At 53.1% G+C, this 61,150-nt stretch overlaps 6 protein-coding genes and 1 pseudogene across 6 annotated transcripts; 3 read left to right on the top strand and 4 right to left on the bottom strand.

Moving 5' to 3' along the window:
• Positions 1–5,724: 5,724 nt before the first annotated feature.
• Positions 5,725–7,159, top strand: LOC34622093. The gene is made up of 3 exons (XM_022735273.1): positions 5,725–6,150; positions 6,341–6,432; positions 6,565–7,159. Exons 1-3 carry the CDS (start codon positions 5,725–5,727, stop codon positions 7,157–7,159), a joined length of 1,113 nt encoding a protein of 370 aa, XP_022588026.1.
• A 1,109-nt stretch (positions 7,160–8,268) lies between these two features.
• Positions 8,269–9,966, bottom strand: LOC34622094. The gene is made up of 3 exons (XM_022735274.2): positions 9,787–9,966; positions 9,276–9,410; positions 8,269–9,123 (listed from the first exon to the last, which is right to left on the bottom strand). The coding sequence occupies exons 1-3, from the start codon at positions 9,964–9,966 to the stop codon at positions 8,269–8,271; spliced, it is 1,170 nt and encodes a 389-aa protein (XP_022588027.2).
• Positions 9,967–17,332: 7,366 nt separating this feature from the next.
• Positions 17,333–23,232, top strand: LOC34622097 (annotated as a pseudogene).
• A 1,185-nt stretch (positions 23,233–24,417) lies between these two features.
• Positions 24,418–28,600, bottom strand: LOC34622098 (SNW/SKI-interacting protein A). The gene is made up of 11 exons (XM_022735278.1): positions 28,584–28,600; positions 28,100–28,349; positions 27,347–27,667; positions 26,989–27,136; positions 26,643–26,770; positions 26,194–26,366; positions 25,654–25,780; positions 25,365–25,508; positions 25,071–25,186; positions 24,684–24,762; positions 24,418–24,474 (listed from the first exon to the last, which is right to left on the bottom strand). The coding sequence occupies exons 1-11, from the start codon at positions 28,598–28,600 to the stop codon at positions 24,418–24,420; spliced, it is 1,560 nt and encodes a 519-aa protein (XP_022588031.1).
• Positions 28,601–31,726: 3,126 nt separating this feature from the next.
• LOC34622100 lies at positions 31,727–36,506 on the top strand. The gene is made up of 4 exons (XM_026335733.1): positions 31,727–31,937; positions 32,064–33,430; positions 33,494–35,873; positions 35,980–36,506. The coding sequence occupies exons 1-4, from the start codon at positions 31,727–31,729 to the stop codon at positions 36,504–36,506; spliced, it is 4,485 nt and encodes a 1,494-aa protein (XP_026191518.1).
• A 2,265-nt stretch (positions 36,507–38,771) lies between these two features.
• LOC34622102 lies at positions 38,772–41,377 on the bottom strand. Its single transcript, XM_022735282.2, has 3 exons — positions 41,315–41,377; positions 39,459–41,198; positions 38,772–39,122 (listed from the first exon to the last, which is right to left on the bottom strand). Exons 1-3 carry the CDS (start codon positions 41,375–41,377, stop codon positions 38,772–38,774), a joined length of 2,154 nt encoding a protein of 717 aa, XP_022588035.2.
• A 6,403-nt stretch (positions 41,378–47,780) lies between these two features.
• On the bottom strand, positions 47,781–53,844 carry LOC34622104 (ice-structuring glycoprotein). Its single transcript, XM_026335732.1, is given in 12 exon segments — positions 47,781–48,374; positions 48,531–48,908; positions 49,475–49,726; positions 50,195–50,326; positions 50,553–50,643; positions 51,389–51,495; positions 51,873–51,920; positions 51,922–51,924; positions 52,224–52,604; positions 52,929–53,117; positions 53,193–53,639; positions 53,767–53,844. Coding segments are annotated over 12 exon segments (2,700 nt in total).
• Positions 53,845–61,150: the final 7,306 nt, after the last annotated feature.

Genomic DNA, 61,150 nt, shown 5'->3' with positions numbered 1-61,150 from the left:
GAGGCCGAGCGTGTGAAGGGCGCAGCTGAGGCTTCGAAGGGTGGGAGTGTCGAGGGTGCGTCTGGAGCGAAGGCAGGAGGCGCTTTGGCGAGTTCGTCTGCAGCGTCGAGAGGAGCTGCAGCAGATCGTAGTGCGCATGTTGGGGATGGCGTTGCGTTTGGACCTTTAACGAAGGAGGAGGCCGAGCGTGTGAAGGGCGCAGCTGAGGCTTCGAAGGGTGGGAGTGTCGAGGGTGCGTCTGGAGCGAAGGCCAGAGTGTCTTTTTTGTTGTTTTGGCGTACCAGTTTGTTCCCCGCTTCAATGCTTGGCGTTGTTTTTGGGTTGTTGCCTACGACCTCATGCACGTGTAGTGTTTTGTTTCGTCCTTTAAATTTTTGCGGTTTTTTGTTTTCCTCATGTTCTCCTGGCCAACTAGCGGCGATTGTCGAACAATGCTTTGCACCCCGTGTTGCCAATAATTCCGCAGCCCTCATGTTTCTTCCAAACTATTGGTGCAATATAAAGCAGCTTAGTAGCTTGGACCTGGGGATATTCGCATAGTAGGTAGTCGGCTGTTCTACCGGGGTAAAGTTCGCTTCACTGCAGTACGATGGCGAACGTCGGCATTACTTGATTGAAGAGCTGTGCACATTATGGAAATTTCTGTAATGTATGTATTGCCTTCGTGTGCAGGCGCCGAACAGATTTTGCAGCTGCATGGTTTTGTGGGTCTCGAATTCAGCAGGGAAATCGAGAAGCCTTCATCCGGTTCACCGTTTCCACATCCAGGCGCCCATTGTTCAGCTCTTGCTGCATACGATATCCCTCGGTGTATGGAGGAAGTGGTGTCACCATTTGGCAAAGATCAGCTGAAGGGGTCTCAAACACGCACTGCAGAGTCCAAGAAGCTTGCACGCAAGGTGGCACCCAGGCCATCCGTGTCCCCTCAGTCGCTGAAGCAGCGACCCGACGCACCTGTTGTTGCATGGCCTGCACGCCATGGCAGTCAGGGATACAATAATCTGAACCAAGTGACAGGCGCTCCAGTGCGGGACCAGGGTTCGCTGCATTCCAGACCTACTGATTCGATCCCTCTTGTCAGCCTGCCTCGTTTGGTCGCCCTTGACGAGCCCTTAGCTTCCACAACTGGGCTCGATGGTGCGCTTCCACGAAAAAAAGTGCTGATTGGAGAAAATGTACATGCATGGAAAAAGGCTGGTGATGCTGGTGCAGAGCCACAGTGGCTTCGTTCTGAAATGATCTGCAGGGAACCGAAGCCAAGTAGTGCCGGGTTGACTCCTAGTATCTTTACAAGTACTCAGTCACCACCACCCCCACCCTCATTGATTGCTTCCTACTCTAAAGAAGGTATCAGATCAAAGCGAGGCCTGGCACGGAAGTCGTTTCTCCTTGACCCTTCACGTATGGCAGCTCATTCAGCAACGAAGCAACGCATAACCCCGAAAAAGATTTTCACCACTCTGGAAGAAAGCATGGTGAGCATCTGTCCATTTTGACCGTAGAGGGATGTTGAGAGACAACACTTTCATCTAATGTTCAATTTCTGTTGGACAGTGTGTTTGAGTGTGCGACTGTGGACTTTGTGGATTCTAACAGGCAGTCCAAGTGCAAGCAGCATGGCGAGGCCGGGAAGTAAGGACGTGGGTACACGCCGCGTCGATTGTGCGTCGTATGAAAAGGGATGCTATATCTGGACTAGGCAAAGAAGGAGGAGGTGGAGTGAAATCCGAAAAGCTCCTTCGTTCGTCGCAAGCGATTGAGAATCCAAATATGGAGAATGAAGGCGCGCCTGTCTATTCCGAAGGAGGCAGTCAAGATTCCTTCCATCGGCTTCCCCATCCTCCAGTAACGCGTTTTACCGTAAAACCAGCGAAGTCTCAAGGTATGTAACCATCATTTTAGCTACAATGCCTTTGATGCAAGAGCTGCAATATCCACAAGTAGTATTGTATTGCTGCGTTGCACGCATAATTTTGCAGGGCGCACGAACAAAACGACCACTCCTCTGCGGCCAAAGCACAGCTTGGAGAAATCGGTAACATCTGTTACAGGCCAAGATGGAAAGGCGTCCATGGAACCCTCATCGTCAGTGGAAAAGCAATCTACCAGCACTTTTGCTCCTACAAAGCGTCTTGAGAGAAAGCGTACAATAAACGCCCTTTCCAATACAGAAGCTTGCGGAAAGCCAGGTGCTGGCACTACGAAACCCGTTCTTCCCCAGCATAAACGTTCTTTGCTGGATTGGAAGAGTGATTCAAAAGTGAGCCCCTGCGCTATTTCGAAGGTTTCAGAACTCTCTGTTGCTCACGGACCCTTCATTCGGGAATGCACATTGTCCTCTACACCTCAGCGTAAAATATCCGGGGGCCTAAGCATATCAAATAATCTGCTATCCCCTCCGCAGTGCACTGAGGAGTCTGAACCGGATGATCTATCCTACAATCCCCCTGAGAAGACGCCACATCCAGGCGATGTTAACAACCGAAGCCTCTTCACACATGAAGGCAGCAAGCACAACGTAATTCGATCTGGGAATCACTCAGAGGCTGCAAACAAAGAGCCACTGAAGCCCATGGAGCAAAATGATGTATATAGACCCACTATCTTTTCGTCCGGATGTGGGATCACTCTCGAGAAAACAGTGAATCAAGAAAAGCCGCATTCTGCTCTGACCCCCCTCCGTTCGATTTTCAGCGGAGAGGCTTCAGTAGAAGCAAAGCCCACAGATCCAGGTGAAATCTACGCGCAGCATATAAAACAAAGGAGTTACTGTGAGGCACCAGGATATGCGCCGCCTACGAGCGAGGTGCAATGCGGTGCATTGACCTCAGCTACGCCCAATCCTCAGTTCACTCAAGGAGTAAGAGCTTCTGCTCGTAAGAGGTCTAAATTACTCGGAATCCATGCTAACTCTGCCTTTTATTTCAGCAAACGGCCATTAGTTCGCGCAAGCCAGCGTGCGCAGAACCAGGGCCTACCGCCTCTGAAGGCTGAGGAAACCGATGAACAGAACTTGAAGCAGCAACCTGGTGGTTCTTCTGAGCCATTGAGCAAGCACGTTTTCGATGCCTTGCGTAGTGCGAACTTTATCTTGGGACAAATTAAACCAGGATTGACTCACAAGCCTGCTCCACAGAAAGCGCGAAATGAGATGTCGCACGCCGTTATGGGATATATTCGTGGACGCAGCGTCCTCGGAACTGCAGATGAAGACAATGCAAATGCAGAGGCATCAGGAGAGATATCAAAAAACGAGCTGCATTTATCCTATGGAGGCAACATTATTATTTCGCCGACATGGTGGCGCTCCCTTTCTGCCACCTCGACCCCTATACGGGAAGAACAGGTCACCATGGTTTCCGAATCAGCTTCCTTGGATGCTTCAGAAAGACAAGCACTGGCGGCCGAAGCCAATCGCTGGGGAAGGCGACTCACCACCACCAATAATCATGAGCCGCGTGTACTCGGCATCGGCCCAGCAGTTAACCCCTACCGCCGATCTCGTCAAGTAGAGCAGTTTACTCCCCCACATCCGCAACGCATACTTAGGAAGCGCCCATCGCACTAACGTTCGTGTGGTTGCAGTGCTTTCTTATTTTGATGTGTGCGGACTTTGCTCATGCCTCTGCCTCCACATTCCTCGAAATGCTCCTATGCTACAAGAGTAACACATTATACTGGTTTTCCGGCACTTCATACTTGTAGAGAGCCATCTCAGAGCCTCAATACCTCCGTACTGGGGAAAAGCAGCTGGCTTTTTTTCTACGTGTAAAATGTAAAATACCGGATTTGCGCAGCGCGACTAACAGCGTCATACAGAGCCTCTTAGAGAAGACTGAATATCTCCAAAAGCGAAACCCCCAGTAGCTTGGTCGAGTGTTTTCAGTGGTATACCGCCTTCAGCAGTGCCCTTCAGTGCCCCTCTATCTTTCTTTTCTGGTTTCCTGCTGTCCCATAGCCGACCAGTATCAGCCCCACAACAACTTTAAGAGTTTCTGCATATAAAGTTGTTTAGTCTCAATTACTATGTGCTCCCCCAAATCGGTAAAGTAAGTCATACGGCGGGCCTTATCGTGTTGAACGGTCTCCCTACAACGACGGCCCGCGTGAACCTAAGTCATATATGGCTGCCGACTTTCTTCGCTCTGAAGGATATTATAAATTCTTCGTAAGATAATTTCGTTCGCACAAATATCCTGTACGGAGTCAAGTCGTGGCCTGCAAAATAATGCCTGCTTTTCAATTTTCTTTTCATTTTGTCCAAAGATTTACAAACATTTTCTTGCCATTGTACATGCGTCTGTTCCACCCTTCCCTGCGTCTTGATGCACAAGACTTCGATTCGCTGACAAAAGATTAAATTACTTCTGCACTACAGAGGGCAGCATATGACAACGTCACCCGCTCATGCCCTTCCGGCTTCTGGTGCAGGTCGGTTGGACGCGCTACCTTATTTTTAGTGCAAGGCTGTTCGAGTTTCACCTTTTCTTCTGGGTGAGCTTGCCTGTGAGAACAAGCCATCAACATGTACAAGCAGCAAGCTTTAGCAAATTGACAGAAAGAGCATCAATTGCATGAATTTGCGAGGCAGGCTGATAGTTTATTTCTAACACAAGTTCGTTTTTGCTGTCTGCTAACGTGGGACGTACTACCCTGTATATAAAGACCCAGCGTTACGAACATCAGGGGATAACGGCGAGCAAGTGCGGCGTGTAGTCCTAGCAGTTAGCTGATCAACGGGTAGCTTCTGGAGTCATCAGCAACTAGGAACCCCCGAGCACTTCCTCACACAGCAGGCCGCCTAGGGCAATTCTGAAGCTGCTTGAAGTCTGTCACTTGAAGCTATAAAAGATAGGGCAGTGGAATTTTAATTCAAAATACTACAAAGCAAAGATCCGCTAGGGTAATGCGTACGCTCGCATTGCAATCCCAATGGCATTCTAAACTGCATTGCTTGTGACTTGCTGACTACGACGTCTAGTACACTAAACCCTTTGGAATTATTTTAATATATCTGTGAAGAAAAGGATGTGAACAACTGGTTTCGATCCATGCCTTGCGCTATCGACAAATGGTGCTGAACACATGCCGATGCCCATGGGGGATGCAGCTTTTCAGTCAAGGCAGTGCAATGAGCTAGAGCTTGGCTGACATCGAAGTCAGTGTTTCCGAACTTATCAGTTTATAATAAAATTAAGACATTGCCGTATTTTAGTGGGGATTGGCCATGTTCTTGGTGGGTTCCCTTCCCTTGTAGTGCACTGGTTACGAGAGCGATTGCATTGGCAGCTACCCCTATAGCACTCTTGGGTAGTGCCGAGTGGCTCAAGAGGCTTATTTCTCCTGCTATACACTGTCCATAAACACCAATAGAGAGTGTTGATACAAGACGAGGGGGCACCAACAGGACTTGCCAGTTCCTCGTCTCATTCCTTTTAGCAGCGAAGAAGGCTTACCGGGACACCGAATGCTAGTCACTCGGACCCCCGTGCTGGGGCAGCAGTGTTTCCTCAGAATTCGTGTTTTTTGGAAACAGCATTATGCGTTGACAGTGGTCTTTGCTTCCTCCCGCTGAGGCTCATCTACCGCTACATCAGCCTCTCCTCCCCCGTCTTCGCTCGACCGTGCGAGGCCCTGGAGAGGGGCGTTCTAGATCGGTTCCTTCCCCCTCCAACTGCTTCGACGCGTGCTTCAAAGGTTTATTTAAGCTGTTCTCCCGGAGCAATGACTGTCTCAAAGCTCGTGCGATGCCGTGTTGTGGTGGCTCTCCTTACTGCTAGTGTCCCCCTGATATCCTGGGACTCCAACTGTCCAGTTGGGCTGATGAACAGTACATGCACCTTCGGACTCTGTGTAGCGAACGCCCAGGAGTTCCCTGGCGATGAAGATTACGTGGAAGACGAGTCACGCGAAAAAGGGGACGACGGCATTTCCGGCGCAGGGCCGACAGGAGATGCAGAAATAGAGGCTCCCGATAAGTCTCAGGAGGGTGGTGAAAGCGCAGAGCAAGGAACGGAGAAGGATGCGAGTCAAGCGTCCAATTCTTTGAGGGGCTCTGCAGCACGTAAGAAAAATATCATTGATTCGCAGTCGCAAGCCAGGACACAGCTTAACAAAATTTTATCGTCCTTTCTGGAATCCTTTGGCCAGGTAAGAATCGTGTTTTGTCCTCATCAAAGAATTAGCGTTCGTCTAGCAGTGTGAGATGTGTGCGAAAGTTTTATAGGGAGCTCATGAGATCTTTATTAGTTGTGGATTGTCTCTGTTGTGGGCAGCTCCTCTGCGTTTTGTTCTAGGTGTGAAGAAACCTTTTCTAGTGCGGTGTGTTTGGTGCCTATAGGATGTAGATCATCCTCTAGCTGAGCATGCTGAGGAATCACAAAAGTTGCATGAACTCGTTGACAAAATTTTTGTCCCACGCCTGCAGACTGCGTAAGCTGAGTTGCACTTCCGGTTACGCCTTCTCCATGCTGACTGAATATTAAGTCTTTGATTCTTCCTGCAGATAGGCCGCTTGGCAGAACACGCTAGAGTGATGCGGTATCGCTCTGTCTTTGCTCGTAGGCCCAAATATCACGGCGCTCTGGAATGCATAAATGAAGCTATATACCGTAGCCTCCTGAGCGGTCCAAAGAAGGCACCAGCCGATTCTAAGCTGCTGCGGCGAGCTTATGACGCCACTAGAATGCCTCCAGTGGCACTGCAGGTTCCTTCAATGTTTGTGGAGTTGCGCGAGGCTGCGGACAAGCACGTGTGGGATAAAGAAAGGGCACTTGCGAGGAGGCAACATGAGCACAAAGGCGACCCTGTGCCACGGCGGTTTTTGCTGACTGCTGAGGACCTTGTCGCGGAATACGCAGAGCAGCCTAGGGTGAAGGAAGATGATCTGTCAGAGGACGAGCTGGGAAATCGCTTGAAAATTATCAACGAGTGGATAAAGCAGCAGTTCCGCCTTCGCCTCTACCATCGTAAACGCATTGGCACGCTAAAGGGAAACCCCCAGGATTATCTAGTTACCTTTAATGCTGGCTCCAACTACGCAGCCGTAGAAATTGATGATATTGAGGGGCTTAGCTTCGATGCAGAGCTCGACCCAGAGCCCTCTTTGGATTTGGAGGAGCTCAGTGTGCAGCCTAATGCCTCCGCCGAAGAGCTCTAGCGAACATCAGCGGCCATACCTCCCACCAGCATCACCAACCCCTATTAGTTTTGTTAGGAAGCAGCTAGCCGAATTTCGTGGCGCTGGTACTTTTCGCTGCGGCGTCCGCCCGATACTGAGATGTCCGCTGATTCTTGAAGGTCTCATTGTAGCCCGTCAGAGCACAGTTCGCATCCCTGTGTGCTAACCAGTGCCTATGTTGCCACAGTGGGTAGCCAGTGGAGCCTGACCCAATTTTATGATCTGGTTCGACCATAATCGTTGAACTGGTTTCATACGTGGGGGATTAATCGGGAGGTAAAGGTTGCCCTAACAGCTGGCAGTTCCCGACAGAGATGTACTACACATGAAGGCTTGGTTTGTTACTTTGTAGCAACGGCTTCAGAACAGGGCAAGGGCTTTTACAGTAGGTGGGCCTTGCAGCACGGGTTAGCCCAGCGACCAATGGGTATGCAGGAAACGGTTAGTCTTCGAGTGAATAACTGAGCTCCCATGAAGTGAAACGTGATCAGTTTAACCAGTTTAATTGGGCACAAACTAACTACCAAATGGGGTGATTTAAAGAGCATTATGACTCCCGAGCAGCGTACTCTTTCCTTAAAGAGATTTTGATGGAGCTGTATAGTGGTAGCAAAAACGTGGCTCAAAACTCACATCCCGCCCCTGAAGGCCCCTCAAGAACACGCTGGTAAACGCGGGTGGGATGTGATGTTTACACCAAAACGCGTCGAGATGCCTCTGGGGGTGCGACCCCGGAGTGGGAACCAACCCCAGAATATGCGGACAGCTGGCACATTCGTTCGTCGTAGGAGCAGTGAAGAGTTGCGTAAGAGAAGAAACAGGAAAACCCAGAGTTGGGTAAACGAGCCGCTTGAAAACCTTTTGCCTGTTTTATCGTACCCAGGTAAGGAAACTCAGGGCAACACACTTCTATCAAGCCGTCACTGCAACGCCAATGAGGCCAGTTGTATCCGTGGAATGCCGTCTCCACGTTAATGGCGACTACTGATGCAGAAGAGCGTAAACCCGTGCAACCCGCCACCCCAAGCTTCTTAGATGTCTCCTGCTCTCGATTCATAAAGGTCTTCAACCCTTCCGGAAACCACCCTTCAGGTAGTCGACTTCTGCTGGTCCATACGCCTTCTCGCAGCAGCCGCTGCGGCGGTGCGGCACTGCTGCCTGCGTTGCGCCCTGCTCACAAAAGACCTTCCGTTGTCTCTGTGCTCGGCAGTAGCATCTCTTTCAGACCCCACCACTTCAGTGACATTCCCGTCGTCCGTAAAAATGCCTGCAGATTTACCAAACTGCGCTTTCTGCCTTCTCCTGCACAGCTGCCCGCAAGCTCTAAAGCAGAAATGCTTGACCCCAAACCACGCGAGCCGCAGACCGAACAACAGCTTCTCTCCAAGGGTAGCTTCTCCCGAGCTCAGCCTCCGATGTATCGCCATCAGTCTAGCCAGGTGCTCAAGCTCTGCTGTGTTCCCAGAAGCCGCAGGCGATAGTCCCTCGTCGTTCCCTGACAAGGCAGACAAGGCCTTCAATAGGTCTTCTGGAGGAAGGGACTCCCCCGTAGAGCAAGAGTTGCCTCCTGATGCGGCTCCTGCGGCTGCAGCAGCGCCAAAGGCACCGTTCACGGCAGGAAGCTGCTCTTGCCACTCCTGCTTTTGCTCCTCTTTAGGGCTTCCAAACCAACCCTTGACCTTGTCTCCTAAAGACCGTATTAAGCTCCCGCCGGTACTGGATCCATCCGCAGTAGGAGCAGCCATAGCTGCCTCGGACCGTGGGTCGTGCTCCAGTTTGCGAAACATGCTTTGCAGCAATTTCTTCTCCTTAGCCGCATGATCTACTTTCATATGCCGCAGTTGAGACTGCAGAGACAACGCAAGGGGGCTGCCTGGAGCCACCTTGAGGTACTCATCTAGGGTGGTCAGGGCACCATCGAAGTCCCCCAGCTCTTGCTGGGCCTGCAAGCACCAAGGAGAAAAAATTACAGCTTCACGTGTAGGACGCGGCTTTAAGAACTTCCACCTCCAAGCAGCACCGTGCATATTCTTAGCGGGCAGTCCACATCGGCTTTTCGCAGTTACTCAGGCGTCTGCGGCCGCGAATTGCATACCTGGGATTTTCTGTATAGAGCCTTGAGCACTGTGGGGTCGCGCTGTAGGACCTTGTCACAGTAATGGATGCAGGCCGCCCAGCGGCCTTCCTTAAGGGTGGAAAGGGACAAATTCAGCAAATAGGACTGGTGCATCTGCAGAGGCGCATAATACCAAGGAGCACACGTGCACGAAGGCCTCCAGGACGCTCTTAGGGTAAGCGAAGTGAGGCAAACCATGCATATCATCCATGCAAATATAGATCTGTCGATGTGCTTGCAATTTTACAGTGCCTACACGCGTCAGCCTCTACATAGAGTTCCACGAGCCCTTCTATGTGGAGGTAGCAGTCGTAGGGGTGGTACATGCCTCGCGTCGGGGGGGAAAGGAAAGGAAAGGGAGCAGGGGCGGAATTGGCTGTTTGCATTGAGCATAAAAAGAAAATTTGTAAAAAGATCTTAAGAAGTAGGGAGAGAAGTGCAAGGGCTTAAAGGCAAGTAGGAAGGGCCCACAACAGATGAGCGAGCGTACAGCGATGAACTCCTGCTTTTTTGCCTCGTCGAATTCTTCCTCCTTCCCTAAAATGTATTCTAAAGTTCGGAGACCACGGCTCCAGGCGTCCGTGGCTCCCCGCCAGTCCCCTGCCCTAAAGGCCTTCAGGCCCTCTTCTCGAATACTGTCTGCTGAAGGACTTGTTGCCTCTCCTTCCATCGTAGAAGCCTCCACCCGCCCTTCTGAGCAGGAGAAGGCTTCCGCATCTTTTGCCAGGGAAGGCAGATCCACAATGTTGCTGTTGGTGCAGCCCTTCTTATGGACCCCCTCAAGGAGTTCCTGTGAGGATACGCACAAATCTTCACTCCCATTGCGCGTCGTGCTGCTGCTGCCGACATCGCAGACGCCACCAGGTAGCTCCATAGTGTCAGCCATTCGTGGCACTATGCAAAGCACCAAGGGACAAAGGTGTGAGTCCTGCAGGCTAGAAAAAGTGTCGCTGACGGCTTAAAGTCGCTTCTTGTCCTCCTGGTTCTCCAAAGGAGAAGCGTCCTTGGTGAGAGACAACAGCGCTACTCCCAAGAGCATGCAAACAGCCCCCAGAAGAAACTGCAAAGTTAGCTGCTCCCCTAGCAGAAGCCACGAAAGCACCACTGAGCAAAGGAAATTTGCTGCAAAAATAGAGACGCTACTGCTGCATGAAGAAGGTGCTGCTACTAGGCACTTTACATGGAACTGCAGCATAAGCGCATTGCAGCCCAGCATACACAAGAACAGCGAGATACGGCAGAGCAGCACCAGGCTGAAAAAGCAAAGCAGCCCCCAGATGCAAGCTCCAACTTGAGAAGGCGATCCAGAGGGTTCACCCTGACCGTTGCCACTGCTGGTGCTGCAGTCGTGGAAGGAAATGGCAAGAAGCAGCGCCCGCCCTGTTTCAGTGACCAGTGCAGGAAAGCCGCCGGGTCTGGTTTCGAAGGCCTCAAGGCTACAGTCCTCGCCTACTCTAAGCAACAAGCGGTCGCTGCTTGTGCTTTGTTGAGGCACGAGTCGATGAAGGAGACTGTCAGAAAGGAGCTGAAGTGGTGCACCCGGGCCAAAATCGCAGGCAAGCTTTCCCAATACAGAGGCCACGGAAGCCAAAAAGCCCGTGAGAGCCACGAGATGCAGAAAATGCCACAGAGGGAAAGCGCTGCTGGAGGAAGAAGAGGCTTTGACTGGAGACACAACTCGTGAGGGATGCTTGGCAGAAGTGCGGTCGTTGAGGCCAAAAGAGACTGTGGATGGGCTTGAACAAAGGGTAGACAGGTTTGATGGTTTTAAGGAAGCGGCAGGGCACGCCCTGCCTCTACTGTTGCCCTGAGTGTTTGCTGCACTGTTTGCCATAACCATCTCTCTTCGCCTGGTGTCAGCGTGCTGGCGGCGCTAGTGGGTTGCCGTGCATCTGGTCACTGAACACCGATGGGGGAAATGATTACAAGTACAGAAAGACAATGGATTGAAGGGGGGCAAAGGCAATGTAGGGCTGTCGCTTACGAGGCAGCGCGACAGCGGAGAAGACGCACGGGGCTGGAGCCGTGGTGGAAGTGTTACGAAATTTCAACCGTTTCCATTCCTCCTAACTACAGACACTCGAAATAAAAAGTAACACCATAGTATAACGCTGAGCTGTTTCTCCAAGTACGCGCTGGGCCGACGGGCAAACGGCGTTATATTGGAATGTCTCATTACCCAGGTGGAAAACTACAGTATTCGAACGAGCTACTTGCAATCCAGCGACTCATTCCTGCCTTTGGATAGCCCATTATTTTAAAAGCGGATGGAATGCACAAAACTGGTTTCGTGTAAAGCGACATCACTAGCAAAACTACCTAGTACTACCTGAATAGTACCTCCTGTTAACAAGGATACAAGGGTTCGAGCACACTTTAATATCTAATGGCAATGTACTGAATGAAACACGCAAAAAGTATTCAGCCAGATAGAAATTCGGATGCCCGGAGAAATGGGAAACGCATCTGTTTCAGAACCTACCAGCGCTGAAAGGCCTGTCACAGAGACGTCTAGGCTACACGTGGGTACTTTCTACTAGACTAGTTAGTACTTCGCAAAAATAAAATATACGAACCAGCAAATTAATACCTCATGAATTTATTTGTGATAATAATATAAAACTAGCTAGATAAAACAAGAAAAAATGCTATGTGAGAATGCGCCATAAGCAATATGCAAGAAGCTGTGAATGCTCGTCGAAACACACTCTTCAGGGTCTTCTCAGTGGGGCACAAAACTCCTAATTCGATTCAAGCTTAATAGTGACTTATTGTAGGTTTGCAGAAGAGCTCATGCCTTTCTCTGCCCTCTCCCCTCACAGTTCTCTAAATGAGTTCAGAGGGACAACAAGGGTGCTTATGGCTGCACACTTTAAGCGTTCCATGCCTTCACAGTTTACTCCACACCATATCTACCACACACGCGTGCCTTCGCGTCTTGTTGTATTGACCTAGCAGTACTCTCAAAACTAATATATATGAACACAGAACCAAGTTAGTAAATTTCACTAACTTTCAGCAAAATATAACTAGCTTGGTAAAGGACGCCTAAGTGCAGCATGGCGCACTACACCTTCCCCCGCATTTAAACTGCATGCCGTCGCTCCATACCTCTACGCCGAGACGAACTGCATGCACGACAATGGACGAGTCCAGTCCTGCCTGCACACCCCAGGCAGGCCAAACGAGAAAACCCTGCAGATGAGAGACAAAGTGGGCACCAGTCGCTAAAGGAATGTCGACAGGAAGAAAGGCAAATCACTAGGTAACAGGAGACGAGGGCTTATATCAACACAACCGCGGCGACGCGATGGCTCGCTGATGTTGAAGCGCAAAGGTTGTGAGCCTGTTGCTTCGACACAGAAGAAAGCATGCAAAATATATACAGGAATCAAACACACACTATCTTATCAGCCCCTTTGCAGCTTGGAGCGATTTCTGGACGCCGATGCCGTAGGTGCGTGCAGCACAGTCGGTCAAAACTCACGAAAGGCATGAAGAAGAATACAGACACACCACCCCCCATAGCGACTGTGCATATATTTGAGTATAGAGAATATTTTTACCCACAAAAAGCCGTCAGCTTTTGAAGCAGTACCCATACGTGAAGTTAGCTGTCTACAATAGAGCATGCACTTAGGAAAGACAAGGTGCGCGAGGAATACACCTGTGGGGACTAACACTGTTAACCAAGCAGACCAGTGAATTCTCCCGCAGGCAATGAAGGTCGCTATTGCTCCTCAGTAGATAGCTGAGATTCGCGCTGTCCTTATCAATATACTACAAACTTCCGTCTACCATATTCACAGCGCTTGATATTCCCACAATTTAGCGCTTCTATGGCTGCCTGTAAATCTTCTGCCCCTACAAAGGTTCCTTGTCTGCATGGCGAATTCCATGAATTATTCAGGAACTTTTTAAACTTCCTCAGGAAGCCAATATTCATAGTTCAGTACTAGCTGTGCCTTCTAGAGAATTCGAAAAATACAAAACCGCACTGATTCGCAAGAAGATGGCAAATAGTCGTAACCACCTGCCCGCCAGCGTCTCCGTCTGGTCTTGCTGCTGCACATTGTGGAGCCTGCCTGTTCCCCAGGACCGAATTCCAGGCTCCACAAAGACGTAGCCAGCAGCCACCAATCGTAGTCACGTATTGGTCTCGCTTGAACCTTGCGCAGGTATTTGCGCGTGCCCTGACCAGGTATTCTTTGAAACAAACCATGCCCAGATTTTCAGCAGCTAAAGCCCCGCAGCTCTTACAATACTAGCCTTTGCATGGCCATCCCAAGGCTGGCTGCTGACCCCGGACTGTCACGTTCACGTTATGAACCGAAATGTACCCGTAAGAAAATACCAGGACGGGAAGTATCAACTGCTAGACGAGTGTACTGGCGTAGTCTAAACCCACTCAGCATAGGAACAAAATTCAAGCCAAGGAGATGAACCTACAGCATAAGAATTTGGTTTGGGGCGCTCGGCTTGTCCATCTACTCACGGTGCCTTACAATGGTCGTATCATGACTGTTTATGAGCTGGTCATAAAAGCACGCCAAAGCGCACTATTCAAATTAAGAAGCCTATCCATGATAATACTCCTGGGGAAGACTTGAAGCCCTCAGACATGCTGTACAATAAACTGAGGGGCTCTGTAAACGATGACACAGTTAGAACAGGGAAGTTAGATGAAATGGATATACTTCCGAAGTCTGTCGCCAACGTCGTTGGTACTATCCTGACTCTTGACCTTCTACAGTCCAAAATGAACTGCATATTCAGATCATTCAACGTGCTCTCAGGAAAGGGATGGCTAGCAAAGGCCGAGATTAGGAGAATTTCAAGGCCTCATCTGCTAGCAATATGGGCACTACAGTGCACATGTGGTGCTGCGGAAAAGGTCTCAGGACAGCAGAAGAAGCTTGAGAGCTTCCCCACTGTGCCATGGCCCTTGCAGCATGCTCGTGCGTTTTGCGCAAATGGGCCCTGCAGAGCGAACACGGAATATGGAAATCATCTAGTCGCCTCTTTGTCTTGATTTCCCAGTAGGGCATGCTCAAGTAGTAGTGCTTCGCCGCAAAAGTAGAGAAAGCATAGATTTTAAACCCTCTTAGCGTGTGGGAACATTAGTCTTCTTAGCTCGCAGCTAAGGCCGCATGCGCGCCTTCCAGTTGGTCACCCATAGCATATGTAGGATTACTTCAGGCTGCACAGGCCCAATCTAGAAATCAAGAGGCATGCAAATAAATTAAGTTTTTTCGAGAAGGAGCACTTAGCTGCCGTAGCCTTGCCAATCTTTGTTCAATACCTTCCGTCAGCAAGCCTGAGTTGTAGGAACTGCGCGCAAGGGGGAGTAGGAAGATTGCACTTCTACGCCGTCTCCTCAGATGAATCTCATTCACTCCCAGTTTAACCTAGAGCTAATGATTCCCAACCAATAATTTGAGTTGTAGCACAAAAATATTGGCTAACTGCAGCTCTATCCTCTGTAGCCTCCTTCATTGCCCCAAAGCCTGAGTTGGAGGTTTTCAGTTTTGCCGATCGCTTTCTGTGAGCGCCGAGGAGCTTGCTTTCGTTTACCTTAGTCCTGATGCTTAAGATATTTGGCTTCTGCATGAGCTTGCTATTCCGGATTCCATAACCCGATCTCTCGCAGTGACAACCAACGCATTATTGGGAAGAAGGGGCTGTCTGGGGTTGCTTATGAAAGTTAGCACTCTTCGAAATTCTTTTTGCGTGTTCATATCAGACTGTAGGCTAGCGCCGGTTGACACGCCCCCGACATCCATACGTTCTTGATGCCTCCTTGGCTGTTCCTTAAAAGCTGAAAAGGCAGAAGGTGCACCCATTTGCTCGTGAAGCCTCAAGCACTCCGTTATTTGCCGAAGCCCCACTGGTCGGTTTGCCTGATCGTTGAGTCACTACCCGTTCTGATAATAACCGATGGCACTTGGGGTAGACTTGAGATAAACTACTGATAAAGCAGCAGTTTGTATACGTGGTAGCGTTTGCGAACCAAAACTTTGTATTTCTCGATATTCTTATTTAACGAAGGACTCCCATCCTTCAGCCTTTAATATTCTCGCAGAGCTTGCTGTTGAGCTAGTCTCGGCATGATCCGATGTGTCAGAGCCTGCATAAAGGCTTGAGCCGTAGTAGCCTGCATGTACACCACTGCTTGAGCATGAATAGAGCAATCGATGGAGGGGTTCCTCCCCCCTACCCCCAATAAGCGTGTTTTAAGGGGCACTTTTGGCTCTTCATTTGCAAGCTACAAAGCGAGGAAACTTCTTTTACGGCTGGCAATGCCTTCAAGTGTTTGCCCATCCTCATGGCCGCAATGAACTGTTAGCTGGCATGATCTCCTCGATGCATTAAGATTTTTAATCGCGCATATCATGATTTTCTACCGGCTGTGAAACTAGTGTGTCTACAGCAGCTCAAAAGACTGGACCTAGCAGCCTTTATATGAATTGTGCCGCAGCCTACCTTTATAGTCACTTTTCCACACACCGTTGTCAACGAAAATCTAAACCGATGACCCTATGGCTTGATCGAAATTACATTGCTGTTATAGGAAATGCCTGACATTCTAGTCCATCCACAGCCAGTGGATAAGCAGGGACAGGGTGCATCGGGTCATAAGGAGCTACCAGCTGTAACGCTTCCCCATAGGTATCCGTAGGACGCTGAAGCCCAGACACGATGCAAATGTACTAGACAGTTATTGAGTGTTTCCCTAGCGCACCCAGAGTTCCCCACATGGGAAAAGGCGGCGTGATTTTGTGCGCATAGTGCACTCTCAAAGCACTTTGTGCATACACGGTTACTTGCACGTAGCATGTAGCGCAAACGCATACCCACGATGCCTTGTTGTACCCACTTAGCAGTATTCTGCCAAAATCAAGATATACTGACAAGAAAACCAAGTCCAGCCATTTTTTACTCATTTTTAGTCAATCAAACTACTTTAGTGGAAAATACTTGGGTTTAGCTTAGCACACTACTCTGCTACAGTTAAGCTGCCATAATGCACTGGCAAACAACATAGTTTGGTAAAGGAGCTAGACATGCCCGGCGAGTAAAAATGGGCTTGGCCGCGCAACTAGCTTACTAAAATGCAGTGCGTTTGAGCAAGTTATAGAATCAGCTTAGTGGTACTTGTCAAATAGTAACTTTGCCAAATAAATTCCCCTCCTCCCCCGCCTACCCCCCCCAACAGTAGGGCCAATTGTATAGCGCATCTGAGCCCTAACCTTTTGCGCTGTCAGGCTTTCAGAATGAATACTGAAGAATTATTACACTATGGTGCTTATGGAGTGGTTTAGATCTACTCCCACCACGTGCAATGGCCAAGGAAAGGTACATCATTTTCCCGCAGCGCCCTCTACAGTAGGACTGACAAATTCAAGAGCCTTAGCCATACAATAATGGAAGCAACAAAACTATTAAACAGGCTGCAATATCGCTAGCATTACAGCGGTGGCAAGCTAGCAGCCAAAGGGGCAACATCCCAGCAGCTAAGGAAGCCGGGGGCTGTGGCTGGGGCTCTTGGCGTTGCTCTTGTTGAATTCCCTTCATACAAATTGTGACAGCAGTGTGAAAGAAGGAACTGCCCCCAAGATAGACCCACCCTAACAAACACAACAACCAGGTGCTACAGCCAGAGCCCCCGAGCGGTCGGCTGCTGTTACAGTGCTGTTGAAGTGCCGCCAGTGTGCCTCCTCTGGTGCTGTCTCGCTGTGTGCAACCCTTCCCTCTCATCTTTCGCTCGGGACTAAGAATCCCCTGCTTCTCTGCATATTCCACTGGCCTTCCAACCCAGTGGAATGCCCGGCGCTGGGCGTCTCGTGCTGTGTCGGGTGGCAGGGCCTCTGCAGTTACTGCTGCTGGTAGCAGCTGCGGTAACTGCTACTTCTACTACGGCGTTTCGTATCCCCAGATCCTCCTCTCCTTCATCGAGGCTCAGCTTCCGGTTCCGTTTGGCTGCAGTGGCTGCGGCGCGCTTGCGTAGCAGTCCCCTGCCTCCTCTTCTCAACCAGGCTTTTTCTTATGCGCCAAGGCAGTCACTCCTGGTGCGTTTCCTCTCCTCGTCTTTATGTCCAGGGACCCGCCCCGTTGTACCTGCATCCCGATCAGGATACAGCGGAACTCGCTTTAACAGTGCAGCAGCGCAATCCGTGTCAACAATGCCGGTGGTGCTTTCACCAGGGGATACTATGGGAGGTGATGGCCTCCACTGGGCCCCTAGCGGGGCTACGGGCACTTTGATCTTCATGCACGGCTTAGGGGACACAGCTGAGGGTTGGTACGAGTTGTTACAGTTGCTGGAGTCAGCACAGGTACATGAAAAGACACGCCTCATTCTACCCACAGCGCCCATTCGCCCAGTGACACTTAACATGGGGATGCGCATGACTGCGTGGAGCGATATCAGGGGTCTGTCTGCTGACTCTAGCGAAGACAAGGAGGGGCTTTTGGCCAGCAAAGCGCGACTAGATGCGATCATTGAAAAAGAAGTCAAGAACGGCATTAATCCCTCCCGCATTGTTATCGGCGGTTTTAGCCAGGGAGGCGCGATGGCATATCTTGTAGGCCTCACCTCTCCCCATAAACTGGGAGGCATACTGTCTCTCTCCAGCTGGTGCCCACTAGGCAAAGAGATTCAGGTGTCCGCGCACTACGCACAGGCTGTGCCTCGCATCTTGCACTGCCACGGGGCTGTAGATGATATTGTGCGTCCAGTTTATGGGCAGACAAGCTTGGAGAGCGTAAGGAATAGGTTGATAGATTCTGGGGCAGCTCCAGACCAGTGCCAGGAGAGAATCAAATTTTATCTCTACCAGGGACTGGGCCACGCTGCTAGCGCGCAAGAGTTGAGCGACGTGAAGAAGTTTTTCAGCAGCCTCTTTACGTGAGACGAAGCGGATTCAGGGAGTGGAAGAGTTGCGATGTATGGAGAGATTTTGAGCTTGGGGCACGAATCATACGGGCATTGTGCTGCATCTCGCGTGTATGCCACCAAAGATGAGATGCTAGAAAGACTAAAGTCACTTGCGTTTCGTGATTGTGTTTTATTCTAAAATATCTTGGGCCAGAGGATTGGGAGAGAGACAGAGTGATGCAAGAAGCAGCCACCAGCAACTCCATTTTCTTGCTCAGAAGCATGATATGTATACATAGATTCTGAGATGGAGAAACTGGTAGCGCCGCTTACACAGCGGACTCTGCTGATTGCGCAGGGACCACGTTTCCTGAAGCCAGCAAATGTTTGCTGGTCATTTTACGGGGTAGGCGTTTCTTTATCCATGAAAATTACCTTGTGCAATATGCTCTATGAAGGTACGCTATGAAGAGAGTAAACAACAAATATTGAGAGGAACGAGATATCATATACTAGTATCTTGATGCCAAAGAGATGCTCAGCAGTCACACCAAGACCACGTAGACGAGACTTCCTTTGTTGCTTTCACTGCTAGAGGCGCCAATTCTTTCGAGCACATCGCGCACATTTGGTCCGGTATGCACACGTCCAGGGCACGGGAAGAGTAAAGGGAGTGTTCAAAAAAAGAAACAATAGGGGTCATTGAGCTGAAGATAACGAGAAACGGAGTAGCAGTGGTAGTATGGATGTATGTGGAGGAGACCGCAAAATGGGTTATTACAAAGCAAGGACCGATGAGAAGCCTATCTTCACAGTGTGTAAGACCTCTCAGTTTCAGGTACTTGGGATGCACAATCGTTCGCTGGCCCTGTCGAGGCAGTATAGTTGAGCGACAGCACTCTGTGAAATTTGCTTTTGTCACAAAGCAGGTACTGCTCCACAATTCTACAGGTCCTTTCTCTTCCTACAGTAGCTGGAGGTAAAGATTTCCAAGGATATGCCGTGCAATGTGAGAGAGCGCTGTGGCCAAGAGACGTACACTGACTGCTTAAACTACGCTAGACTCATTGTGCCAGCTGCTTTGACTTGGTGGAGTTGTTGCTCCGTGATGAAAGAAATGCAGGATCTTATAATCACGGCGGCTCCCGAGAATGAATCACACTAAGATCTTTTGTAGAACAAAGATTACCATAGACGTCCAGAAAATCCCCCATTAATGCGTACACGACACGCACCCTATAGATTGGATTGTGCAAGTATGGAGAAAGAAATCGATGCTAATCAAAATTGGTTGGATCCAGTAGACCCGAATCGGAGTAGCTAGTTCTGGGAGGAAAGTGCAGTCCTTACTTTATTCGTAGAGGGTAATGCTCTTTTAGAAGGCAATTGATGGCAGCTCAAGGGAAATCATCTTCATCTTCACAGATGCTCGTATAAGAGCTCGGTTTGTCTGGGGGCCTCACCGCTGCTGAACCAAAGGACTGGTGTCGGCATGACTAATAGGATTCCAACGTCGTTCAATTTGGGGTTTCCACTTCTTATTTGACCGCCGTACTAATGGGCTATCCGAAGGAGGAATTGCGGAGAGGGAAAGAGGCACAGGATGATACGCCTACGTTGAATGTATGCCTTGATTAAGAGAATCCCTTGCATGTGCATGATCTTGTGTGGTCGACATGGAAATGCCCTGCTCATCTTTGGCTTGCTACAGCTGTGATAACAGCAGCAACCAAGTAGGACAGCATCCTCCTCTTTTTAACGATGCCACTTTCATCCTCAGTAGATGATCGTACGCACGGCGAATTCTGGGAAGGGATCTTCGCTTCTCTGGGCCTCTATATTACCTTCTTCGAAATTCCCACAGCAGGCGCTGGGGCGAACAACCTTCCTTCTCCCAGAATAATATTCACCTGCCCAACTGATGAAGAAGCCCATGAAGCGCCAGTAAGGCTGCTGAGAGTTTGCGGCTGCCTGCGTCAAGAATGCGTGCTGGCGACTTTTGGAGCATGACTAGACGCACTCCGTGTATACAACGCGACCGACAGGTAGCTCTATTTCTTTCAGGACTATCTGCATGCAAGCCCAATACAGTAGAAGTGCAGGCGGTTGGGGGGAAAGGGCCAATGCGGACAGGGAGGACGCGGCTCAGCTCGAGGGGTGGCATACCACGAAGTGCTTTAGGGGGGCAAAGGGTAGGGTACAAGGCACAAGAGAAGAGGCCGGGGGAGGTATTACAGGGCGTGCGGGGCCCTTTAATATCGGCAGCTCTTTAACTATTATGCAAAAGGAACAAAAAATGCTTGCGCTGGACGAGAATAGCCAAGAGGCGGGAGGCAAAGACGCAGTGGCGACAGCCGCCGCGGCGGCTGAGCGGCTTGCTGCTCAAGCGCGTCGTCTGTTTGCCCTTTTCTGCGTCCGCGCAAATATTGTAAGGCTGATCACCCCAGGCAAGGCGCAGATGGCCATTCTACGTGCATCGGCTGATGAACTTGGGGTGCTTTTTAAACCCCAAAATTCAGGTGGCTGCCTTTGAAAGGGAAGGGAGGGGCCTACTGACGGCAGAGGCGCTGAAGCAAGGTGAGCTGCTGATGCGCCTGCCTGCAGTTTGCCCTCCTCAATGTCTACATGTCCCTTCTGCACCCTACGTTTCCGGCATTAGCGCAGCTACTGCTAGAGCTCCCTATGGAGTGCCTTCAGCACCAGAAACACCAGCAGGGGGAGCTCGAGGAAGTACAGCCGCTTGTTGATTGCGATGTCCTTCTTTGCGTGTTTCTCTTGTTCCTTCCTCTTGTTCCTTCATGGGTGTGGAGGAGACGGCAGGGCCCTCCTATGCTTTTTGCCGCCTGCAGACGCTGCTGATACAGCTGCCACAGCAGCTGCTCTCCACGCCTCACCAGCTGCTGCTACTCTGCTGCTGCGGCAGCCGAGAACGAGCTGTTGCTGCTGAGCGATCCTGATCGCACGGCTCAGTTCTTGAGAGATGCACCACTAACAGACGGTGTGAAACAGGCCCTCACCAAGCGCATCATGATGGCACAGCAGCGGCTTCTGCTGTTACAGGAAGCCTTCCCTCCGCCCGAAGGCCTGCAGCAGTCTGGCGTCCTTGCAGCTTGCAGAGCGGGAGCAGTGGCAGTAATGACGAAAGCAACAACGTTCGTGCCTTAGAGGACAGTGCCATTGGCAGCTGATACTTCGCCAAAGGACGCAGTAGCTGCAGCAGCAGATGCGCGTGTGTCCTCAGGTTTTCCCGTCACTGGCCTGCAGGAGCACGAGCTATTGCGGAGATTTGTGGGTCACCCAAATTATAGAAACTTTCTTTGGGCGCACCTTGTCTTGGATTCGCGCGACTTTTTGCTCGTCACATGCCCACAGCCGCCTCTCAGGGAGGTACGTCATCATCGGCTTGACACTAAGCAACTTCGGAGAGGAGCAGAGGACACCACATTAGTCGCAGAAGGGGGAGAGCGAGATTCACAGGAGGCCCTCTCTGTGCCACTCCTTGCAGATGTGAACGAAGTGGTCGCAAGCAAAGAGGCCCATGCGGTAGTCTTGCCCATGGGAGCTCTTCAGCATACAAAGAAAAATGTGAACGAAACGAAAGGGCGGTTCTACGTGCGCATTCCACAACGGTGTGCCTCGTTGGCGCCCCCTGGGGAGCTTCTGAACCACCATTTCAATGGTCAGGTGCTGTCGCCTGTCTTTGAGGAAGATGGCCTCTGGCTCAGCCTCCGCGTAGCCTGCGACCTACCCGCAGGCGCTCAAGTGTACTCTCACTATGGGCCTCTACAACCCTGGCAGTTCCTCTCCTACTTCTGATTCTGGCCCTCTTGCTTTCACCATTTGGAGCCGCCGCAGCAGAAAGAGCTGTACGGGGCGACGCGGGCAGCAGCCGAAAAAAAACGAATGGCAGCTCTTGAGGGAGAGTTAAGGTACGTCCAGATGCGAAAATGAACCGTCCCTCGTCTACCTCCTCAAGCATTTGGCTATAGCAGACACGCTGCACCGTTCATCTATTATTAGTACTAAGTAATGAGTGACCCGCCACACCTGTGAGGACTTCTTGTAGGAGCTGCACGGGCTGGAATCAAGGCCAGCGTGTCTTGAATTAAGGGCCTTTTGCTCGCATGTGTGCAGGCAACCAGATGTATTTCCTGACGCTGGAAGTTGAAGTTTCCCCCGAAAATTTTGAGTTCGACCTTAAGAATGGGCTGAGAGAATTGCATGCGCTGCCTTACAGCGGCGTCTTCTGCACTAGGTCGGAGTGAATCGCCTTAAAGTTTCTGGCCTCTCTTTTTGTGGGCTCGCACTCTGCTCTCGACAGCTTCATGTTCCCTGGTGTCCACGGAGATGCGACTGTAGCGGCTGCCTCTGTGGCAGCTGCAGCAGCTACAGCCGAGGCCAGTGAGAAGCTGTGGCGTTCAGCCTACGTCTTTGCAGCTTTGCGCAATGACCCGGCGGCAGCGCAAAAGATCCAGGAAATCACTTCTGGACTGTTAGAATCGGTATTCGACGCAGCTCGAGGACGTAAGCCTCAAAGCCATAGCTCTTATTCTGCGGTGTACGTTGTAGGATTTCAGGTCAAGGGCTGCAGGATGCACTAGTACAAGGAAAGCTACAGATGCCCTAGCCCTGCTTTTGAGAACATATCCGAAGTGCGCATACGTCGTTCTAAGACTGAGGTGTTGAGTTCTGTTCTCTTTCTCCTTGTGACTGCAGGTATCAGTCAGCTCGAAGCTTGGGGGCAGATGCTGATGCAGCACTAGCATGGTATCGCATCTGGGACGACAAGCTTCAAGTTTTCCTTCAAAACGAGCTTGCTCTCGTCGCCTCACAGATGCAAGCGCTTAGCAGAACATTGCCGGAACGTACAAAAGCCTGAAACAGTCAGCCTCTGCAACCAACCGTACGCTAACAAAGGAGGTTTTAGTTTTCCACGACCTTTTCGTATTGGGCTTGAGGACAAGACCCAATGAAGGTTGTAAAAGCTCTAGAGACAGCGCTTCTGTGCTCACCAAGGGCCATGTTGTTATTCGCGCGTCACTTAATGCTGGTGAGTGATACCGTTCATAAGTGCAGGGCGAGCCCGTGAATAGCCTTAGCGATGCCTCTCGCAAATCTGCCGGAACATCAGAAACGGCACTAGGGTTTGGTACCTGGTATCTCCCACAAGCAGCGTATGCAAGTGGGGCGTGCGCCTGTTGACACACAAGCTGGCTAACGGTGTGCCGTGAAGTCCTGCTAGTTTTACAATAAGTACGCAAAATGCTGCAAGTTCCACTAGCGATTGCACTAGAAAACCGATTTTGGGCGTCAATGTTCTTGCCTTTTCCCCGGCAAGCCTAGGAGAGAAATAGAAGGAAAACGAATGCGAGCAAGGAAGTGCGATACTTTCTAGACAGGTCGGTGCAAGTGTGTACACGAATTCTTATGAAAGCACCCGTGTGCTAGCTGCTTCTGTCTTGGTTGTCGAGCATGTTCATGCGATCCTGAAGTTGATGCAACTACTAATAAATATTGAGATTCGCATGACTGGTGGAGCTTCACACAGTGCGTCAGCGCTGGTGGGTATATGTCTCATGGGCTTAAATCCTGTTCTTCGCATTTGGAATTCATTTTTCTTGCGTTTTCTGGATTGCTGAGGGAAACACTGCAACATGTAAGGCGGCCCTTGCCTCTTATGGGTTGGTTGGTATCTATGAATGCCACTACATGCGGCGTTTAACTAGAGTATTCTGAGTACTTCACAATGTACACGGATGCCCTGTTTTTTGCACTAGTTTTTTCTGGACGTGATGATTCGATCAAACTGAAGATGTTATGATACGTGAGCCGGATTTCTGCTTACTTCATGTGACGAGAAAATCAAAACGCCACACCTAAAATTTAAGAGGTCTGTTTTGAAACAGCTGCCGTTTGTGCCGCCTCTGGGACTAGTACTGAAGTCGCTAGATACCACAGCGAACTACTGCCCTACAGCTTCGACTAATATTCGCATCTTTAACAAATATCACCAAGTAAAGGGATTAACAAGGTTCTGCAGCAAACTATCCTGTATGATAACAGGTGAACACATCGAACCTGCCAGCTGACTCGACGCCTCCGCACGTGCCACCCATTCGCCCGCCTCCCACTTTTCCTCATAATACTTAACTTAATCAGCTAAAAAAACACAACAGTTGCCTGAGTGCATCAGACGCTTTTGCTGCAAAGAATACCCAATGATACATTTGCTGAGGTATGATTCTACTTCTTGCGAGCTTCAGAAAGGAGGTTGTCCAACCCGAACGGATCCGACACATCCTGTGAAAACAAAGATCAAAACCACACCCATGGAATTCTGCCACTTTCCGCCTTTTGGTAATGCGTATAATGATGTACAGCCGCATTAGGACAAGGCGCATCATCCAAGCTCGCACGTTTCTTAACATTAGGTGCTAGTGGTATGCTAAGAACCAATATATTGAGGAATAGGAGCACAGATGAGTGCATTTGTATGGAGGAGCATTCACCTTCTCAAATTCTACTGGACCTGTCCGAGTGTACCGCGTCTTGTCCGCTCCAGCAAATGCCGCCAGCTCAGAGCCCTCCCTGATTCCACAAAACCACAATAGGAACAACCTCAATACTAAGCTCCCCCGCTCACCAACTGCCTCGTTATTAGGAATCCAGAAGTCCAGAGTAATTTCCTATTTACTCACTACAACCCTCAACCAACACATCCCTCAGCCGTATGGACGAAGCACGTACAAGCAACAGCAGAGGCTATTGCCAGGCTTAGCATAGGCAACCTGCATGATGGTCTGCAGATGCAGCTGACAAACCCCACAGCTGTTTAGGAACCTTCCCACAGCTTTATTCGCTCATTATTCTGTTGCCTTCATGAGTTGTATTCTCACCCAACGGAAGACGCAAACCGCTCGCGGCTGAACTGATAAATGCCAGCGCCTCCGCGCTGTGCAAAGAGCGGACGATCATACAGCGCATACGTGTCGTCCTCTCCACCCTTGTAGCCCTAAGGAGGGACAAACAAAATTCAGCAATGAGCCCAAAACTGATAGCAGGCCGAACAAGAGCAGCGTCAGCACCAAGTGAACGGCTGATTCGAGGCGAGTTCTGCCTCAAATTTGAATACATACAGCTATACCGAAGGGATACATACACGGGCAAAGGCTAAAAAGCAAGACACGCACAGAGTCTGTTCCCCCAGCCTGGTTGAAAAGGCGGCTGTCAAACATCGCATCCGTTCGCTGCTTCTTTGCATCCACCGGCAATCCCAAGGCCACAAGCTCGCTGATATCGCGCTGTGAATCATCTCGGCGCTTTCCTTTGCTCTTCTGAACATATAAAACAGATAAAATTACAACACTTTGAGAACTTAGTACGCAGCAGGCCCCCGCCAGGCCCCCCAAAAGACATGGACATCCGAGGAAAAAGGGTTAGCCGGATCAACACAAAGGGAGCAGTGCTGCTTAACAGTACCTCCAAACGGACAGCCCGCTCGATGTCTTTCTCTCTTTCCCTTGCCACCTGTTCTCTCTGCTGCCTCTCTGCCTCTTCCTCTGCGTCGCCGCCTGCTGGTCGTCGTGACTGCTGCAGCAGCTGGGCTCTGCACCACCAGCATCAAAACAACCACCCGTACATAGGCATGCATAGATACACACCAAAAGTAATTACTCATACATATCCATACATAGATATACACAAGTACATAAATATACACACATGCGTATGCACACATAGATATAAAATGTATACGTGTACATGCATCCATCCATACACATGCACACACGCGACAGCCGTGAACGACTGTTGCCGCTGACTACCGCTGCTGGCCTCCGCCCCCCCGTGCAAACGGGACCCAATGGAATCGCACAATTGTTCTTAAATAGCCACATCTCCACACACGCATGCAGCTACAAGCAAACACTGATGGGCAGATCTCTAATCACAAGAGGAGCCTGTGTAGACTCCTAGGAAGCATGGCCCAAGCATGGAAAAAAATTGAGGGCGCTGCCGCACCGTTCCGCTCTGGCTTGTGCAGCAAGCTGCCTGAGTTGTTGCTCCCTGAGCTCTTCCTCTCTGATTTTCTTCTGCTTCTTCACCTCGTTCCTCAGCCGAATTTCTTCCCTGGCTTGACGCTCTGCAATGTACAGAGCCTCAGATAGAGACGCAAACTTGTCGTTTACAGACACCTGCAACAGACACAGAAGGGCAGCGGACACAGCAGCACTTGGAGAATTCGTGTGCGTCCGGGGGGGCCTACAGGAGGCGCTTTGCCATCGGTTTCTGCACAGCACCTGTAAACAGGTGGCGACAAAAAAGGTGAAATGACAGAAAAGCGGCAAGGATCACACACAGCCTGCCGCATAACAGAGAAACAAAGGGCTTGCGCCGCGGGGAGCACAATCTTTTGAACAGACAACGACCGCGCGACTCCGCTGCCCTTCACTCCGGGCCCTTGCTCTTACATCCTGCAGATTGCGCCCATCAGCAGCGACACGCTTGTCGAGGGGAATTGTATATCCTTTCTGATTTTTCCAGTTGCTGACACACGGCGGGATCTTCCAGTCCTGCTGGTCCTGCAGCGTGAGCTTCCCTGGAAAAAACAGCCGCACGCCAAGCGCACAACACAGCCCAGGAGAGCCGTAGAGAACAAGATAGAGACCGTCACCTCCTCGTCTCCGTGTGAATTGCAGCAGCAATACCAGCAATGCGGGGGGCCGGGGGTAAGGCGATCCTAATCGAACAAGCCAGTGCGCAGGAGAGGCCAGCATCAGCGAGCGCTATAATCGGGATCAGGAGGCGTTTGTTTACGTGTGGGGGAATGAAGCACTGGGGGAGGAGGAGAGAAACGGGCAGCCGGCACGCGCTTATGCTTGAAGCGGGGGGGGTCTAGAGGGTCCACCGCAACATCTTCTAGACGAAGCAGCCGTTGGGCGCAGCCACTGTTGTGGCCTTCAACCTGCAGATACGGCGAAAACAGGCGCAAGAAACCCGTGCATTGCGACCGCATACTGCTTCAAAGGTAGACGCGCGGGGGAGACGCCGCACAAGGCGTGAAAGACGCGCAGCGGCACCAACGTCTATACACGGAAATGTCAGAATCCTCTAAAAGGGCCGGCAGGCGTATTTTAATCACGCCAAGGCCTCGCTGCATCACGTGCCTCCCTACCAGCTTTGCCGGCGTATAGCGAACAAACTCAGCCTCCCTGTTTTGCGGCTGCGCGCGTCCAGCGTTGCTCTTTTTCTCCAGTTCTTTCTCTATGGCCAGCTTGGTTCGCATGAGCTCTTTCTCTTCTTCTTCCTTGGTAGGGAGCTCCCTGGCTTTTGCCGCTTCTGCCGCGGCTTCGGGGCCTTGCGACTGCAAGCCGTGAGCACTCTCCGGCCGCGTGTAGACAACAGCCTTCTGGGAGCCGTGGCGTACAGCCATGTCGTAAGCGAGGCGGCCGTCGGCTCCTACTTGCAGCGAAAGGGTGGTGCTTGACGGAGCGCTCTGCGTCGCAGCACCGCATGCAGGTGCAGCACGCGAGTGCAAACAAAGCCGCCACAAGCGCCGCCGCGAGGGGACGGCAAGGAGCGTGCGGCGTATTTTTCGAAAAGTAGACAGAGGAGAGACACGAGAAGGGCCTCCTCAAGCGCAACGAACGCCTTGCGCGAATGCACGAGACAGCCCCAAAAGAAAGCCAGAGGCACGCGGGGACGCCATCGCTGCTGCAGCCAAAGGCCTTCTAGCGAAGCCACAGCAAAGCACAGAGTAAAAGACGCCGTGAGGCCTCTAGCGCGGTACAAAGCCACAGCTGCCGGTAGTGGTGCTCCATACCCTACGCCTGCGTTTTTTTGCCGCAGTGCCTCCGTGCACTGCGGCAAAACGCGAGAGGGGAGGACGCATGACAGCCGAGCCACTTCGCATGAAACCAAAACTTACGCCTGCGTTCTTGCCCATTCCCAGGGGGAACTGAGCCACGAAGATCTCTGGGAAGGCCCCGCCGTCGCCGAAATCTTCTTCGCATCTCGGCACAAAGCCATCCCTACGAAGGTACGGAGGAACTGTTCTTGTGCTCGGGTGCTGTGTCTTCGGCTTGGCCACTTCCGCCGCGGAAGCTCCGGGGAGGCTGTAAGCAGCCAGCCTCGAATCGGCGACTGCCAATCCGGATATGCGCGGCGCCGGAAGCTTGCTGAGCAAATGCAGAGCACAAATGCAGAGTCACTCACACACACGTCCTGCCTACGAGACCTGAGAGCCGTCGATGCACAGAAGGACTCTCGGCTCAACGGAGAGGCGTGCCAGCGCAGGACGTGTGCATGCGCCACCGGACGGTAGGCTGCTGGGTGGCCTTTATCGGGCGAGGGACGGGTGCGACGGTGCGATCTGCGAGGCGGCGAGGCGCGAAACACCGACACAAACATACGTGAGAAAGTCTGTCATCCTGAAATGCAGTAACTATGACCGGCATCTAGGAGCAACCCGCTTGCCGCTGCCGCCGTCGTTGCCGCACAGCATCCAGCCAGTAAAGTCGTCTGGCGGAACCTGAACTGCGCCTTGGCCTCGGGAGGGGAAAGGCAAAGCAAAACAGCACAAAAAAGGCTTCTGGGGGGTCCTCCTCTTAGGCCTCCGTCAAATCTTTCAAAGCGCCGCCAATGTAGCCATACGCAAAAGGACCTCTCTTCTCGCAATTCACCAGGTCCACAAGTGTCTGCTGATATGTGCAGCTGCGTCTACAGATATATATAGGAATGGGAAGGGGAGCCAACTGAAACAACAAACCCACAGAGCAGCTTCCTGTAGGTCCTAAAAGCAAAGCCCCTGAATCTGTCGTGCATGCACTTGAGAGGAGGGGACCGCGAAAGTTCGCTGGGAATTTGCCGGGATCAGACGGCGATGGAAAAGCAAAGAAGAAATCAGACAACGATGGAAGGAAAGGGAAATAATAAAGAAACATACGTCTAAGCGCAGCTTAAAGAGGCGAGATACTCCTCATGCGCATGTGCCAACGCAAACATGGGCTGCAGCGAAGAAGTAAGGAACACGGTCATGGTCTGTCCACTGAATTCAGCTGTTCTTGCATTTAAAACAGTTGAAAGTGGGTATTTGGTCCCTTCGTGGTTTCTTCCGCTTTAAGTAAAACTATTAACGACGCTGAGCACACCCAACGTGGAGGCACTTGGACCGTAGAGTGTGGTGTGTTTGTGGCAGCCTCAACCTCTTAATCGCAGGTACTATTGAAGCTTATGCTTTTGAAAGTTCACACGTAAATCCGTAGGAAAAATACTTGCAACGGCGGCATACGTCGACCCCTTCCTGTCCATGGGTGCTCGGCTTCGTTGAGGTCCTGGTGTGCTTCATGGAGAAGCACGAACAGTTTTCGCTGGTTGCGCTGCCCATTACTGTAGAGTCAGAAGGCAGAAGCTAGGCCTTAGCAGTCTCAGAGCTTAAGCCTCTTTCTGGTAACTTGGCTTTCAGGGACAGAGGGGTTCCCACACCGGAAACACTAGACTAACTCTAACGATCAAGTTTCCGCCAGAAAGCTGCGCGATGCACGTATCTATTTAGCCCCAAAGGCGGCTTCCGGTTCTTCAGAGGAGCTTGGGGTATTCAGATTACCTTTTACTCTCTTGTAGCCCTCCAACTAAGGTAGTTTCAGTGGGGAGACACTTGCCGCCTGACTTAATATGAAGTCACCAAACAGGTATGGAGTGTTTATCAGAGAACTCCTTCCCTTATCAGTGCCCTTCATGGTTTCCCACACAATGGAAGTGGGGCAATTAGGTCTCGCGTAGCTGCCCCCTCAGGGCATTCCAAGCATTCACAGTTCAGTGCACGTAGCATCTAGCGCACGCTCAAAGAGCGCTACATCTTGTTGTATCAAGCGAACAGTAAGCTGCACGAAATAAGATTTCCGAGCAGCAAACAAACTACTGCACAGGTGTCTACAAATGCTTAGTTCAGTGAGACCAATGTAGTACTCTGCTGTAGCCACACACTTATGTGACCCTCTCCGCGGATGATCACTGGGAGGCTCGACCTTTCACGGTCTCCGAAGCAAGACCTCAAAGAAGGGTAAAGGCCACACCAAACTTCAGTAATAACAAAATTTCCTACTAAAAAAATCGTCTCCCTAAAGTCCTTCTGCCTTAGATTTCTTGGAAGGGCCCAAGCCATGCCTTGGTCTTTTTGCTACACCAGTTTTGTTCACCATGGATGGAGAAGAATTGAGCATCTACTGATTGCTTATCTTGTCGACTTTACAGTAGATTGGGCCCCATACGACAAGAGTCAATGTTGTTGGCTGGTGTGCTACAGAAACTGTGTGTAAACACTCGGCATAGCGAAGCAAGCTATACTTGAACACATTTTACTGGATTAGATGTATCTGGCGAAGAACTGGTAAAAGTTTACTAATTGGCTTGCGTGTTCGTAAATCTTTCCTACATCTACTGTTAGCTCGATGCAGCAAAACACAAGGTTGTTTGAGTATGCGTTAGATGCCATTGGCAGCTAGCTGCGAATTCTCAGAGTGCTTAGAGGGTGCAGCTACGCATAACCTAGCTTTCCCTCTTCCCTCCTGTAGGGAACTCTGGGGGACGCGGGCAGGGGAAGGAGCGAGTTTTTTGATGTACGCTCACTAATTTTCTTGTGAGTTTCTGTTAGGTGTGGAGTCAGGAAGTGATTGTTTTCCTACGGAGACTTGCGATGGAGCGGTGCAGTGTGCAAGACAGAGTATGGCAGGGAAAGCGTCTTCCTGCTGTTGCCCCCACCACACAGCACGGTAGGCAGCACCTTGGCTTCAAGCGCAATTTAGTCGCTCATAGGGGGCAAAATTGCGCTTGAAGCAGGGAATACTGCCAACATTGAAAGCCCTTCCTCACGGAATACCCCGTCCGTCTGGATCGGAGGGAACTTGCTGCCCCTTTAGCCCTATTTCTAGCACTTTGTTCCTTCCTCTTTGCCGCAGAATTATACGTGCACATTGGTAAGAGGAGAGTTTCAGCACAGGGTTGCTCAGTTTGAGACTCCTCTGGAAGCGCCTCTAACAGAGGGGCCTTCTGACAGCAAAGTCCGCATGTGCCTCCCATTTGCCTTAAGAATGACGCTCCTGGGCAGCTTGATTTTGCTGCCTATTCTCAAAGTACTAGGAGCGCCTGCAGCTATTCCAGCAGGGAGGCCGCTAGAGCGGAGGCCCCTCGGGGCCCCACAGTGCAGCCGACCACCGTCGTGGAAGGACAACCCCACCAGAATGAACCCGCAGCCACACAACGCACTTGTTCTCCTTCCCTCTGCTTTTCATCGGTACAGAAAAAGAAGTGGAAACACCTTCCTCCGAATTTCTGGCCCTTTCTCTCGTGTCCTTCGTTTTTGTGGTGTATGGCGCACGCTCCGCCTGACGGGGTGCCCAGTCGCAGTCTTTGAACCTTCCGCCTGAAGTCTGCGTCGCTACTTCCTTCGAGTCTGCGCACACGTTGGAGCACACCCCTACCGTGAGAGCCCCCTCCCACAGTCGAGACGCAGCAGCAAAAGCCGGCATGCTATAGGACAGCCGATTCTCTAAGCGGCATGCAGGGGGCCCCTGTGGGCGGAGCCGAGCCCCTGGGGCCCCCAGGGGCCTCCGGGGCCTCACGAAACCCTGCAGGCGGGTGTCTTAAGGAGGTCGTTGCTCTGGTGGCTGCGATTGTACGCCGCAGCTTTTCTCCCGAATCTCTTCAACAGGCAACCGACCGCTTGCGGCTCCTTAACCCCAGCGCAAGCTCCGCTCAGCGACGGGAGGGTTCTGCACACCTACTGAGGGCCCCAGTACCTCGCCACATGTGTTGTCTTGTGTGGAGTGCTGCCTCCACGGAAGCGCCAGCAGGAGCAGGCGCAGCGGGAGCAGGCGCAGCGGGAGCAGGCGCAGCGGCAGCATCCCTAGAACAACTCGAGGCAGCTCCAGCCTGCACAGCATTCAATGCCGCTATTCGGCAGCACCTCTTTGCCGCCTTCTCACTTGTACCTCCCGCTGCTTCCTCTGCTAGTCAGGATAGTGCTGCAGGCCCTCCCGCGGGAGACAAGCCTGGCCCCCCTGTGACTCTGCGAGCTGCACACTGGAGCAACAGCGGCTGCGGCTGCTTCAACTCAAAGGTCACGGTAGATGCCACACTTCTGCAGCGACGTCTAACACGCGAACTGCTTGAGCTGATGCTGCAGCTCCTTGACTTCCCAGCGCTGCTGCCGTGGCTCTTCGAGGCCTTCTGTGTCGTTGGAATTTCTCTGCACATCTTGCTAGTGCTGCACGCATCTGCTACTGCAAAGGCAGACGCAAACGAAGGAGCGCCTGCACGAACCCCAGCAGCTGTTCAGCCGCCATCTGCGGCTGCGCTGCGGTGGCCTTTAGGAGTTGAGGTCGTGTTAGGGCCTCACCGTCGAGACTGCATCAATGCTTCCAGCAACACCAAGAGCAACAACAACGGCACGGGAGCCGCTGTACTCTGGACGTTTGAGGGGTCTGCCTCTGCACAGCTGCCGCCAGTGCCTCGAAGTACTCTGGAAGCTGCAGCTGGTTTCGTCTGCACCTCTGCAGCGATTTTCTCAAATGCTGCTGTCGCAGCAGCAGCAATCGCCGAAGACGCGCCAAAAACAGCGGCAACACCCGCTGCTGTTGCAGAAGACTGGGCCTCCCTGCTTCTGCAGGCTTCTCTGCAATCGTGGCTCAGCAGTCTGCCGCTGATGTCACTTCTTGCTGCTAGTGCTGCCGATGCGGAAGCCTACGCTGCGATGAAAGCATATGTTTCTGCATCGGCAGGCGGCTCACCGGCCGCGTCCCCTGCTGCCGTTGCACTCTCTAGCTTGAGACAGCTTGCGGAGGCTTGTGGCATCGGTCGATGCTCCCTCTCAGGATTTGTCAGCCCCCCTAAAGGGCACTGGCAGCAGCAGCAGCAGCAGCTTCAGCGCCAGATTCAAGGGCCTAGCGCATTACCTTTGCTCTTTGCTGCAGCAACCGCACCGGCCGTTCCCCAAAACTGCTGCACACTGCAGCTGCGGCGCTTGCAGCGGGTGGCATCGCAAGGACTTGCTGCAGCTGGAAGCATGTGCATCGCAGCCCTCGCTGCAGCTGCAAATACACATCCCCGCAGATTTCTCCAGCAGCCGCACCAAGGGGAACAGGCACCTGTGTGGCTTGTGGCTACTGCAGCGGCGGAGGCGCAAAGCCTCGAGATCTCGTGCAGAGAGCAGAGCGGAAGCACGTCCTTGTACACTGCTGACGCTGCAGCTGCGTCTGCCACGGTTGCGACTGTTTCTGGCATGCACCCGCGGCCACATGAGCTGCAACAAGGGCTGCCACAAGAGCTGCAGCGACGGCTGCAGGAGTGTCCACTTAGCTCTTGTTGGGAGGCTGGAGTATCTTCTAGCGCTAATCTCCGGAGCGCCTTGTGCAGCTTGCTGTTGCAGGAATGCTCAGTGGCAGCAACGATGCTGGAATTTGAAGGGCGCCACCAAACCCACCAAAAACCCCACGCCTCCCAGCAGCAGCACCAGCAGCAGCAGAAAATATGTCTGTTGCTCGATGCGTGCATGCGAGCGCGCCTTTCTGCTCAGCTGATGCTGCGTCTCCTCAAGGGCAGTTCCCTGCGTTGCCATGCATTCTTTGACATTGGAGGGAGTAACCCTGTGGCCCTGCAGCAGCACCGACAGCAGCAGCCTTGCCAAACAATGTTTCCGTGGCATCTCCTGTCCAAAATCGCCGCAAGTTGGATGGCGCTGACGAGGATCATGGAAAGCTGTGAGGGGGCGCACCCTGCGAAATGTTCACTAGGTGGCGCCTTCCCCAGTGAACGCCGTCCTCATTTATCCCCTGGCCTGTTGTCTTCCGTCTCTTGGGAGGCTTCCTGCTGTTTGTTGAAGCACCCCCATGTTGCGCCTTCATGTGCGGATACACTCCGAGTCCTCGAGGCCTTCTTAGCAGCAGCCGTCCGAGCAGCGCCTTTTGAAGAGCTGAGGCAGCTACGCAAGACTTTTCTTGAGGGAACGCTTCCGGATGCTGCTCCGCCGCCTTCTGCTGTCGCTCTCCCCGCCGCTGCAGAACACACGGAGGAAAAAATCCACAGGGCGGGGGGGTTGTCCATATTTTTAAATCTGATTATTACTGCAGCAGAAGGGGCAGCGGAGCGCGATGGTGCTGCATCAGGCTCCCATCCCTTGACTTCGCGCCAGACGCACGAGCAGCAGGCGCAGTGGGTGCTGCAGGTTCGGCAAGAGCAACTTCTTTTGCAGCAAATGGCTCTTCGAATGATTGAGGAGACAGCCTTGGACTTCCCTTTGGCCTTCCACGCCCAATGCTGTGCGACACCTGACGCACCGCGTCTTCATCAGCAGCACCAACAGCAAACACCGGCGAAGGCTGACATTGGCATCACTGTCCTGTGGTTTGCCGCTGCAGCACTTGCAGGGAGCAGCCGAAACAGCATCTCCTCCCTACGCAGCAGTGAGGCACTGGCAGCCAGCGTTGCGGAAAATGAGAGGCAGCTGATTCAACGGTTGGTGCTGTGGAGCTACAGCAACCACCCGGCGCTCGCTTCCTTAGCCAGACGCTGCTGGATATGTCTCGCGTCCTTTGCAGCGGAGGCCTTCCCCCTTTCGCCGCAGCAGAGGCAGCAGCAGCAGCAGCAGCCACAACTGCGTGCTGCAGCAGCGCGGCTATGCGCAATGCTCTTTGCTGTTGCTACACACAGCAGGCCCTCAGGATTTGATTCATCAGCAGCGAATAATGCGGATGACGGACTGCTGCAACTGTGCATAGGAGAAACACTGCAGCTTGTCCCCTCCGAGCAGCAAGTACGACTCTTTCGTTGCTTTGCAGTTGCGGCGCATGAAGCTGTCGTTGCTGCGGCCCGTCAACGGGAGGAGCAGCAGCAACACCAGCAGACTGCACGCCGCTTTGCAGAGCAGCTACTGCAGCTGCCTCTCGCATATGGCGCTGAGGTGCTCAGTAGGCTCGGCTACGGGGAGCAGCAGCTCCCCAGCAGCAGCAGGAGCAAGAGCAGTCGTAGACACCATAAATCGCCTGTTTCGCTGCCGCTGTGGCTCAGCATGCTTGCACCCATGTCGGCTGCTGTGTTGCACTTTCCTCTTGGAAACGGGGGACCAAGCGCGACACCAGGGGCAGCACAGACGCTCGAGGCGCACTGCCGTTCTGTCCTGGAGGCGCTCTTGGATGTAACCCAGAGGACTACAGCAGCAGATGCCACTTTGCAGGAGCCTCCCCCAGTTTTGCAGCAGGATGCAGCAGCTAGGGCTGCTGCTGCTGAGCTGCTGCAGAAGCACCAGGAGCAGCAACGACCAGTAATGGCGAGGCATGTGGACTTAGAAAGAGCGGCAGTGGAGGCCGTGTGCGATACAGTCGCAACGTATGCACAACTTGCAGCACCGGCAGCAGAGACTGTGCTGCTGCCTTTTGTCGAAGAGCTCTCCCAATTCGTTGAGCATTATCTGTGCAGCCCCGAGATGGCTGCTGCAGCTCCCCGATTGTTCGCCTGCGCCATTGCGCTTTCTTGCTGCTGCTGTGGCTTCCCCCTCTACCAGCCAAATCAGTCCCAAGAGCAGCAAGTGGCGCACGAGCACAAACAGAAGGCAACGGCAGCTGCTGCGAGGCTGCAGCACGTTGTCCAAGCGGCTCTGCCCCCGATGCTGCTGCTTCACCCAATGCAAACTGCTGAAGCCCTTCTCAAATGTGAGGTTCTCTGGTTCAGCTGCCGCTTCTGCAGTTGTTGCTGAGATTTCCGGCAGCGGCATGCGTCGCTCGTGCTGTTTTGGCGTGTGGACGTGTATATCCGCAGGCCTGGAGAGGGGATGGGCTCCACATCTCGTTCAGGGCATTCGTGCAGCGCTGCAGCAAGGGAAGGCAGATTGCGAGATGTTGCAGCTCCTGCATTCTCTCGCTCAGATATCAGAGCAGCAATGTGCATCCCACAATGGGATATATGCATTGCAGCAGCAACTGCAAGTGGAGCTGAGCACCCAAGAGCAGGAGCACGTGGCATATATACTCAGACGCTCGCGCCTGCTGGACGGTGGCAGCACGCGAGTTCCTTGCGCCTTCCTCCAGCCCCTTTCCGCTAGTGCAGCAGTTGTGGCTGGTCCATTGGGAGCAACTGACGCACATGGCGCTGCCTCTATCACTCCTTCGAGTACCCCTGGTCTGGATCATGCCGTAGCCTCTGTTGTGTCGCAGAGGCTGCTACAGCTGCTGCCTCTCATGCCTTCTGCCTCTGCAGCGCAGGAGATCACAGGTAAGGACGCATGGGCCGCACAAAAGACGATGAGAGTTTCTCAGGAGGCAGCAGGGCGTGAGCGCTTCCACTAGGGTTGTTGCCGCAACCGTGGCGGACTGGATATTTCTGGGGTCCTTGTGCTGCAGACTGCCTTGGAATGCTCAGTGGGAGCTGACCCCAGGACTAGGAATGTGAACGGAGGTGGGGGGCAGCGGCAGCATGGCCTAGAGGGAACGAAAAATATGGCGCACCAGAGAGCTTCAAAAGCTACAATTGCAGGAGCGGTTGTACAATCCTATCGGCAAGCTGGTCTCGAGCAGCATTCAGGCGGACTGTCCTTCCTTCGCGGGCCACAAATGCAAATATCCTTCGGTTGAGACCGCAGAATAAGAATGAAGAGAATGGGTGAACCTTAGGTTTTTTGACGCAGCGTGTGTCTAGATGCAGCCACGATCGCGAGCTGATAGGGGTATAGTGGCGGCACACGGCACAATATATAGCAGCTCTGGTCCTGGGCCGTTTGCACCATATGTACGTATAAACGGCCCAGGAGCACGCTATGAAGTCTGGGCGGCACACGAGGAGCGAGGGCTGAGCAGGTAGGGGCAAACAGAGGGGGACACTAGGAGGTCTGTATCGAGAATATGGGAAGAGAGGCGCGCATATATGTATATACACAGAAATGAACACGCGAAGGAACACATATGATGGGTCGAAAAAGATGCAGAAGGGAAGGAGTACTGCTCCACTGGACCCCTTGCACAAGCCTCAGGCGCCTAACGCTGCTCCAGAGACGCAGATAAAGTGACGAGGGAAGTTGGGAGAGCTGCACAAAGTGCCAGCAACATGACAACAGAGAGGCAGTTAGTAGAGAAGGAGAGCTATCTAGGTCCGACGAAAACGGCAGCACGAAAGGAACGCGGAAGCTAAGTGGCCCCGCGTGGGCAGGAGAGTTGCACGCGTACGCATGCAAATACAACGGGGTAGGCCGGGATAACTAGAGGTGCCGCACGTGGCATTCTTGGAGACCCGTAGGCAGAGCAGGGGTGGGAGAAAGCAGAACAGACAGTGTAACAGTCGCCACAATGAGAAAACACAGGTGAAAAAAGGTCGAAAGGCAGAAGCACGACGTTTATGGAAGCTGGACTATGGGCGAGTGCACTGCGCAAGCGTTCTGTGTACTCTTGTACTACGTCAGGCTTGTAGGCGAAGGCCCAAACCGGTAAACACACGGAATAGAACTCCTTTTCTCCACACATAGACACACACAGACAATGCATCCGAGTGTGGGAAGGCGACAAAAGGATGCAAAGCTGGTTCAAGTGAGTTTTTGTTTCTCTCGTGCCGATTCGCGGTGCAATATCTTTGCTGTCCAGGACAAGCAGACGCAAGCACCAAGCGCTGTTAGATCATGCCACACAGTGCCACACAAACCGGCTGCCTTGATATGTGAGCGAAAGGGCATGAGTCTCCCTCGGGGACACAAGCACGCAGTAAGGAGCCCCCCTCTCTGAAGAGGGTGGACACAGTACCAGACGCGTACAAGTGGCTTCGACAGAGCACATACTCAGCCCCTTGGACTTCACAGAGTCAGGTGTATATCTTCATGCATGGCATTTCTTGTAGGGTGATTGGTCCTGCGCACCGCCGTTCGCATCGCGCGAAGCCGTGTCTTTTTCTGGTCTATGCGCTCTAATCGCTTGTCACAATACGTGAACACTTAGTTGGGAATAAGCAATGGCAAGTGTTGCTGAGCTCGCGGCGCTGGCCCCTATGAGCTTCCGCTACAAATCCTGATGCCGCACAGAAGGCATTGCACCAAATCACCGTGTCGTTTCGGCCAGTCTTGTTCAATTTGCAAGCAAAAGTAGGCATCCAAGAGGCCAAGTCAGAATGGCGTGATATGGGCGAGACAAAAGGGACTAGTAAAAGGTGGCGCCTCTAGTCGTTTGGCGCCTCCTTGCCAGAAGCCTCGCCTCCTCCGCCTCTCGTATCTAATGCCGGGCACCAATTCATACAAATAATCGACAAGCAACAGAGCCTAACCAGTTGGCTGCACTGCGTAGTTTGAGAACACGATAAGCAGGGACATTGTATTTATTGCTGGACTCCTAAGGCCCGTGTCCCATACTCTCTCTAGTCCTCTCTACACTTGCGCCAAGGGAAAGCATCCCCAGGCCTCATCCCTTTCCGAATAGCGTCGTCCTGTACAGAAGGGTATCAGCGTTCGACAATGCACTACCTACTTCTTCCCTGTAAATTCCTGCAACAGACACCGAAGCCCTAGGGCGATGACATCGCGTCTTCGGACACAAAAAGTACCCCGAATCTCCACGTGATCACAGAAAGCGGAGCTCCTAGAGGAGCGGTACAGGCCAGCACGTGAGAGGAAAGAACTGAAAACGGCAGTCAATCTCGTGCGGTTGCTTTCTCACGCGTCCTCGAAAGGCGGGCAGCCCTTGACGAGGTGCATCCCTGGTTGCATTGCGTGGTCTCCTCGTGAGGCCTTTTGGGTCCTCCTTCCGTCGCATCTGTTGTCGACGGTGAAAAGCATCAGATATGATGCCAACGTTTCTCCTGTACTCCGCCCGTTCGTCCATCGGCGCCGCACTGCTGCGTTCAGCTCCGTTCTCTGCCTCCCCCACGCTTGCACAGCCTCCATATCTCGACTGAGCAGTAGCTTCATTTTCAGATGTGTCTGTACAACGCTGTTTCCCCTTGGTCCCTCCAATGTTCCCCCAATCTTGTGCTCAGCACCTTCTCTCTAGCGCTGCACGCTGCTTGCTAGAGAATTCCACCCGCCAAGGGCTGAGCCTTGTGCTGCTGCCACCCCTGCAAGGGATGATCTTGACTCACCGAAAGGCGTTACAGCGAGTCTACGGCGCCTGCGGGCAAACCCCCGGCAGTGCTACTGCCCCCACAGGCTTTTCTCTGAGGAACCGTTTAGGGAAGCAGCATCCACCAGCGGCCTCTTTATGGGCCCTGCAGCCGCAAGGGGGAAGACGCCTAATGGGGGCGTAACACTCGCGTATCGCGAGCCAAACCATACGATCATCCACAAGAGTACCTGTTGCCGCCTCCTTCTCGGACGCTGGAGCTTCTGCAATAGCTACTGCTTCGCTTGGAGGACACTGCGAAGCCACAGGGAGTCCTCTGCCTTCCTCTTGGTTGTTCGGTCTCGCTGAAGGGCCCTCGAATGAAGCATCGGAAGGCAGCATGCGGGGAACAAAGCGAACGCTGTGTTGCTGCGCTAAATACAGCCCACAGCTATGGAGCGTGTAGCGCGCGCGCTCCTCCAGGAGCTCTAAACGACTGATCCAAGAAGACAGAGTGCTACAAACCTTGTGAGACACAAACCCGCCGGAGGGATAGAAACAGACTGGACTAGAGAGGGCAGTGTTTGGGGGCGATTCCGGCGACCCCTTACAGCGCAGCCAATGCTGTTGCTGGACTTCCCGAGTGCCGACTTGGGCCCGAAGTTTTACGAAGAGTTGGCGTGCTGCCGCGTCAAGCAGTAGATGATATGAAACGGTAACCACGGCCACAATGAAGAAAGATACAATCGCATCAAACACGGAGCGGAGCCCGCTAACAGAGCTCAAAATCACGACTACCAGACTAAGAAGTGCAGGCTGCAGCAAAAGAAGCGGCCGTTGCCACGTATATAGCAGCCAGAACACACACAATTCGGACAGGATCAGTCGGCTGTATCCAGGCACCCCATCCACATCCTCCGGGAGCGCAAGGCCTCCCAGAAACCGCAGCGTCAACATGGCAGTATCTCTGTAAGTAAAGCTGCCGCCACCACTGTTGCTGCTGCGTTGAGAGCTATACTCGAACCCGAAGGCCACAGAGATGAACAATTTCAGTATCAAACCCGCGCACAAGCACCCCCCAAAACGGAGCAACACGGCAGCGCGTAATCTGGGCTGCAAGCTCTTCCACCTATATAAACTCAGTACAACCAGGAGCACGTAGACTCCGTCGACTGCAGCCTGCGTGGGAAGCCACTGAGTTGCCGAGAGCTTGCTGGTTTCGCGCCCCTCCTCCTCCAGGGAAGCCCCCGCCGCTCCGCGGCTCTCTCGAAGCATGCAGCTCACCATTAGCTGTGAAAATGCAGCAATAGTCATACTGGCCAGCAGCAACAACAGGCCTGCAGACCATACCATCCTCCACGCCGTGGCTTTCGGGCAGGCAATGCCGTCTGTGGGGTCAACTGCAAAGACGGAAAGCCGAGGCGAGGGAGTCCACTTTGGATGTCTCCTTTGGTGCTCACGGGCGGCCCCCACGGAGCCACATGCGGCAGCATCGGAGCTGTAGCAGGACGAAACGTGGCCGTCGCAGGATGTGCTGGCAGAGGAGATTCTACAATCGCTCAGCTCCTCCACGTCCTTCGGGGAGGCGTCCTGTGCGTCCCCACAGTAGAATTCCCGGAGGAAGAATCTGGAAGCGAGAGAAGGCCGCGGGGTACCCACGAGCGCGCTCCCCATGGAGGCTCCTCTGGAAAAAGCCTCGGGATGCTGATGTCGTGCAACGGAAGCGGCAGGGAGCGGCGCTTCAGCAGCCTCAAGAGAGGCGCCGGCTCCGAAGTCGTTCAAGTTGAAGGTAGCATCTTCGGTTTCATCAGGGGACAAAGGGAGATCAGAGAAAGCCACGTCAACAAAGGCAAGGGAAGAGGCAGTCGAGGAGCTGCGCAGCATACGGCGGCTCCCCGGACCAGATCCACGCTCGGCCGTCATATCTAGTGACTGATCCCTAGACAGTTCGAACAGAGGACCAGAGGGCTATAAAAATCGAACAGATTCGCACAGAAAAGCAAACGGGAATACAGATCAGTGCGGCGCTGTGCCCGTCTGTGCAGCTAACTTTCTGTCCCTCGGGGAATCTTATGCTCGCAAACCTCGGCGTGGAGCTCTGCCCAAAAAGTGCGTTTACGAGCTTTCGCTGCAATGCCGCCGTGCATATAGACCGTAAAGCCACAGAATTAAGCTGGGAATGCCAAAAAGGTTAAAAATAGGGGAAGAAGGCGGGAATTGCGGACAAGAAACTCGCCAGCCTCGACGACGCGTGGAGCTACGGGGGAGGAGACTTCTCGGACTGCTCGGTAGAAAGGACTGAAGAGGTGCTGACTACATTAAACACCGTGTGCGGTGCCATAAGGAAAAGCTACAGTTGAAACAACAAGGAACAGACTGCCTTGTGAGAAGTGCGATACTCCCCCAAAGCGCGGAGGAACCCCGCGTCGAGAAGTACTACGTGAAAACGGGCTCTGCTGTGGCCTTGCCCTTAACAATGCCACAGAGTCTTCAGAAAAATGAGGAGGGCTAAAAAGGAACAACAAGAGGATGCATTCAGCCCCTCAGGCAACCAGCAGCCACGCTACGAGACGCGAAGGACTGTGGCGAGGGGCGCAGATGAGCCAAGAAACAAGTGTGCAAAGTTAGCAGTCCTAATTTTCAGGTTCTCCCTCAAAAGGTGCTTGCATCCATCAAATCCCTCTGGTAACTCCAGTTAACGTGTCTTCTGCTGTGAATAATAAAACAACAAGGGTACCTTATGCGCCCTGCCAGCAGCGCCCCTGGGTGCTGCTGTGTTTACCTTACCAGACACGTGCTGCTAGATCGCTTCCAGCCTACGTCTGTGCTGTTCCATGCTTGCTGCAAGGCATTAAAATTGCTGTTTATGCTGAATACATGCTAGAAAACAACGTGTGAAGAGAGGGATCGGCGCTTTGGTTTCTGCGGGTGTTACTAGTGCCTCGCTTGCTAGTCCATTGAACGAGATGCAGGCACCGCGTGGGCCTTGCCTTGGGGAGCTTTCTTCATTATTCCACATGGTTTCAAATGCTTTCCCATTTGGCTTAAGTATGCGACGTTTTAGAGCCAACTTGAGCCTCGAAAACCCCGAAGCCCATTGTCTATATAGCGTCCCCTCACTGTTCTGCACTTCAATAGCCGCGCATCTCACTTTGGACAAGGCAAGCCCGCCCCAACGCAGGCGCACATAGCCTCCGATGAGCATCAAAAAGTGCTTGCAGAGCTATGGCCACCCTACCAGTTCCTCACGTATATCATATGATGGGGCAGGAAACAGTGTGATTCGGGATTGATGGCATGGCGCAGTGGGGCAAGGCAATCTTAACAGTTTACGCTTCATTAGTAGTGTTAATGAGCTAAAAACCTTATTTGATGCAGAGAATTCTGTTGCTCGAAGCTTCGCACATCTAGGGCTGAACGCTCGGGGTGCTTAGACAGTGCAGCTACGCAAACCGTAGTTGTCCTTCTTCTCTCCTGTGATAAATTCGCAGGGGCATGTGCGGCGGAGGCTACAATTTTCGCTTGACACACTTCTTTAGTTGCATTCAGTACCTTACTAAGTGTCTCCCTGTGCATATCTTCGATGGACCAAAAAGTTGGCAGCACCCCAAATGCGAAGCTGCTGCTCCCCCCTCATACACTAGCTAGGAGCGCCGTGGGGTTTTAGGCTTCCCCCCAACAGTTTTATGGGTGCGATCAGGTAATTCGTAATTTGGTTATTAGTGTATCGCTAGCATCGGGATCAACAAAAACCATTCTCTAAAGATGGACGTAGACTGTGGAACAGCGCTATTTGGGACGGGTAAGGAGGGCCTCTTAGCCAGTGTGAACGCAGTAGCTCCACAGTTGTTAGAAAGGCATTATTGGCCAGTGGATAAAATGTTTACTGATGCATCAATGAGATTTTTATACCGACCACAAAAGTGTAAAGGCCATAAGGATGGGCAAGTACTTGAGAAGTTCGCTAGCCACCATGCATGTATCTCGCTTTTTATCTTCCAGAAACAAAGAGAAGTTAGTGCTCCGTTCGCCCTGCCTATTGGACTTAGATGCAGTTCACTGCCACAGCTCGGGTCGTCATACGAGCCCTGACTCGTCGGTGTGTGCCGAAATCGGCACACCAACAAGCTGTTGGTAGAATTGAAAAAGCTCAACGAGAAAATCGACCAGTATATCGAAATGCTGAGAAATATGCAGCTTTGGTTCTCAAAAGCTACAACGTAAAGAACAGATGCTTTATCAGTGTTTTTTCCGAGATCTACCCTAGGTGTCCCGTCAGGTGGGCGGACAGCTACTCAGCAATCAAGCAACACGCCGGTGAGGCTTCCATAAATACTTGACCACTTGAGGCTTGAGGATCCAATGATCAAGCTGCTGCCTGTTTGGCTGAGAAGGAAGAACAAGGTCTTGATTTAGAGCCACTGGATGTCGAGACTGCATGAACCGGCCCTACAGTACAATCGAAGGTGAATGCGAAAAGGTCAGAGGGATATTGCGATTCTTAGCAGGCCCAGACTTGCTAACAACGCACCTGCTTGTATTCTGGAGAAATGGGTAATATGAGTCCGAGCCTTAATGCCATGCGAAGAAGGAAAAGCTTTGAGAGTAGGATTGGGCCTAGTGGCAGCAGGTTGCTTGGCAAGTAGAGGAGGAGTATGTGAAAAGCGGAAAGCCTCTTAAGCAGGCTGCGGCGCAGTGAATGGCGCTAGAGAGAATAGGGCCGCACTTTGGCGACCCACCATGAGTAAGGTCTCTGCTGATATAGCTTAGCATTAGTTGTCAAGAAGTACTTAAGCCGATTGACATCGGATAAGGTGAATCTGCTTTCCAAACAGACGGTGCAGAAGTGCAATCTGCCTTCTCACCCCTTAGAGTCAGTATAGCATCTACATCCTTGTCAGCAGACTCAGAAAATATGCCCCCTTCATCCCGTGTTCCAGCTCCGTCACCCTTCAGGAAGTCGCTCAGCTATTCTCAACTCAAGTCTGGAAGGTTCAGGGAATCTCCATGAATATCCTTTCGAATAGGATCCGAAGATCGTCAGTGCGTTTTGGCGTGACCTGAAGACCCGCCAGCACGTCAAGCACAACTTGAACACTGCAAACCACCCTATGGGAGATGGACAGATTCTTGTGCTGAGTGGGTATATCATACACTAGCACACTCGTCTGCCCGTTGATCGGCAGCATCCTTTTTGCATAGTGAGTAGCATCGTTCGAATCCAGGCCTCCTGGTCCTTGTAGTCTGGGGTCAGCATTCACCCTTGAGAACAGAATAAATCAGAAGGCAGCTCGCTATTACGAGGAAAACAGGCACGCGATTAGGCTAAGCGGTTGTCGGTTTTGCCTTTCGATTGTGGAGCCTTGGTCCTAGTGGATCAGTAGGCTTTGCGACTCTTCCACGCGCAACATTAGCTAACCTGACAAAAAGTCTGCAACTATGTGGCTAGGACCTTTACCGTCCTACCGCGAATCAGTGCTCATTCTCTGCGTTGAATTGCCTTAAAGCAGGAGGCACCAGACTACGATCGGTATCAGCATTTCAAAAGAGCTTCAAAGCTCCCGAATCGTTCGTGGATTTTACTACACAGGCAAGTAAGACATATGAATGCGGAGGATCCCAGGGAGCCGTCCGGCCGGTAGAGTGTAGGTTTCGCGTGCCCTGGAAACAGTAGACGGGAGTTTCTGGTGAAGCGGGGTGGGGACCACTAGTCTGACGCTGGCGCAGGAGTCCTTGGGCTTCATTGTCTAAGTGAGATCAATGGCTATGTCACTTTTCACAAGAATATTATGCACAGAAAGAACTCCGCGCGTCCTTTAGTCCTTGTCCTTTCTCAGAGCATCCTCTGCCCTACATAGCTACCTTCAATGAGAGGTGCTGGCAGACGTTCCTGGCTATTATTGTGACACTACTCTCCACACTCAACCCTATACGCAGGTACTTATAGGCGTGGTGTTCTGCCTTCTTCCTGATGCTTCGTTACGGGCTTCGGAATCGACTCTTGTGCTTGAAACGAGTGCATTTGCATGCAGACATTGCCATAAAAGGCGCAGAGGCACTGCTGAGCTAGAATTTACTTTGTTTCTCCTTACAGCTCTCACTTCCTTGCTTCTCGTGGCAGGAGGAACACAAATTTTAGCTCTCCAACGACAACCAGCCATTCTGACGCCACAGCTATTTCGGTTTGCACCTTCGCTCACTGTTTGCTGGTGTGTCTGTCTTTCCTCCCATCGCTTTCACTACAGTGGTTTATGCGCACATCCTTTTCCATATGCACTAATTTTGCACTTTTATGTGCCTGGGGAGTGGCAATTAGGCGGGAACTCTACGGCTGTCCTACAACCAGATAGTCTTGACGCATATGTACGGGAGAAGAGCGCGTGTATATGAAATGAGGATGGAGGTGTAGCGGGCTCAGCAACAAGAAACACCTGCTACTGCTCTACTCCTATTTAACAGAGAACTAGATAGAACTCAAATATTTGGGTTTGGGTGTCTGGAGCTTTTACGGAGTACACATAGCTCGATACAGCAACACGCAATGCTGTTCATATGTGCGCTAGATACTATCTGCAACTAGCTGTGAATGCCCAGGGTGCTAGAAGGTGCAGCTGCGTGCATCCTAGCTGTCCCTCTCCCCAAACGTCGGAAACTCGAGGGGAGCAAGAAGGGAAAGGAGGGAGTTATGTTTAAAGGAACACTTAAAAACATTCAGTTAATGTTTGTATGAACCTGGAGTTAAGTGTCTCCCTGCGGAGCGTCTTTAGAGTGTTTGTAAATATGCTGCACTCGCACACACACAACTGCCTTGTGTGCGACTGCGTCCGAATGTCTAGGCTGTTCGTAGGCCGCATCAAGTTGCCCCCGGGCCCCTCCCTCTCCCCACAGTGTGGAAATCATGTAGGGTTCTAGAAAGGATCAGCGACACTTCTCTTTAAGGGCGGCATGTACCAATTCTCTTTAAGGGTCATAAGAAACAAACACATTCGAACGTGCGTGACATTTAATACAGTTCATTGGATGACCTCAAGCTTCACCATGGCGCTTGGCGCTACAGCTGGTCGCCAGAGCGCGATGTTTTAACCTTTACAAGGGCGTGTCTGCAAGCAAACAAACGGACTTATAAGTAGTCTATATGCTGCCTTGAGGTATAGTAATTAGCTTCTAAAGGACTTTAAGCTATAATTGCGGGGGTTCTGGGGGAGAGTCGTTTTCTGCTGGGAGTTCCTGTAAGGCAATGTAGAAGCTTCGAATAACCTTGTACTGCACGAGTTGTGTGCGTCAAATTTGCGGTCCCCCTGTTTGATATATACATAGCAGCGAGTAAGTTGCCACATGAGCTTTCAAGCCGGTCCCCCGAACGTCGTGTTTGGACTGTATTGACCTCCTCGCAAACACATGCATGCTTTTGCACGGAGGGAGGTGACGGAGCCTATGGGCAACACCCGCTGTGTCCGCTGTCTGTTTCTTCAACGGGAGCTGTCTAAAACTGTGCGCAGCGGCAGCGCTGCTACCTCCAACAGTAGAGATCCTGGAAAGCCCCCAATTCGAGGCCTCCCCAACAGACCATTCTTTGGCCCAACCCAGCACAAAGCATAATCGCAAGCTGGTGAGTGTCTTTCCAAAAGAGAAACCTTTCCTTACTTCGTTCCCTCACCCTGCATGATCTCCGTGCGAGAGGAGAGGGAGCAGACAGTTATGGTGTGTAGGCATTGCTACACCTTCTATGCACCAAGAGCAATCATTCACACCCACTTGCAAATATGGGCAGCCTTTGGACCAAAGGCACAGAAGATTAATTCTCATCTCAAGTAGCGAACTTGACGCTGCAAAGAGTAGCTACGGCTTGGCTGTTTGCATGTTAGTGGTGAAGTGCTTACGCAGTCTTAATCAAATACAACGGGCATTGGAGAAAGTGAAGTCTACCATAGCCCGCTACGCATTCCAAGTTGTGTTTTGCGGCGAGCTGCCAGAATTTATTTTCAGCGCACAAAGCCTGACGTTTCGAAGGGTTTCTGAGAAGCCGTGCTCAAGTGGACGACAAAACAGCTTCGACAAATTTCCCGTCAGGGATAGCCCCTTGGCGTTTTCCTCTTTCCACTGCCCTCATCTCCCCTTTTGTGGCCCCTATGAGTGCCTTTGCACTAGACGCTTAGTCAGTGTTTGCCATGACTGCATGTAGATATATGTAGTGTCTACGGCTCTGGCTCCAAGGTGCCATCCCCGCCAGCTGCTGCAGGGAAGAAGGACTCCACTTGTGATGGCTGGAAGGAGCGGCGGAAGCAAGGCTCAAAGGGATTCACGCTGCCTTGCAGTCCGGCAAATGCAAGTCCAGTCTGTTAGCATGCATCCGATGCACACAGACCGCCCTCCTGTACGCGTGGCGATGCATACACAAGTTTCTGCATGCGGGCATGTCACTGCAACGCCCCATGCCTCTTCCTTGGCAGTCCCGACAGACTGAGGACCGGCTAGCTATCCCAGAGTTCAGCCAGACCTCGTGCGCCTTTCAGGGAAGCGCGCGACGCACGAAGATGCCAAACCCGAGGGTTAAAAGCGGTTTACCCTTTCCTTGAGGCCTCGCAACATCCGCAAGAATCCTGTTGGCTTCGCTGCAGGAGCCTCGAGGCATGCCGAGAGCAGCAGCGTGTCTTCTGTTTTGTTGGTACTTCCGGCGCCCTTGCTAATGCAGTCGTTGTAGTCGATACAGCTGGTGACGCCAGCACTGGTATGGTTGCTGCCGTCGGTTGTACTGGCATCTTGTTTGGAGGCTCTAGCGACAGCGTCCCCTGCTGAGAGTGCTTCCGCCTCATGTGTAGTGTCTCTGTGCGCTTTAGGCCCCGCAGGCGTTGCATCATCCAGCACAGCAGCGTCCAGAACCGAAGCGGGAAGCTCTAAGGCCGTGGCTTCCGAACTGCTGCCGTCTGCTGCTCGCATTGCAGTAGGTGCTTGCGAGGCTGCCTGTAGTAGGAGTAGCGCGGGTGCCTCTGCCCTCGATTCAGTTTGACTTTCCACCGATGAACACTTCTCCCACTTACCCGAGGTAGCCACGCCTTCCAGAGTATCTACCGCGATGAATGCAGACTTGCTGCTAAACCCCCCGGCGACAGCTCCCGTGGCTTCTTCATTTGCCTGCTCCGGGTGCTGCAACGGTGGGGCTGCATGCACACGCGCTTCTCGTTGCACCAACACGGGAGCGGAAGCAGCGAGAGGGGGCCCTTGTCCGTCCACCTCACCAAAGGCCTCCTGCTGCCGCGCCAGTGGCTGCTGCAGCTCCTCCTCCTCGATGGGATCCAGAGCTTTCGGAACAAGTCCGGCAGCCTGCAACGCATCAAAGTAGGCGAGCATCTCATCTACTTCCGTTGACGCGTCCGCCGCTGCAGTCTGTGTCGGTGCCGCTGGAAGGAGAGGCAGCCAACAGCTGTTTTCAAGTTGCTTGGGGGAGGCTGCCGACGCAGAAACGGCTGTCACTGGCGGAGGCGCAGACGGCTCTTCCGCCTTCACAGGTGCTTCGGAAAGGATCGCCAGCGGCCGACTTGCTGTACAGCCGCCATCGTTTGTCCCTCCAGCAGTCATCGCAGCCGCAGAGGGGCCTGCTGAGCAGACACTGGCTGCTGGACGCCCCACAATATCGGCAGTTTCAGAAGAGACGGGCTCCTCGTAGGATCTGCTCAAGCGCTGTTGCCACCGCTGCCGGATCTTCTCGCGCCGGATCCTTCCCATTCGTTCGACCAAGGACTGCAGCGGCTGCTGCTCGTGGGTGCCCTGCTGCTGCTGCGCCGGAGACGTTTGCTGCAGCTGCTTCTGCTGCGTGTACAGCTCCTTCTCATGCTGCTGCTGTTGCCCTTGGGGCTGCTTTGTCCCTTGTTGCTGCTGCTGCATGTATGTGCTGAGCTGAAGCGGCCGCTCGAGTGCCTCTCTCTCTGGTTGCGGTGCTGACAAAAAAGGCATCTGTGCGCGCTGCGGCAACATGTCAGGAGCCTTCACCCCAGTTGAGGAAGGATGCCGTTGCTGTTGTTGCTGCTGGAGGCGCAGCTGCAACAGCTGCCGCCACTTGTGCTGCTGCAACTGCTCTGGCGTTTCGTCTTTATGACTGCAGGTGTCACCAGTGCCTCTGATGCTGCTGGTGCTGCTTCTGCGAGATGAGGCGCTGCGGCTGCGGAAAGCTAGCGGTTCACTGCGGGGCTGAACCTGCTGCTCCTGCAAATGCTGAGACAGCAGGGGCCTGCTGCTGCTGGAATTGCCGCTGCTGCTGCTGCACCTACTGAGACGCCTCGAGCTGCCGTTGCTGGTTCCCCTGCTATCAGAGCAACTGCTCCAGGATTCGTGCATACGTCGCTTGCCCTGCTGCTGCTGATGCTGCAGAAGCCCCTCCCGTCCGTCCTTCTTCCTGGCGTTCTTCCTGCTGCTGGTGCTGTAGTCGCTGCTGGGAGACTGTGTGCCTGGGCACTGCCCGTTTCTGCGGTGCCTTGAGAGCTTTCTTCTTTTGTTTGTCTCTTGGAGGCAACAACTGCAGTCTCTCAAGGACGGTGTGTGGACGTGCGTTTCCCCCCCGCTCATCACTCTCTTGATGTTGCCGCGAACGCTGCTGCCGAGGCTGCTGCGGCTATGGCTCTGGCTTCGGTTACGGCGGCTGTGGCTGCTTGTGACGGTCGGAAGAACGCGGCGCGTTTCCAAAGAAAGGAAATCAGGTGCATGCAGACGTGCAGCAGCGCCAGACGCAGCAGTAGGTGCTGCAGCTGCCGCTGTTGCTGCTCCTGCTGCGAGGTGGTCTGCAGCAGCAAGGTGCTTTAGGGGGTCCTTCCTGGGGCTACAGCAGTTCTCTCCTCTGATCAAAAATGGCTGCTGCAGCAGCTGAGAGTGCAGCTGTTGCTCCGCCCCCGACTGCAAAGCATCCTCCCGCTTCCCTTGCGAGGAGACAGACAGCGGCTGCTGAGGCTTTCGCCTGTGCGAATGCGACTTGCTTTGGCCCCTCTTAGAGCCGCGGCGGCTTCCTCGAAGCTTAGCATGGCGATGCTGACGGCATCTCGAGAATCGCCACTTGCTGCTGCTGCTCTGGCTCCTTGTATAGCTGGTGCTACTTTCACTGCGGCGCGCTGCGTGGCTATGACCCCTTTTCTTGTAGTGGCAGCGATGCGTAGAGATGCGGCTGCGTTTGCTTGCCCTCGCCGTCACTCCTCGGCTGCCCGTACGGCGGCTCCGCCTGTAGCGGTGCTCTGTACTGCTGCTGCTCTTGCTCTTGCTCCTGCTCTTGCTCTTGCTCCTCCTGCTGCTCCTGCTACTGCTCTCGCTGCTACTGCTCCTCCTGCTGCTCCTGCTACTGCCGCTCTCGCTCCTGCTGCTCTTGCTCCTGCTGCTACTGCTATCGCCGCTACTCCTCCTGCTGCTGCTACGCTTTTCGAGCAGCTTTCGTCTGCTGCGTTTCGCATGCTGGCCACAACACACAGAATTCCCCCACCAGCCCCAAGGACGTGCGCCTCCTTCGCGTCTGTTGACACAGCTGCTGGACGTTTGACTGCTCGCGCTCCCCCTGCGGCTGCCGTGAGTCACTCCGCTGGTCCTGCTGAAGCTGCTGCGTCGCTCGGCGCTGCTGCTGCTGGCTGCGCTGCCGATTTGCCAACCCGCCGAACGGAAGGACGAAGGCACCTGCTGCTGATGCACGCCGCTGCGGCTGGCGCTGCTCCTGCTCCCCAAGAAATGCCGAAAACACTGCAAGAAAACCTCCCCGTCAACTTGCACATCTGCGGCCAGGTTCAACAGCAGCCGAAGGCCCCTCTCCAGCAGCAACCCCATGTCGTCTCGCTGCAGCGCTCGCCCCTGCTGGTGTTGCCGCCCCTGTTCGCCTCCTAGCGGTGCCTCTTGGTACTCGGTGGGAGGAGCTTCTTCTGCAGGAAGAACCGGCTCTTGCTCCGTGGTGCGGTGCAGGTGCGTTCCAGACGGCGGTGAAGGCGCAGCAGGCAGCAACGCAGGAGAGCCTTCGACGGGGCATGCAGCAGCAGCAGCAGCAACACCCAAGGAAACAGCGGCATCCGCATGGCCCCTCACTCCCACAGAAATCCCCCCAGCCCCTTGCTGCTGTAGCAGTGCATGCGTCTGAGTCTGCAGGGGACGCCATGGAGGCCGCTCATACTGCGCTCCGAGAATCGACGCTGCGGCGCTCTGCTGCTGCTGCTGCTGCTGCTGCGGGTGCTGCTGCGGGTGCGGGTGCAGCAGCTGATAGGGCCAGTGCGGATGCGCCTGCAGTGGTAGCTGCTGCAGGGTCTGCCGTTGTTGCTGCTGCGGTGCTGCCTGCTGCAGCTGCTTGAGGGGCTGCTGTAGCTGCAGCAGAAACGGCTGTTGCTGCGGAGGCGCAAGGCCTGGCGGCCAGTCAGCTACGCCAGCAGCAGCAGCAGCAGCAGCACCAGCAGCAGATATTGCTGCAGATACAGGGGCAGCAACTTGCGGCAGCAGTCCGCCTGCTGATGCCGCTGGGTAGCTGTGCAGCAGCAGCTGCTGCTGCTGCAAAGGCATCGGAGTCTCGTAAAACAGATGACCAACAGAAGCGAGTTTCCGTTGCTGCCACTGGCGCATCTGTGAGTACTGCTGGTGCTGTTGCTGTTGCCGCTGGTGTGGTGGTGGTGGTGGTGGTGGTAGACGCAGGTATTGCTGCTGTTGTTGTTGTTGCTGTTGCTGGTGTTGCTGCTGGTGTTGCTGGTGCTGTTGTTGTTGCTGGTGCTGTTGCTGCTGGTGCTGTTGCTGCTGGTGTTGTTGCTGCTGGTGCTGTTGCTGCTGGTGTTGCTGCTGCTGGTGCTGTTGCCAAGAATTCGACTGCTGCTCCACCACAGGCCGGCCAGAGGGAATTTCTGAGGGCTGCGATTGGAGGGGATGCTGCAAGCTGGGGACGGCGTCACCTTGGTGGTGGCGAGCTACAACAGCAGGTGGCTGCTGTTGCCGCTGCAACTCAGGAGGCAGCACCAGCTCCTCTCCCTCTTCCAGCTGCTGCATCAGCAGCGCCTTGCATCGGCGAAGGTGCAGTGCATCCACAGGGCTCTTCTGCAGGCGGAAGCTTAGTCTGCCACCAGATTTGCCAGCGGGGATGCGGCTGCTGCCTGGCGTGTCTGGCTCCAGCAACAGGCCGGGTGGCTTGGTGAACTCTCCCGTCAGGGAGCTGCCGCAGCGCTGCTCGCTGCTTGCCGCTGTCAACGTCGGGGGATTTGCCAGTGCTGCGTATGGCCATTGAGACGTATGGTGCAACAGCTGCAGCAAGGAGGTCGTGGAGGAGTCTGCTTTCGAAGCTACCCGTGGTGTGTCAGCGGCTGCAAAAGCAGCCGAGGTAGACCCACAATGCGCCACACTTCCTCCTGCCGGCGTGACTTCTGCCGCTACCTCTGCAGGCTTCTTTGGAGAATGTACAGGTTGCAGGAAGGGCTTTGACAAGTACATGCCTTCACCTGGAACCGCTGCTGCTGCCTCTGCTGCTGCCGCTTCTGCTGCTGCGAAAGGCCTTCCTGCTGAGGCTGTTGCTGCTGGCGCAGGAGCTTTGTTTCGGAGTTTCTTCCGGAGGCGCTCCAGAACGGAGGCTCTGCGGCTTTCTCGTTGCTGCTGCTCGTGGTGCTGCAGCTGCGGGGACGCAGCAGCAGCAGCAGTTGCTCCTTTAGCAGTTGCTGCTCCTTCAGCAGTTGCTGCTCCTTCAGCAGTTGCTGCTCCTTCAGCAGCTGCTGCTTCGGCTGTGGCATCAGCGGCTTCCATCGCAACGTCCGGAGGCAGTTCACCGTCCTCAGGCTCCCCATCCACTGCTGCTGCCACGCCTTGAAGCCAAGTAGAGAGGGCGAATGGAGAGGTTTCGCTCTGCCGCTTGGTCGTCTTGTAGCGATGATTATTGTTGCCGCTGCTGACCTTGTTGCTGCTCTGATGCGCAACGCCTTCATGGTCGTCTTGAGAGGCGATCTCGCAGCAACTGCCGGCGCTGCTGCTGCTCAGCACGAGTGCTGCAGATGCGCCTGCACTTGCACTGCCCGCTGCAGCCGTCATGGAAGCTAAAGCCTCCGTCGGTTTCTCTCCTGCTGCTGCTCCAGCTTCAGCTGTATCTGTCGAAAGGCGTGTGGCTGCCGCTCTGGCTTCAGCTGTATCTGTCGAATGGCGTGTGGCTGCCGCTCTAGCTTCAGCTGTATCTGTCGAATGGCGTGTGGCTGCCGCTCTAGCTTCAGCTGTATCTGTCGAATGGCTCGTGGCTGCTGCTCCAGCTTCAGCTGTGTCTGTCGAATGGCTCGTGGCTGCTGCTCCAGCTTCAGCTGTGTCTGTCGAATGGCTCGTGGCTGCTGCTGCTACTTGCATGTGTTGCGACCCTCCTAGCTGCTCCTGTTGAGACACTGGAGAGCCCTCCTCGCCAGGCGAGTCACTTTCCCCTGCAGGGAGACGCAGCTGCACTGCCTGGGGGTGATGCGAATCCACGCAAAAACACATTGCCAGCTGCTCCGGGAAAAGGCGGCAGCGGCGCAGAAGAGCTCCTCTGCGAGCCAACGTCCACTCCTTGGGGGTTTCTCGCGCGCCTCCTGGCGATGTTGCTGCCGCCGCGCGCCGCTTGTTGGGGGAAGGCAGCGGCCCAGTGTCTTTTGGCAGTTTGAAGCCGCCACATACAAGCAGCAGCGACGCCATCCTTTCCGCCGCGCCAGTACCAGCGTCTGCAGAAGCTGCCTCTAGCCGCATGCTGCTGCAGCGCGGACGGTGCAGGCCGTCGGCTGGACTGCCCCTACGCCTCCGTAGCGGCGGCAGCAGCTGCTGCTGCTGCTGTAAATTCATATTTCCGCAAGAATGCGCTTCCCAGCTGCCGCGCTTCCGCCCTCTGCTTGAAGGACTCTCCATAGGACGGGTGGCAGAAGATGAAAAGTCAGCTTCCACGCGCGCCTTGCCCTCCGCCTCCTCTTCCTCCTGCTGCTGCTGCTGTTTCTCTTCTGCTCCCTCCGCCTTCTCCTCCTCCTCTTCCTCCTGCTGCTGCAGAACGGTGGGGTGGTCGTCGCCGGTATGTGGCAATTCAAGAGCAACAAGCGAAGGAAACATCAGGCACGGCAATCCACACGTGCTGCTGGTGCCTCCACAGCCTCCGCCAGAACCGCTGGTGCTGCGCGACGCAGAGCCGACTTCAGAAAGACTGCCTTGTTGCTGCAAAAGCTGCTGCTGCAGAGGCCCTTCAAATAACGGCCTTGCGACACTATCGCCTCCTCCGTAGAGGCACCGCCACTGCCCGTCACCCCAATACACGCCCTTGCTGCTGCTCTTCGCGCGCTGCTGTACAGACAGCCGAAATTCCCAGATGTCAGGCAAACCTTGTCCATCCACCCCCACGCCACCACACAAGAAGAAGCTCAACACCCCGTTCCAGCGCCGCAGCGCAGTCATCGAGTGCCTGCACACCAAAATCAACAGCCAGAGACTTGCGGGCTGTGCCGCACAGCACCAGAGGGCGAGGGGCGTGCGGTAGTATTTACGGGGTGATGCAGAGACGAAGGCGACAAAGTGCTACTAGCAGACGGGCAAAATAATACACACATACACACGTATACATATACATATACACATATACATATACGTATACATATACACATATATATATATATATATATATATATACATATACTTATACATATGCATATATACATGCAGACATATACACATACACATATACATGCAGACACATACATATCCGTATCCATACATAAACATATCCATATCCATACATATCCATATCCATGCATATCCATATCCATGCATATGCATATACATATCCACACACAAATACATAGATATACACACACATTTATACATGTCCACATATCCACATATACATATCCATACACATATACACACACACACACACACACACACACACACACACACACACACACACACACACACACCTATGTACACCTACACACCGCGCACGGGTAGAGAATCTGCACCAAGGAAACGCGCAGCAGTTCGGAAGCAGCAGCAACAGAGGAGGCGCAGCAGTGCAGAATGGCAAGGCTACCCGATGCGAGCCTCAGGCCGCGGTCCTGTGATATTCAGCTGTACAGTCTGCACGTCTAGCAGCGGCGTTGCGGTGTCTTCCGCTGTTGCTGTTGGCGGCTTCGCAGCAGAGGAGGCGTTTTTGCGAGGCGTCAGCAGCAGAGCCACCGTGGAGTCTGTCAGTGGGATGGCCGAGTTCTGATTGAATTTGAGGTTGTAAGTGTGACTATCGCGGTGCTGCTGATGGTTGTTGTTGTGGTTGTCGTGGCTGGGGTTGGGGTTGTGGTCCTTTTCCTCCTCCTCCTGAAGTTCCTCCGCTTCACTGGTGGGGGTGTCTTTGACACTGCCGCCATTGACGAGCAAGAGCTCGCTGTTGCTCAGTGCGTCGAGGCGGACTGCAGCGGCAGCCGCAGCAGACCGATTCAGCGCGCTGCCGCGATGCAGATGCTCCCCAAGTGCAATCCATGCCCACCCGTGTGAGCCCTTAGAGGGTGGTGTTGCAGCAGGGGGTTCAACTTCGGCCGCACTCGCTGCCGAAGAAAGCGGTGGCTCTGACGAGGCCTCTGCTGCGTGCAGCGAATCCAGTGGTACAGGCATCAATGCAAACACCTCGGTGTTGAAAAACCAACGCCCCACTGCGTCGCGCCACTGACCTCCGAAAAGAAGTATCCAAGGCACACGGCTCTGCAGCCCATGCAGAACTCTTTCCTCCTCGGTGAGAGCTCCTGCTTTTGCTCCTGCCGGTGCTGCACCAGTAGGAGCGAAGGCAACAGAAGGAGTATTTCTTACGGAAGTCTGCGTAAGGCGCATGGTCTCGCTGCCGCCGCCGCAAGAGACAGCGCACCATCCCACGAATTCCTTCGCATCGATGGCGGACCAGGGGCTTTTGGAGGCGTTGCTGCTGTTGCTGCCGGTGGATTTGCTGCCGAATTTGCTCCTGGATTCTGCAGCGTCGCTGCTGGCGGGAGCCAGGGGAGAGGGAGTGTCAGGACGCCTCCTGCTGAGCAGCAGCTCCCGGTGCACTGGTGCGAGCAGCAGCTGTGTCGCCATCGCCTTCGTCTGCTGCTGCTGCTCGCTTGGCGGTAGCAGTGTCACGAGCAGCAGCTGCGTCTGAGGTCCTAGAGGAGAAGACGTCGTGCCAAGTAGCAGCAGCGCTGCCAAGCAGTTCGGCGAGCACTTCACAGAAAGAGCATCCGCAGCCTTGTCGCCCTCACGAGCCTGGAGGAGGCGAGTCTTGGGTGCCGCCGCTGTGGGATTTCGCGCTGTCGCGGGGGTGTCTGTCCAGGAGAAGAAGTAGGGGGCCCTAGTGAGGCGCCTCACAGCCTTCAGACAGGCGTAGCCATCCTGCGCTGCTGTTGCAGCAGAGACTGTGGCCAGGGAGGCTTCGGTTGCAGCGCCGTCTGACGCCGGAAAGGGTAGAAGGCGGACCTTCAGCCCTTCGTCCAGCGTCTCTGCCAGGCTTTCATGACGCACGTGCATCCTGAGGCGGATGGCTTCGGCTCCATCGCGCGGCGACACGACCACGGAGAGCAGGGAGCCCTCTGGACCGCTCAGCACGTAGTACCAGGCAGTGCCTTTTTCGCTGCCTTCTGCTGCGGCTGCGCCAGCAGGCGAAGTGGCGGCAGCAACGGCAGAAGGCAGCGAAAGAGGCGGCGATACAGACGTGCTGGGGGCTGCAGTGCCTGCGTCCGTGGACGTGGAGAAGGAGAAGGGGGAGGAGGCTTCGGAGCTGGTCATCTTCGGCATTTCCGTCGATGTGTCGCGCCGCTCACCAGACCTGCTGCTGCATCTGCTGAAGAAGCCAAGAGCCGTCTTTCCGCCTCATATTTGCGGTGTGCTTCAGTGGGGTGGCAAAACACGCTGCAGGGTCGGTGGCGGCTCGGCCTGGTCTATGCAGCACACGGCGCTGGCCGTCCCACCCGACGCACGCGGCTTGCTGTTTCCGATGCTGTTCTGCGATCTCTGCTGCCAAGAGACGTTAAGGCACTCCGGTGCGTTTGAAACGAACGGAGAAAGAGGGTTTCAGGGGCCGCCCGTGGATGGTGCCTGCCCATGGCTGCGCTTGTGTGCCCCTGCAGCAGCCCAGCAGACAAAGACAACCCTCAGGCATATGGACGTCAACGCATCTTCCCCAAGAAATAGCACGAGCACGGTCGATAAACGCAGCTGCTGCACGAGGACGAGGAACAGCAGCAAGAGCAGCCGCAGCAGGAGCTGCCGCTGCTGTGGCGGCTGCAGCTCCGACTGCTTGCCCTAAATTCATTATAGACCACAATCAGTGTTTTCAAGTTCTCAGAACTGCGCAGTTTCTATTTTCTCTTGTACATCCAGGGGCTGACCAACGACTTCAGCGTTTTGGCCGGCGGGCGAGGCGCCGTTGTGCACGTCTGTCGGTGTCATGGTCGCAAGGAGTGCCTGTGTGCAAGTCTTCCACATATCTGCAAGGCGTTCACGAAAATATGCATTCCTTGTCTTTAGAAGAGGCAGTACTGCTCAAAAGGGTCCATCCTGAATAGAGGACGTTCTCCGTTGCTCCTCAGAGTAGAGACGCACCTCCTTGACGCCACTGTAACATATTGAAGACACTGAAGGCACGAGCACTTAAGCATATCCGTAGGCATATATGCGCATACACCGCCCTTTACAGATGCGTAGCTGTCGAGGGTGCCCTAGGGAGGCTTCTTCCCACTGCTGTATACATCCATTTTCGAGTGCCCCTTGTATTGGGCACAGCTGCAAGCAAACACTTCCTATTACAAAAACCTACATTTTATTCAGCATTGCTTACTAACTAGTCAATATCGACTGTCTCTTGGCATACCTTCTTGGCGTAGAGTACATGTAACGCGATAAAAGAAGACGAGTTGTTGTATGCATGCGCACTGGATTTGAGTTGCAACTGACTGTGCATGTTCGGAGTGGTTGGTTGGTCTAGGGGAGCCTTCGCTGTCTACACCCCCTCCATTTCGGGTCGCAAGCAGAGGAAGGCAAAAGCTTTTGTCGTTGAACTGAACAATTTCTAGTTAGCTGTTCTCCACTCATACACTTGCTAGGATAGTGTGGGGCTTCAGGCTTCCCCACAACAGTTTTAGGCTCTAATCAGGTCATTTGCAATTTGAGTTTCCGTGAATCGCTAGCATCGGGATCAACAAAAACCACCCTCTAGAGATGAGCGTAAACTGTGGAACAGCGCTATTTGGGACGGCTCAAGAAGGGCAGCTGGCCAGTGTGAACGTACTTGCTCCACAGCTACTAGAAAAGCATCATTGTTCAGCGGATGAAATGTTTACCGATTCATCAATGAGATTTTTATACCGACCACAAAAGTGTAATGGCCGGTTAGGCATGTATCTCGCTGTGTATTTTTCATGAGGAGAAGTTTGTGCTCTGTTCGCCCTGCCTATTGGAGTTAGATGCAGTTCACTGCCACAGCTCGAGTCGTCATACGAGCCCTGACTCGTCGGTGTGTGCCGAAATCGGCACACCAACAAGCTGTTGGAAGAATTGAAAAAGCTCAACGAGAAAATCGACCAGTATATCGAAATGCTTAGAAATATGCAGCTTTGGTTCTCAAAAGCTACAACATAAAGAACAGATGCTTTATCAGTGTTTTTTCCGAGATCTACCCTAGGTGTCCCGTCAGGTGGGCGGACAGCTACTCACCAATCAAGCAACACGCCGGTGAGGCTTCCATAAATACTTGACCACTTGAGGCTTGAGGATCCAATGATCAAGCTGCTGCCTGTTTGGCTGAGAAGGAAGAACAAGGTCTTGATTTAGAGCCACTGGATGTCGAGACTGCATGAACCGGCCGTACAGTACAATCGAAGGTGAATGCGAAAAGGCCAGAGGGATATTGCGATTCTTAGCAGGCCCAGACTGTTGCTAACAACGCACCTGCTTGTATTCTGGAGGAATGGGTAATATGAGTCCGAGCCTTAAGGCCATGCGAAGAAGGAAAAGCTTTGAGAGTAGGATTGGGCCTAGTGGCAGCAGGTTGCTTGGCAAGTAGAGGAGGAGTATGTGAAAAGCGGAAAGCCTCTTGAGCAGGCTGCGGCGCAGTGAATGGCGCTAGAGAGAATAGGGCCGCACTTTGGGGACCCACCATGAGTAGGGTCTCTGCTGATATAGCTTAGCATTAGAATCAAGAAGTACTTAAGCCGATTGACATCGGATAAGGTGAATCTGCTTTGCAAACAGACGGTGCAGAAGTGCAATCTGCCTTTTCACCCGTTAGCACAGTATCTAGAACGTACATTTTCTAACAGGCAGTGAAAATGGACGGATTGGCGAGCCTAAGGCGCATAGGTGCTGCTACATAACAAAGTTGGGTCTTATCATCATGGTCCGTTACTTCTTTGTTGGACCCGTGCAGTATGACCTGAGTACGCCATGAGTGTGGGACGCGCTCAAAGAGTCATAGCTGCTCCCTGTACGGGAACGGGTGCCGGAAAGTACTTGGCAAAACCGCCCCTGATTCATCAAACAATGCTCAATTCATCGATGGGAATAGGGGTGGGGTGGGTACGTCAATAAGATGGGGTAGAGGCTTCATGCTTACAGCCCCGCAGCAACACAAAAGGAGGCTTTTTCGGCATGCAGTCAGTCGTTTTGGCTTTGCAGCAGGAATTTAATTAGAAAAGTTGGTTGGCTATTGAGCCGAGGAACCGACGAAACGGGCAAATATCAATGAAGAGCTCACTGATGTGCTGAAAGCTGACAAGCTTCCAACAGACTGTCCAGCTGCAGGTCGTCCAGCGCAGTGTATTGAGCTAATCCACGGATCAGCTTCGAAGGTGTTTCGGAGGTTAGAAGCCCAACAGTGTAATAGACAGATTTATCGGCATGCGGATGATTTTTTGAAGGAAGGGAAGATGCAGGAATCGCCCAGCGCTGGAGCAATGGTCGGTATTGCTGCCTCAAGAGAAGGGAAGGTAATGCTCGTGCGTTTACTTTAGGCTCCGGAACACGATGAATCTGTGGCAGTGGCTCTCGATGCCTTACCTCAGCGAAGTACGTGAGAAATTGAGCAAGTTAACAGCTTGTTTGACATCTGGCTTCACAGGTGCTTTTTTCCAAGTCCCCATTCACTACAAAACAGAGACAACACGATATTCCGGGCTCGCACCCGAAAACCCTGTATGCGATGTACACTTCTGAATGCTACACCTGGAGTGCAGCACGGGCTTACCGGAGTAGTTATGAACCTAACAGGAAGAACTGGAGGACTGTCTACATGTACCTCGTCTTAGTCTTCAGCCAGAACATGTAGAGAGCACAAGCAGCACCTACGGTGTGTGGTTTAGCTGTCGCAGCACAAGCAGTGGAATGTGAAGGCCTACAAAAGTTTGTTTTCATGAAAATAATTGTATTTCGGGGGCACTGCATTTCGGGTGCAAGAATGAATCCGATCCGGCAGAAAGTTGAAGCAACCAGGGCGTGGTCCTTACCTTTACCTACCCCCAATTGTAGTGCTGTAATACAACAGTACATTCGTCTATCCATTGATCCACCACATTCCTTGCGTACATTGAGTAGAACCTCTTGAATCCAGGCCTTTTCTCGAGTGGTCCTGGGTCAATATTCACCCTCACGAGCAGAGGGGTTCAAAAAACAGCTGGCTAGTGCACAAGAAAGGAAGCGCAAAGACTAAGGGAGACAGGTACCTGATTATGATATGTGCCTGTGGGTTTTCTCCTAGATTGTGGAGCCTTGGTCTTGTTGGTTCGGCGGGCTTTATGAAGTGTAGCAGAAGGCGACCAGACGAAACGTTTGCGACTAGGTGTCTAGGACCATTTTCCATTTTATCACGAATCAATAATTGCTTTTACTGTCAAATTCCCTAAAGGTAGGTAGTGCCACAAGGCTATAAGTATTGGCCTCTTATAGAAGTGCCAGAAGTTGCCAGATTTTTCGACAAGTTTGCCACACGGGCG

The sequence above is a fragment of the Cyclospora cayetanensis genome, unplaced genomic scaffold (assembly GCF_002999335.1).
Source record: "Cyclospora cayetanensis isolate NF1_C8 unplaced genomic scaffold, CcayRef3 CcayRef3_contig_79, whole genome shotgun sequence".
NCBI classification, from domain to species: domain Eukaryota; phylum Apicomplexa; class Conoidasida; order Eucoccidiorida; family Eimeriidae; genus Cyclospora; species Cyclospora cayetanensis.
This window is presented reverse-complemented; position numbering and strand designations above follow the sequence as displayed.

Bases quoted from the DNA above. Each gene is read 5' to 3' on its own strand.
- LOC34622098 (XM_022735278.1), bottom strand. The intron at 27,668-28,099 runs GTAAGTTTTGGT...GCTGCGACGCAG, and splicing joins GAATGGGCAAGAACGCAGGC to AGCGCTCCGTCAAGCACCAC. The intron at 25,781-26,193 runs GTGCGGCAGCGC...CTGGTGGTGCAG, and splicing joins GCACAAGCCAGAGCGGAACG to AGCCCAGCTGCTGCAGCAGT.
- LOC34622094 (XM_022735274.2), bottom strand. From the start codon at position 9,966: ATGGAAGGAGAGGCAACAAGTCCTTCAGCAGACAGTATTCGAGAAGAG. The intron at 9,411-9,786 runs GTACGCTCGCTC...GCGCCTCTGCAG, and splicing joins AAAAGCAGGAGTTCATCGCT to ATGCACCAGTCCTATTTGCT. The intron at 9,124-9,275 runs GTATGCAATTCG...TGGTGCTTGCAG, and splicing joins CTCTATACAGAAAATCCCAG to GCCCAGCAAGAGCTGGGGGA.
- LOC34622102 (XM_022735282.2), bottom strand. From the start codon at position 41,377: ATGCACGGCGGCATTGCAGCGAAAGCTCGTAAACGCACTTTTTGGGCA. The intron at 41,199-41,314 runs GTTTGCGAGCAT...CGATTTTTATAG, and splicing joins GGGCAGAGCTCCACGCCGAG to CCCTCTGGTCCTCTGTTCGA. The intron at 39,123-39,458 runs GTTTGGCTCGCG...AAGGGGAAACAG, and splicing joins CTCTTGTGGATGATCGTATG to CGTTGTACAGACACATCTGA.
- LOC34622100 (XM_026335733.1), top strand. From the start codon at position 31,727: ATGCAGGGGGCCCCTGTGGGCGGAGCCGAGCCCCTGGGGCCCCCAGGG. The intron at 31,938-32,063 runs GTTCTGCACACC...GAGCAGGCGCAG, and splicing joins CTCCGCTCAGCGACGGGAGG to CGGCAGCATCCCTAGAACAA. The intron at 33,431-33,493 runs GTTGCGACTGTT...CTGCCACAAGAG, and splicing joins CTGCAGCTGCGTCTGCCACG to CTGCAGCGACGGCTGCAGGA.
- LOC34622093 (XM_022735273.1), top strand. From the start codon at position 5,725: ATGACTGTCTCAAAGCTCGTGCGATGCCGTGTTGTGGTGGCTCTCCTT. The intron at 6,151-6,340 runs GTAAGAATCGTG...TGGTGCCTATAG, and splicing joins TTCTGGAATCCTTTGGCCAG to GATGTAGATCATCCTCTAGC. The intron at 6,433-6,564 runs GTAAGCTGAGTT...CTTTGCTCGTAG, and splicing joins GTCCCACGCCTGCAGACTGC to GCCCAAATATCACGGCGCTC.